The sequence below is a fragment of the Simochromis diagramma genome, unplaced genomic scaffold (assembly GCF_900408965.1).
Source record: "Simochromis diagramma unplaced genomic scaffold, fSimDia1.1 OVJJ01000216.1, whole genome shotgun sequence".
In the NCBI taxonomy this organism is placed as follows: domain Eukaryota; kingdom Metazoa; phylum Chordata; class Actinopteri; order Cichliformes; family Cichlidae; genus Simochromis; species Simochromis diagramma.
The window spans coordinates 6,969,812-7,041,900 of NW_024386883.1; the positions used below are offsets into that span (position 1 = coordinate 6,969,812).

The 72,089-nt window shown below is 40.6% G+C and overlaps 2 protein-coding genes across 2 annotated transcripts in view; one reads left to right on the plus strand and one right to left on the minus strand.

The window, feature by feature from the left end:
• sdf2 (stromal cell-derived factor 2) overlaps window positions 1-187 on the plus strand; it is a 6,862-nt gene extending 6,675 nt beyond the window's left edge. Inside the window, exon 3 of the mRNA XM_040031954.1 lies at window positions 1-187. This exon is cut by the window's left edge and continues 1,262 nt beyond it. The gene's annotated coding sequence lies outside the window, so the exon portion shown is untranslated.
• Window positions 188-4,382: 4,195 nt separating this feature from the next.
• LOC120733648 (calcium-binding protein 8-like) lies at window positions 4,383-43,205 on the minus strand. The gene is made up of 6 exons (XM_040031955.1): window positions 40,722-43,205; window positions 35,209-35,333; window positions 30,545-30,688; window positions 28,556-28,668; window positions 11,377-11,530; window positions 4,383-4,539 (listed from the first exon to the last, which is right to left on the minus strand). Exons 2-6 carry the CDS (start codon window positions 35,324-35,326, stop codon window positions 4,412-4,414), a joined length of 657 nt encoding a protein of 218 aa, XP_039887889.1. The 5' UTR covers window positions 35,327-35,333; window positions 40,722-43,205; the 3' UTR covers window positions 4,383-4,411.
• Between the last annotated feature and the right edge of the window lie 28,884 nt (window positions 43,206-72,089).

The following is a 72,089-nucleotide window of genomic DNA, read 5'->3' on the forward strand; positions in this document are numbered from 1 at the left end:
GAGAAAATAGGTCCCCTTTAATGCACTGAATGCTGTTTATTATCTTTGTTTGCTCAGAAGTGTAGAGGGAAAGTAGTGTTTGACATTCATGCTGCCTGTGCATTTATATGTGCTCCAGAGGTTCAAAAGAAAAATGAATCTGCAGTGAATACCTCATATTAAAGAGTTTTTTTTTTTTTAATGCAAATCATTGTCAGTGTGACTTCTTTGTTCCATTTCTTACATTATACCTTAAAGCAAACTGGAATTAACTTATGAAGTCCAACCCGTTAATTTCACCCACAATGATAACAGAGTGAAGGATCTGCAGCTAAGCCGGGCTGTTAATATCTATCTGGACCATTACACTAAGCATAATGCCTTGTTTGTCCACCTAATGGCATCTTTGGTTCATTATCTGGCGGTTAATGGAGTTCGGGTGCATCTGCTATGAGGCTGTTCTCACTAGAGTTTGACCTATGCTCCCTAATTATCATGATTTAGTGTTAGCGTTGATGCCAGCATTGCTCCACTGGAATCCTCCGTCTGACACGAGCTGACAAACGTGTTAGTTCCCCTCTAGACATTACAGACTGCATCACGCCAAATCGAGTTTTAAGAAGCAGTTTGTCTGTAACACCCACTAAGATTAATTGCCTCAGAGCATTTGTATGAAAGTGATGTCATACTGGGCTTTCGGCACTCTGGGATGTTGCTGTATGTGCCGTGTGGGGAATGAGAGGAGCTCAGAGCCAACCATGCTGTCATTCTATTTTTAAGCCTGATATTTAGAAATGACACTGCAACGATGATAGCAAGTGACAAAGCAACAACCTGAGCTTTAAATTATAAACACTAAGTGAAAGCACTGCTGCTTACAAACTTACTTTGAGCCAAAAATTATATGTACAAAAAAAGTACACTCACTTTCAGTTCTAAGGTTTTATGTGTCTGAACATAATAAAAATACACACAAACATCTTGAACATTCAACGTGCAGGCTGAAGCCTGTGAAGGCTGAAATATAGCTCCTCTGTTTTATTTCTGCACGGTGTGACCTTGGAGGGAATTTGCTGGGGCACCCACTTCTTGGAAAATTGGCAGTTGTCTTGAATGTTTTCCAATTGTTTTCCACTTCAGTAATCTTTCTCACTGTCGTATGATGGACTTCAAATTGTTTGGAATTGCCCTTATAGGTAACCCTTCCCAGATTGACAGGCAGAAACAATTGCGTCTTCAAGATCACTGCCAACACCTTTCCTTCTTGGCATTGTGTTCACAAACACAGGAATCTTCCTGACTGGCCCCAAACTTCTGCTTTTACAGAAGTTCTCACACTTGAACTGATGTTAAGTTTGACCGTTCTGTGCTGCTTTAATTCTTGTAAGTTGTTTCAAACTCTCTTGCACATCTTTCAAAATAAACCACAGTTACTATAGTTTTTCTATCAAAACAAAATTTTATTGCATAAACATATATGGATATAACTTTTTTTAATTTTTTTTTTTTAGATTAAACAGATTAAACTCGTTATTTGCATTTTTAAATATCCATTCAGTTGGTAACTATTGCTGTTTTCTTTCTCCTTTTCTAAGCAGCATGCCAAGGTTGTTTTACATATCTGTGTTAGGATTTGTCTTTACACAATCTACAACTGGTAAAAACATGTTTTGGTAAAAACAAATCTTAAAAGCAACTTTCAAAAACATGAAAATCATGAATTGATCCTGTCCTGATACAGATGTACAGTATAACAATGTAAACATCAAAAGTGTCGATAAAAGGTCTTGTTTCCCTTACATAGCCATGCAAGGATGTCTGAATGGCACAATTATCGGAGAATTGTTAAGATAAAGCGCTCTATGCTGGTTTCAAAAGGGTTGTGATGCTAATCGACAAAGGCGAAGAGATGGCCCATTGGTCAAATGTCAATATCAAAGACGAACCGACTTACAGGAATAAGTGTAGCATACATTATACAGCAGTTTATACAAGGACAATGAGGCAGTGAGAACATTCCAGTAAAACCTAATGTGAAGAAAACACACTATATATTGAATTCAATATAAAGTTTAACCATCCACAGTGAGGCCTACAGACTCTACCCTAGGTGACGTGAAACAGAGATGTTGTTGACGTGACCTTGTATTTGCATATTTATGAAAATGCCCTCTTCCGCACTCTGATTTGATTAATAGCTGGTAGAAACTAGAAAAATGGCTATTACTGTATAAATTGGAAAGTCAAATACAGTATGTGACAGTAGTACATACATACCTACATTTAGACCAAGGCTGTGCCACCACAAAGAAAGATTATTGGATTCCCTGTCTTTCAAAGACATGAAAACCTAAACAAGAACATGCATACTGATTTACAGTATTATACATTTTTGCTGTAATCATACAAAGCTTTCTTAAATTTTTTATTTATTTTTAAAGAGAGCCCTCTCCCCTCTTACCTTCTTTATATTTTGTCTAAGCTGGACTTGTGGTTGCACATTAGTTTGACTGAAACATCCAGTTTTGTTTCTCTCCGCCCTGCCAAAGTGCTAGAAAACAAGTGGAATTGCTCCAAGTTCTAAGTGGGAACAAACAAGTCTACAATAATATCCCAGCGGAGCACAGTGCAGTCCGCTTACACTGCTGTTATGGCGTGTTGCAATCGGGAATAATAAACACTAGCATATGTAAAGCTACATCTACATAGGGCTGGGCTATTTGGTTAAGATAACTGTAAACAATATTTGCTGTAATTTTCACTAATTCCTTAAATTTGTTTATGAAAACGTAACATTTTGCTCAGTCCCCACAATACTGTTCTAATCTCAGCACATAAATAATGATGTTTATTTATTGCCCAGCCCAAAACCAACACCACCGAGTACAGCTTCATCCTCAGATTTAATATATTGTGTCACTGAGATGTTCAACCTTGGCTGTCTCCATTACGCAAGAAGAGGAGCATGATTCTAATCTCCTACAAGGTCTTTCTTGGACTTTTTCATCCCAGTAAGCCTTGTAAAAAATAAAAAATAAAAATCTCTATTAAATCTGAACCATAGAACACAGCATTGACCCCAGAAACTACAACAGGTATCACCTTCAGTCTTTCATCCAACCTTGATCAACTGTTGCAACAATCCAGTTTGGCAAAGAAATGTTCGTTAAAAAAAGTGACCAATACAGACCAAAGTGCCCTTGTGACACTGACACAAAAAACATATCAAAGCTCAGATTTATTGGCGGTGTTCTTCCCCCTGTAGACATAGTAAACATGGCTGTTCGACGTTTACCTACAGTACTTATTTTCACCACTAGACGGCAACCTTGTCCAAGAAAACAACTGTATTAGACAGCATGTCACAACTCTATCCCTGATATAGCTCACTAGTTTCTATCTTTCATACATTCTGCTGTTGAGAGGAATAATACATTACATAAGCTAAGTAGTATTATATATACAGTGAAATCCATGGGGAACAAATAGGGGTAATGTTTGGTATGGCAGTGTGTATTGTGGCATGCTTTTGCATGGTTTATGTTTACCACAGCTGGGCAGTATTACAGTGACATGCTGAGATGAAACATTTTCTGCCAGTACATTCCTAAACATATTTTTCAGTCCTCACTCCATTTGATTAGATTTTTTTAATAAAACCTTTCCAAGCTTACTCATGGACACCACTGTTTTTCACATCTCACACAAATCTTCCTTGACCAATCAATGAATCAATCAATGAATCAATCAATACTACTAGTAGGATAGCAATGACTGTTGAGTGGGTTGTCACTGAGTACTGAGTTGTGCTTCTTGTAGATTCACATAGAGCGTATGTGACCCAAGACTGGTGGACTAATGTAAATGTTTCACAAAGTCTTTTGTATACATAACTATATATATATATATATATATATATATATATATATATATATATATATATATATGTGCATTTCAATACTGTGCCCACCATTCACTCATTTCACATTCAGTGCAACTTCTGAAGTTGTCCATAATAACCATTATTTGCTTTCTGTAATTAGGAATGGCTCAAAGCACCTGATACACATTTTCGGTAATTATAAAATCAAGTTTAAAGGGTGGTCTTGTTCTTGAAAACAACAAAATAATACCCTCCCCCCTTAATTTCAGTGTTTTATATAAAAACAGAATTCTTTTGCAGTTCAGGTTCCTTACGATCAGTAAATCCAGTGACTCTATGTGGTGACATCGTCAATACAACTCTTTTCATTTTACTTATTTTACTCATTGTCTGCCTTTGTAAGTTCAGTTCAAATAAAACTTAAAAAACAAAACAAAACTCAACTGATTGTTTAGAGAAGTGCTTGGGTTGTGGTCCAGCTTTGGCTGCAAAGACAAGATGTGAGGTCATGGCTGTTCTGTCCACTCCCCATGCTCACAGTGCAATTGGTTACTCCATGCCGTTCCGCAGCATCTGATTGGCTGCGATAAGCATGACACTGATGATGAAAGCCATAGCAAAGGCGCAGATCAGGCTTTTCCTGACACACGTTTGCCTATTCTTCTTCTTGGGATGAACTGAGAGAAGTGAAAAAAGAAGAGAAATGAAGAGATTATTATAATTTGTCATTTTATTTTTTGTACATCTTATTTTTTGTCATGGTAAATTCAGTTGCTACTGCATTCAGTTTGAAAACAAAGAAATAGAAACTGCACGTTCAAATGAATAGTCTTTGTGACTTGTTTTAGTTTGAAGTCACTCACTTTCATGCACTGTGGTTTGTTTTACTTTCTCCCCGTGTTTTTCCCGCCAATTTTGTGCACCACCTGTTACTAATCTAATCAATCTCCCCAGTGTACATATCCCTAGCTCTCCAGTAATAAGCTCCCAGATTGTCTCGTTCCGCTCAGTCGTCAAGCTATCAAACAATTTACTTCCTTCTGTGTGGTATTCTCCTCATTTCTTTGATTTACTACATGGGTTGTCTGTCTGTTCCTCTTTTTTTCTCCCATTACATCTTCTGCATTCTTTGCTATGCCAAGTGGCCATCTGTATATGACCTCAACTTGGCAAAATATTTGAGGTTTGGATTTTATCCTGGCCCTGGTTGCCTCTATTTGGGTCCTTCTGTCATGTAAGGTGTTTGCTTGACATTTCGGGAAAAGATCTCTCTTGCAGGAAGTTAAACCAGAAGATCAATATCACTTTTATGTTAGGAATTAGGTATGGAGCTTTCCTCTCCTCAGGAACTCTCTGCAGGAGGGGGAGATACAGGAGAGGTGGAGGAAGATCTCAGCCTGGGCGTCTATTGTCTCATGTAGTCTGGAAGATGAGTGGATGGTGGGGTGGGTGCAGTTTTCTCTGTGGTGGGGTTAGGTGGACTGTCCCGGGCTCTGTGGGGCCGGGGGGCGCTGCTGCGCTGGGCCCCGGTCTGGATGGGCCTGGGCCCCCTTTCCCTGGCGGGTCGCGGAGTATGGGGGTGCCTACTGGGGTCAGCGGGGGAGCTGGCCCCAGGGAGGGGTCACCTGCCCCTCCCTTCCTTCCCTCCCCATCTCCAGCTGCCTCCCTCTCCCCGCTCCACCACAACCACCCACACATGCAGGGCCTTGGAGTAGGGGTATGTCACCAGGGTGCAGAGGAGGCTACCCCCCCCCCCTCTCCTGTCCCCTTCTGGCTGCCTCTGCCTCAATTTTATCCCACAACTTAGACATTCACATTACTCACACTCTCATTACACATACATATAGGATCTTGGGGGTGGGCACGATACACAGAGTCCAAATTACCATCAGGGTGTACACCTCACCCCTGGCGTCGTTGCCCACCTCTCAATTTTGAATACACGTAGACATTGAGGGCTAGCAGGAGGGACTATGCGCTTACCTGCTGCTCTCTGGCAGGTAGCTCCATGCCCTCCTGGGTTTTAATTGCACCTTAGAACACACATGCATCAACACTACAATGAGCGGGTGGAGGGAGGTTTGGAGTCTTCTCTCACCCCCATTCTCTGCGACCTGCTGGAGCGGGGGGGCTAGGAGGAGGAGTTGGCCGTCCGACTGCGGTCTGGAGTGTGGGGCCTCCCTGCTGCTGCGGAGTCGGGGCGGTCTGCCTCTCCCCACCGCAGGGAAAAGGGTAACACCACCTGGGTCTGGGTGCAGTTCCCCCCTCCAGGGGCAAGGGTACCTAGACCCGGTTTGTAGAGTACGCTTGGGGAGTGTGATCGTGTGTACAGCGTCTCTTTATGTCTGTCTCCACGTTGGTTGAGTGTGGAGTAAGTGCATATGAGAGCATGAGGGTGGGAATGGATGTTTGTATCTGTGTGTGCCTGTATTTCTGTGTCTATATGTCAGGTTGGGTATCAGACGCCACCTCTCTGGGGACATCTCAGGCCCTCCAAGGTTTGGAGGCCTATCTCCACCCACCACCACTTCCCCTGCCAGTGGCGGACTCCCTCAGGTGTCGGTGCGTTGGTGGTTCTTTGTGTCCGGGGGTGGGCGTCCGGGTACACACCGGCTCACTCCTTGGCGGCCGCTTATCGGGGCCTGGAGCCTGGGGCTCGCTCGGGCCACTTCGGAAGTGGGGTGCCCCCGGCCTCTCGGCCTGGGGCTCGGTCACTCAGGCACAGCTGGCTGCCAGCGGAGCTCACGGGCGCGTCACTGCAACTCCCCCTGGCTTCTGCTCCGCGGCTGCTGAGTGAGCCCTCATCTGGGACTCTCCTCAGCTCTTTCTGGGACAGTGGCGCGGCTGCCCCTCTGTTGGTCTTCCATGGTCTCTTGTGTTCTGGGGGCCTCTGGATGTCTGGAGTTTTGATCTCCTCCATACCTGCTTCATACCCTGGAGGACGGGGCTGTGGCTCCCCACACTCCCTAGCAGATCGTTACATGGAGAAACCTTTGGAATGCAAGCATGCTGATCCACACAGGTATGCACACAGATGTACACATGGGTATTCACAGACGCGGACTAAAGCTTTCTTGGCTGCTGCCTCAAAGCACACTGTGCGCTGTCTATCTTGCGTGCTGCACAATATCGTTTATTATTTAGTAACTATTGATATCTATGACTAGCTAGTTTATTGTGATGGTGCTTTGTTTTCTCTATTATTATGTTGCTCTTTGTTGTTTGCTGTCTCCTCTGTTTGTTTGTTTGTTTGTTTGTTTGTTTTTTTTTTTCTCCATACAGGTGACCCAGGAGTTTTTTGTTTGTTTTTTTTTTCGTTTTTTTTTCTCTCTCTTCCCCCCCCTTCTCACCGTCTCTTCTCCCCTTTGGTTTTCTTTCTTTCTCTCCCCCTCTTTCTCTCATTCATTCCCCCTGTCCTATTTATTTAAAAAAAAAAAAAAAAAAAAAAAAAAAAAAAAAAAAAAAAAATGACAAAGGATGAACTGAAGCTCTGCCATCACGTAATGTCGCATACTGCTGTTTCTGATGTCATTTAGAAAAAAAAAAAAAAAAAAAAAAAGATCACAGGTGCAAGAGATATCTCACAAGGAAAACAAGCACAGCATTTTCTCAAAATGTTGCATCATGGTATGAAACAGGTAATAGATAGCCCCCTTGGTTTTCTGCTGCTCTCACAGTTGATTGTGTCTTTAAAAAGAAAAAACAAAACAGTTAATTGGCTTTATATGGAGGCAGGCCTTGTTACATGCTGATCTGGTGATTTATAATGGCTATACAACCGCGTCTTGGTGTGCAGCATTAAAAAAGAAGTCAGTGGATGTTCTCACAATCTCAGTGAAGCAGTTTTAGGGGATACAGTCTCCCACCCATATGCAACCTCCATGATCATATAATCAAAGCTCATATCAAATCTAAGTGACTTCCACTAGCTGAGTGAAAACTCCAACATATTACCAAAAGCTTCAAAATGCAACTAAATGGACCTTTGAGTTGAGACTGTTTTAACACGGCATTCAAGAAAGAATGTGTGAAGGTTTAGAAAATAAAGTCTGCGGAACAATAAAAGTAACGGGCATTTTCTCTCCAAGTGTCTAATGGTCTTCATGAAAAATTCAGATTTTACCATTTTAACCTGTTCCTCGGGAGACATGTTGGTTCTTTGACTCAAACAAATGCAGGTGAAGTAGCAGCTAACATTTCTGGTTGCCATGTTTTGCAGTTTATCTCGGTGACCCAGATCGTCGAGTTGAAGCGTCTCCAGTGTAAAGACAATCAATTCATCAGAGGCAAAAACTGGTTACAACGCACACAAAGCTGCAGCAAAAACAAAGACAAGAGGCGCAAGGTGGAACTTTTGTTCTGCTTGGGGTGTTTGGGATGACAGGCCCCTGCTTTCCTCCTTAAAGACATTATCTTTGGAGACTGAGAGAAAAAGATGAGCAGAGACAGATGTGTCCTCCAACAGGCCTTGCAGCAGGAGTAACAACCAAAAGTTTCCTTGCTGTCAGCCTGCTTGTCTCAGGTTGTTAGTATCACACACTGCATCAATAAATCAAGTCAGCGCTCAGACTTGGTGATCTAAGAGGAACTGTGAAAGGCACTGGGGTCCCACTGGACAGGACGCAGATGGGAACGAAGCAGCCATGAAAGAGGGAAGCTGAGTATATGGGAAGAGGGTTAAATGTGGAGAGGTGTACAGCTGTCCTGTAGAAGTGATGTCTATACCTCTTCATGTCTTCTATATCCTCCCCCTGCCTATTTTCCCACTCTCAACATTTTTATACTTTCCAATTTTTCTCTCCCTAACTCCACGATATAGCCTTCCCTCAACACCAAAAACTTTGTGAAAGAGAGTGCCAAGCCAGCAGTTCCCTGATCCTCTTTAGCCTCTTATCTCCTGTCCCTTCTCTGCTTAGTTTCACCATTTCCCTCCAGCTGTCTCTTTTTAAGGTCTCCCCAAGACTGAGTCCCAGTGGATTCATTAAGGCTTTCTAAGTTTTTCAATGTGTTTGATCTTTCTTTACCTTTGTCTTAGTCTTACTCAGTGGATGTTTCACAGCAGACAGGCAATTTTGGGCTCTGCAGGGTCAGGTTTAGGCTTTTATTTCCCTATTCTCCCTACAGCGACATAAGTTGTTCATAGGCTGGAAAAATATTGCCTGTCTTTCAGCTGTTCAGTCAAACATTTAGCAGGGCGTCAATCTTCAATCTGTCTTACTCCTGGCTTCAAAAACTTACAGACATTAATTTATGACCGCAGGATGTTTAGATTTTATCATCTAAATATTACTTCAGCAGTCTTGATTTTTCATAGTCTTTTTGACATGATCAACACTTTAGAGATGAAACTTCTGTGATGGATATAGCAGCAGATTAGAAAATGAAGGATTTCACCTCAAAGTTTTGCTAAACAACACTTAAAAGGTTGCTTCTGCGAGCCTGAGGATTCACCCATAGCACAGTGCTATGTAGTTTCCACTTTGTTCCAGTAGCACTAAGTTTTCTCCTTTCCTCAGACTTTTCATTTCTCTTAACTTTATTTCTCGTGAGCAGCTGGTTTGCTCTGGCACATCATGACTCCCAGTCAAGTCCCATAGCACATTCACTCATTTGTTGAAGTTGTTTTGATTCAGTCAAAAGACTGTATTTAAAGCAAGCTCAGTATTTTCACCACTACCATATTGGTTTTTGAAAACAAACTCGAGGATGATCTGACTCAGAAATTAAAAGATACTAAGGACCTGGACACGAGGAAGGTCCACCTTAAGTTATACCCTGCTATATTTAATATGATTCAAACCCAATGGCTGATATTATACACTCAACAGAGGTCAAACCCCATGTTGTGTTGAGGCAGATCACAACTATTCTAATTGGCCTGTCCACTACCGTCGATTGCTCCAGTGCATTTCTGAATTTATTAATGAGAAACTAAAAATCGTTGTCTTAATATAAGGAAAAAATAATCAAAGCATCAGTATAAGGACTGATGCTGAAGGGAGATTGTTTAAACTATTGGAACTGATGTGAGGAAGTATACAAAGAAGTGGAAAAAGTTTAAGGACAAATGTGTTTGCCTCTAAAAAAGAAAAGAAGGGACCCAGGAAGGAAAAAAGTTTTAGCATTTTACTTGTTGCTGTCGGCTATCTGTACAGTCAAACCTGTCTTTGCAGTCAGAGGAGTTAACCTTCTTTTGGCTTAAGCACTTCCACATCAGCCAAAAGCTCACATACAGTCCATGATTCAGTCCTTGGTTTAGTTTGTAGACAATGATAAGCTGGCTGACAGCACACACTTGCATCAGTGGCTCTCTCTAGACATAGTCAAAATGAAACCAGGGCAGCTGTCAAGATCATGTCTGACTAGACAAGCAGAAAAACAAAAACAATGACTCTGTGCAGGTAAAGTGTGCACGAGGGCTCCTGTAAGAGAACTGATCACTGCAATAATCCTTTGCTGATGGTAAATGGCTAGTATAATGTTTGGAGTGCTGCTTATTTTCTTACGCACTGCTGAGATCAGACGACTCGTGCCTGCATGTGCCTCAAGTATGAAGGCATAAAGCTCACCATAGTGAAAAAGTCTGGAATCAGAGAGCTAGCCTGGCACTCTACAAAACTCCACACTTAAAATGTAAATACAGCTATTTGTGGTGTCATGGCAAATAGTTATGAGTGTTATCGTGTGCTTTAATTATTTGCTTGAGACGTTTCACTGAGTTTGCCAAGCAGACGAGGAAGACAACACACGGTGTTCTGCAGCTTAACCGCTCCATTTTGTGTACTGATAAAAGACAGAAAACCCCCCAAAACAAAACACACCAAACTGTGAGCGTTAGAGGCTTTTTGGGTATTATTCTTTGCAGAGAACCAGGTTAGCTGCCAAAGTGAAATTGCATTTCTTTTTTACTCCGTTTACTCATCCATTTAACTGTGGTCAAGTTGGCCAGAGGTATGATTTAGTTTTGTCCAAAACAATAAGTAGCAGCTGCCTTATCTGTCTTGTTACAGGCATTTTGGTGAAGATTTTTCCACAGTCACTGAAGAAACAAGTCAGAGTTTGCATTAAGTTAGCTCACAGCAACTTGTACAGATGTCCTGATCTTATACATGCTGACCATGTTTTTCTCTTTCCATTTTTAATGAATATGGCTAGTTAGCAATGCAGGAAGATGATGCCCTAATTTCCATCCTCCTGAGCTCTGATTGGTTGATTATCTCTCATAAACAGCCACCAGGGATAATCCAGAGATGTGGAGAGAGAAATAAACTGGTTTCCCCCTGCTTCTTGTCTAATTGCCTCTTGGCTGTAGCTTCATAGCACACAGAAATAAAAGTGATATTGATCTACTCACCAGGCTCTCGGCAAAAAAAACAAATATGTGTACTTTGGATTGTTTAATCAGTTCAAATAAGCATAGTGCATGTTGTTATTTGAATCATTAAGAGATTACTGTTTACTGCCCAAAACACCTTTTTATACCAACAAAGTTTCCACGAGAACTGCTTCCTCACCTCCCTCATACTCAGGGCAGTTCCCTGAGGTTTCATTGAGGCTTTCCTCCTCGGTGATGATAATGTTCTCTATGTCCTTCATTGTCAGGTGGTCCCGGAAGGCGTGGAACAGCACCTGCTTCAGCTCATCCAGAGACAGCTGCTGCATGTCGAACTGCAGGGGCACACAGCAATCAATGCAGATACACAGTCAAACACAGGCCGACTTCATGAGGGCAGATAAATATAGAAGAATGAGGTGTAGGAAATTACGCTATATATGAATATATTTTTAATTAGTCAACAGCGTAACACAGGGATACAGTATGTAGGTAGGAACTGTGTCAGTTGTAATGTAAAGAAAACTGGAGCTATTTTTGGTGTATGAGTCATGATATAATCCTGTTTTTCCTGTTCACATGTATAGGCGGAGAAACTGGCATGTTGGCTTCCATGTAGGTGGTCGTTTTGTGTAATTGTTTCATATTATTAATAAGGGTATCAAATATCCATGACTTGAAGTCTGAATCTTTGCCTCTGTCCAACATCTATTCTACCCCCCAACCACCCAGGGGCTCAATCCAGGGATACTCATGGACATATCCCTCAAGCCCAGCATGCAGGCCTAGATTATTTACCTCACTGACTGCCTGAAATACAATCAGTCGCTTGGTTTAGCATGGCAGATGGACACAGAGAGGCAGGCATGGCGAAGACGAAGAAAAGAAGGGTTTGATGGAGAAAGGAAGAGAGAGACACCGAGATAAGAAAACAGGAAAGCACGATGAGGTCAAAGAAAAGGGAGATGTGTGAAGTAGTGGGAGACAGATGGAGAAAACAGAACTGGCAGACAATGGTGGTAAAAAAGTAAAAGAGCTGCGTTTGTGAAGAAGAGATGCTCATTTTAACGAGGGAAAGATAATCCTGCTCTTGCTTTACTGACTTGCTCACTATACTCTAAAATACTAAAACCAGTGTGCTTTATGACTAATGACTTTAGGGAAAACCACAGATGTTGAATGAAAAGGGGAGGGAGGGCTTATAAATGATTTTAGAAGCATGACTGTTAGATTTGTATTGTTGATTGTCATTTATGCTGAGAAATATTTACTCATATATGCTTAGAAGTATATAATCATTTGTAGATTGAAAGAATGTCTCATCCTAAGAGGTCTGTAACAACTCTGTGTAGCATGAAGAGGGGGGTGCGTTCACTCCTCTCCAGAGTGTTCTGGCATAGATCACACACCTCTTGGGATCATGAGCAAGGTTGTATCTTTTCTTGCTGGTATATGGTATAGCAAACACATCCATATCTGTTTTACTCTAAGTGCCTTTTGTTTAGATGAACTGCTGGACTTCCAGACCAGCAGGTTTAGGGAAGTCGTTTTTGGCGTCACACTCTGACCCCCCCCCCCCCACACACACACACACATACTTACACAACGCACAGGCAAGGTACTCTTTGTGTGTATGTAGACGTCATATGTTAATGAACCTATGTATATTCATGAAACCTCAATAAAAGAGCAGTGTTACGGGGGAGCGGACGAGAGCAACTGGGGTCAAGCGAAGGAACGGCGTTTGTCCAGTTCTCTCCCGTGCACGAGAAACATAAAGAACTTTGCCTACTCCTGTCTTGCTTTTGCTGTGTAGTAGAATTGTCTTGAACGTTCCAGCGAATAGGTTTAAGCTACAAACCTATCATTAATTGGTCCTCTGAGCCGGAGTCCTGGAGTCGACATTCAGTAAAGTCCCGAGATGTGAGAATTTGTCATCGGGCCGGTGGATTAGCCGTCTGTTTTTTTTCCTCCTCCTCGATGAGTGATGACCGACGGGATTCGAGGCTAGTATTCCACGCTAAGCAACGCCGAGTAAGTTGAGAAAGCGACTCTATAACCGCAGAACTGGGTTAGGGTCCCAGAACTGGGTTAGGGTCCCAAAAGAGAGGTTTTGGTAAAATCGCCCAAGGGCCCAAGCGTCCAGTGCGTGTCCGGTTTTAAAATCGCCCTGGATTTGTGTCCCGAGCGTCCCTTCACTGGGTTTTGAGTCACGTGACTGGGTTAGGGTCCCAAAAGAATGTTGTTGTGTTTGTGTGAATGACTGCGGAGCAGGCGTGGTCTGTGACACGGTTGTTGTTGTTATCATGGGTTCCCGAGCAAGTAAGACTGCCTCACAGGGAGACGCCTCATGCCTGATCAACAACAGCCTGTGCTCCAGACCATTAATTTAACCAGTTGCTAAAAGTAATCTGCATTAAGCTTAGGGTTGCTCAAATTCAGTACAATGACATATGAGCTGAAGTAAAATAGGTAAATATTTAAACTAATGACGTGCATAGAAAAACTGTCATCCTAATATGAGCCATTTTTGAGATATAGAGCACACAAAATACTTGAATTCTGATGATACTATATTTCTTCCATACTGAACCCTGTATGAAGCAGCTGAAAACTACATGATGGAGAAGCTGAATTGAATATGAAAGTGCAAGTCTTTGCCACTGTGGGGAAAAGCACGCAACCACTGTGTGAGGTTGCGTTGCGGTCTCTTCTGAGCTGATGAGCAAGCTACACATTATCAGATCGGGAGCTGGCTGAGAACTCATCAAAGAGAGGGAAACAGAACTATGATAACTGGAGTGTGCAGCGTTTCCGTGAGTTCAGCTTCTTCTTTCAGATGCGCAGCAGTTTTCCTGCATCTTGACTCATGTGTGTAGAGTGTTCATAGCATCAGCATCATGTTTTTGCTTATTTGTTTTGTTGGGTTGAAAAATAACTAAATAAACTTGTGATCATAATTATGGATCACCATGGCACATATCATCAGCCATATGATTTATTTACGCAGATGAAAAAAGTGAGTGTGAATGTGCCTGACGTCGCAGTGTGTGTGTGCGCTGTGTAAAAGTAATTGGTGATTCTGCAGGTCACCAGCTATTGTAAAGGGAAAAAAAGAATAAAAAGAGGCAAAATTTACATTGTAGATGGAAAATAATAATAGGAAAAAGGTTTTGTGTTTCTCAGCCAAGAACAACTATGATCTCATTTTCTGCTTTTAAGAAAGGAGAGTTCACAAAAAACAGAGAGAGATGTGTGTTAGTTAAGCAGTGATGATAATAATGAAAATGTCTTAGTTTGTCACTTTCAGATGAAAAGCAGACCTGAATCTATTTTCCACATGCAGCGGTTGGAAGAAAGTTATAGTTTAACATCATTGGAAACGTTCAGGCCAAGTTTCTGGCTTATATAAACTTATTTACAGCACCATGTGTCCCTCAACCTCACAAGCGAGCTCTCACTCCTCCCTGAAGACAAGGAATGCAGTTCCAAAGAGCAATAACATGGCAGATAAAGAGACAGCAGCAGAGTCCTGAGCAGAGAGTTCCAGCAAGCAGCAGCAGTGTGGACAAACAGCATCAGAGAAGAAGAGCAAACCCATCATTCTGATCGATTGGATGAATGGCACTGTGTTTCCAGCAAACTGTAAATTCACTGTGCTTGTGAAAAGAACTTTTGAGGAGACTGTTGGAGTTTGACATTTGCCACTTTTGGAGTAAAATGGCAAGAAAAGACAGTGAAGAACACAGGACAAAAGCTGAAGGAGAACTGCCTGCTATTGGACTGTTGAAGTGGGAGAAGACAACAGAGTGAGAGGAGTGGTGAGAACACAGAGGAATACTGTTGTTTAATGTGGGAAATCAAAATTTGGGTTAGCAAACCTGGGAAAAAGAAAACTGACTGCTTAAGTGGGAAAATTGTGAAGGAGTCTGAAACACTGCAAAAAGAAACATACAAAATCACACACACAAACAGAAAATGTATTAACCCTACTAACACAAACACAAGATTAGACAACATCTTGAGCACGTGAGTCTGTTTATCATCTTGTCCAAGTCACTCAGTGTGATGAAAAGTGATGCAAAGACCAGTGGACTCATAGCACATTAGTTAAAAAATGATCAAATAATACCAGAGAAGTGTGTAGGAAAGGCAGCTTTAAGGTCCTGCTGGAGATGCAGCTCCACAGACATGCATTAAACCTGCCTAATAACACAAACACACATGCAATAAAGATCAGCTTGTTATCTCTCATCAGTGTTAAAATAGTGTAAATTTAGCAGACACTTGTTACCAAATGCTTAATTTATCCAATGCTGACAATTAACTCTCCAGGTTGCAGGACAACAGTTTAACTTTTGTGGGAAAAAAGATTCTGGTTTGACCAACCAGTGATCAGACAATAAATTTAGTTGTTAATATAGTAAATTGGGAGATGCTTTCTGCTTGATTGATGCAGCACAAGTAATTTACTGTATGAAGGAAATTCTCTTTTGTGATAATATTTTCAACGTGCATTTCTGTTGTCCTGTCAGCTTGGTGGGTTAATTGCTGATATACAAATTGGTTGATCATTCTTAGATTAAGGAAAGGTGATTGAATTCTAGCACGAGTGAACAGGATGTATTGGAGTCTGTTAGAGTGGAGACTCTAAAACACTGAGTTTCCTGTTTTGATGTGCGAGTGAATCCTGCACCCAGATACACACCTCTGAACACATAAGAACAAACTTGTTTTGTGAAGTGCATGACAACATGTCACGTTTTATGATGAAGGGAAAAAGAAAAACTGAATAAAATGGGTCTGTGGCGTACGTGAGTGAAAAGCACAGACCTGGGGATTAAACTCATATCTAATAAAAAATTAGGGTTATGTTGTGTGTTGTGCGGCTGATGGATGGATGGTTTGGAATTAATCTAGCTGATGATTTTTCTTTTGTTGCAAAGTTGAGCCTGCCAATTAGGTTTGTTATGATTTGCCCTCCTGAGATGAGGAGCATGTGTCATGACTTAACAAGGCCTTTTTATTTTGATACTTTCACAGTGCACTGAAAGTTTTGTGTGATAATCTCGGTCGTTTGAGCAGATCTGCACGATTAGAACAAAAGCGCCGTACGACACGTCGTCGAGAAAATTGTTGCAAGTGAGTTTCTCCACATTAAAATGGGCTCAGGAGAAAGTCACTTATTTGGGACAATTAGAAAATGAGTTCCTGCCCAAAAAGGATTCAGTGAGGTAATCCGATCTAAAGTTCTTCTTTTCCTTTTTGAAATGACGTTATTTTGCTGAGGGTGGAAACGAAATGCGACAATAGTTTCCACTATCAGCAAAGAAAGAATGGATGAATGAATGAATGAAGAATGAGTGAAAATAAAAATGGGGAACTGACTGGACTGGAAAAAGCTGACAAGACTTGACTGACTTGACCAGTTTGTAAGATTGAACCTCCACCTGGACATGACAAAGGGTGGATGAATCTATGTGTGTTTCTTTTTACAGGAGCAGAAAGATGACAGCAACATCCTAGGTTGCATGAGCTTTGGGCGGTACCAATTTAACCTTTTAAATGCCACTTTCTGTGTCTGTGAATCTACCAGGGGTGTGTTATTCATGCAATATTATTAATATGCAAAACACACTAACATCTTTTATTGCAGGTTTATAGGTCCGGGGTGGTGCTGCTCCAGAGGAGGAGACACCGTGATGTTGCCTGGGACATGGTCTAGCTAACCTTTTTCTTTAAGACAGGAATCTAGGTTTGATGAGTTGACTCATGGGAGTGTCCATGCGTCAAGAGGAGGGGTCCAGGATTAACATGAAACTATGTTTTCTATGATTTTTTTCAGTAACTTGTGGGATTAACAGTTCATTTACAGGTATTAAACCTATGCAAGTGGTGCATCCATGTTCAGATGAGGCTTTGATGGCCTATAAGCAAAGTTCACAGAACTAAAGAATGTGGTTTGATGATGGTTGACATGCTTTCCAAATAGAAGGTTTTCCTCATAGCAAGGAAATATAGGTGCAGCAGTCAGAGTATTGCTGAAAAGAATCTCCTGAGAAATCTTCAGAGGCCCAGTGAGAAACAAGAACCATTCCAGGCATAACTGACAGCCCAGGCAGTGGTTGAGGTCAAAAGTCGAGCTGTTTGGGGCCCATCATGAGATCAGATTTCGGAGCCACAACAATAACCATGAAGCTGCGTTGGAATGAGATCTGTGCCAAGGGGGCTTTCCAGAGGCCAACAGAGGAGATTGTGGACAACAGACGGGCACCTGAAGGATGAGGGGAGCGTGCCACGCTCCATTGACAGCGCAGAGGGAGCCCAAGGATGGCATCATGATTCTGTGAAAAGCACAGGAACCAGAAGCTAAGGTGGTGATGACAGCAGTTTCCTATGAACTTCACCTAATGCTGTTTCACTGTACTATGCATATGATGACACTTGGAAGACTGCTGGGATCATAGCAGCAGTAAGACAACTGGATCCAGCACCCTTTCCACAAAGGTTTTTTTTGCAGAGATGAATGGACAGTAGAGGAGTCATAAATATCCCTCGCAGGACAGAGGCCTGAAGTGAGGTGATGGGGGTAGATAGAGGCCATAAAACAGGAGTGCTGACAGGCCTGCAGCTTTGAAGAGACCCATGTTGTCAAACAACAAAACCATCTGGTATGTTTAAATGCTTATTCTATATACATTTGGACTCTTGTCCTATGGACAGTGATAGAAACAACTGGAAGAGACATTTATGACGCCCTGCAGAACTTAAACTACTCTGCAGAGACACGTGTGATTTACAGGAGCACCACCAAGCTGGAGTGTTTTTGAAAATGTTACTTTCTTATTTTAACTATTAAATTAACAATTCATTTGTTTGCTCGTAGGATGCAGTTTACCATTGGATGAGATCAATGAGGAATAGGATAACTGCTAATACATTAGTCAAACTGTGTACGTTTACAGTAATTTAGGGTGATTGACATTTGCTGAGTATAAAAATGTTTGCATTGAAACTGTCAGACATGAGGTGATCATAACTGGGAACTTTTCTAGCATAAATGTCAAACGGGCGGAAATCTCAGGTTTATATTGTTGATTGTCATTTATGCTTAGAAATATTTACTCATATATGCTTAGAAGTATATAATCATTTGTAGATTGAAAGAATGTCTCATCCTAGGAGGTCTGTAACAACTCTGTGTAGCATGAAGAGGGGGGTGCGTTCACTCCTCTCCAGAGTGTTCTGGCATAGATCACACACCTCTTGGGATCATGAGCAAGGTTGTATCTTTTCTTGCTGGTAATATGGTATAGCAAACACATCCATATCTGTTTTACTCTAAGTGCCTTTTGTTTAGATGAACTGCTGGACTTCCAGACCAGCAGGTTTAGGGAAGTCGTTTTTGGGGTCACACTCTGACCCCCCCACACACACACATACTTATACAACGCACAGGCAAGGTACTCTTTGTGTGTATGTAGACGTCATATGTTAATGAACCTATGTATATTCATGTAACCTCAATAAAAGAGCAGTGTTACGGGGGAGCGGACGAGAGCAACTGGGGTCAAGCGAAGGAACGGCGTTTGTCCAGTTCTCTCCCGTGCACGAGAAACATAAAGAACTTTGCCTACTCGTGTCTTGCTTTTGCCGTGTAGTAGAATTGTCTTGAACGTTCCAGCGAATAGGTTTACGCTACAAACCTATCAATGACCTTGTGTGAAACCTAAACATGTCTTTGGGACTTACAAATTTTTGCTTAATCCTTACATCACCTGCCTGGTCAGGCTTGAAGTTGAGGCCCATTTCTTGTTTAATCGACAAGTTTCACATTTTGGGGAAAAAACAAACAAACTGATTTGCTTTCTTTCTGGAATTTCAATGTGCAGTCTCGTCTCTGTCCATTAAATATGATGCTAAAGCCAGTACATAGTTCGCACAGTGATATGGAACAAAGGGGGAAAAGTCCTTTGCCAAATATAGGCTTGTATAGCTCACAAATTACAGAGTCAGAATAAAGGTTTTCCCATTTCCAGACATTAGTGAATACAGCTGTGACAGCATATTTGGACAGATACTGTATGAGAGTGGTATTAATCTTTTTTTTTAAACTCTGTGTCAGAAAATAATTGATTTATAGCATCATCTTCGAGATGTATTAGTGAGTCTTGTCCTGACTCTGAGATCATTCTTTGTCTTTGTTATTATTTTTTTCTGTGTCCTGTTGTATTTTGTCATACTTACACTTCCTTTCATTGCCTGTCCTGCCCTGCTGTCTGTCACCTGTGTCTAATTGTCCTTCATTTATGCGTTTAGTAGCCTCTCCTCTGCCTAATTGCCTTTGTATCGTGTGTCGTGTTCTTCAGCATTTCTCTTTGGAAGTTTTTTCTCCCTTAACATCATGATGCTCAGTAGTGGTCCGAGAACGGATTTGAGAACTAAACATAACAGGAAGAAGAAGTTTGATTTTTGTAGTTTTTTCCCCCGCCATGGCCACTACTGAAGCCGCTGATGTCAGTCTTCTCTTTTCCACGGATGCATTCCCAGTGTCCAATCTAAAACCAGTTCCACACATTTCCACTGACTAAAGACGGTGCCAAAAAGCCGGCACCAGCATGGCATCACAAAATTACTGGGCCCAAAATCAGGATCGATGCCAGCAGTGGATAGAGGAGGGGCAAGAGCATCTCAGATGATTTGCAAATATGAAGATTGTTTAAGCTTCTGTTTCTATTTTGTGCATTTAAGCGTTGTGCTCATGTTTTGTATTTTATCTAGGTTCCTAAATGCTAGTGCTTTGATTACACTGAACATTTGAAAATTGTTTTGAGAAGGAACAAAATTCTGTGTCATAAAATGAATTCCTTTTGGTATCATAAAGAAAAAAAAAATCTTACACATAAAAATCCCCAAATTATTAGCTAATTTGGGGAATTTCTGATTTATAACAGATCTCAAGACTGCAAGAAAAGAAAAAAGTGAATCATAACTGATATATTGACCCATTAATAGAAACGTCCTTGAACAGGCATGGATACACATGATAACAAGGACACGGTATTGTGTCAGGTCTTTATGTATTTTGCACGTCCACTTCTCTGTGCTCTGCAAATGTGTATTGATTCCAATCTAACTGTTCGTCTTGCCTTTCCTGGGGATTTACGCTTTAATTATGGAAACATGCATTTGGATGCATACTCACACACAAACCCACACAAATGAAAGCAAACTTGAGACACTGCAGTAAATAACTGCAGACACAAAACTGCACAGACAGACACCCTCTCTGGGTTTCTATCTCATCCTCTTCTCCCTCTCTCTCTCTCTCTCTCGCTTTCTCACACACACACACACACACACACACACACACACACACACACACACACACACACACTTCAACACCCATGCATGCAGATGCTTTTATTTGGTTAGCTAAGGTAAAACAACCCATAGGAGATTATTCACAATTTGGCAAACACGAAACTAAAGCAACTTTTATTTTCAAAAGGACAAAAGTGACAGGAGTGGGTAAAGATAGAGGGGCTGTAAGACACAGCAAACAAGATTCAGTGCAGGGGTATGAGTTGTAATCATCTTAGCCAGAGCTGAAAAACAAACTGCAACAACAAATCATAATTCCTGGCTTAAATAAAACTGTCACTCTACCACCCAAAAAGCTTGCAGTGGAACCGGGATCCATCTTCAGATGCTTTTCTTGATTTTTCTCTCATTTCTTTCCATATTGGGAATTTTTTTTTTTCTTACTTCAATGAAACTCACAGAGGGAGCCGACTGCAATGTAAAGTACCCTCAGGCAAATTTGTGATATTGGTCTATGAAAATAAATTGTCTTGACTTCTGTTAAATTTGCAATTAGCATAAACAATACCTACTGTTCAGACTTTTAACTGAATAATGCTGCCTTGTCTGGTGCTCCAGGGCAAATAAATAGGGTTCGGTAGCAGCAGTTGGAGGGCATGAGCTGACTGACTTCTGCTATCTTTCTTGCCATAGCTGTCTCTAAACTGAATAGATACAAGGAAATGGAGGAAAACCTCTTCGGACTGCAGCCGCAGGACAGACGACATGACAGGTGAGGCAGTAGCATGGAGAATGTACAATGTTCCTGACTGTCTGTCGAGTGGGTGAAATCCACAGTGGTACTTGTTACTAAGCAGCAGAGTGATTTCTCCTGCTGCCAGGTCTCTGAAGGACACTGACATCCCCCCCTCCCCAAACACACACACACACAATGAAGACCAAGAGTTTTCCTGTCAGAGCATTTTGTCTTTCACTGACTGATCAAATATGTCATTTGTGTGTCTCTCTATATAGAAATGTGTGTGTGCGTTTGTGTGTTTGTGAGTGAGTGGTTGACAGAGAAGCAGCAGGGGATCGCGAGCAGTGACCGGTGACATATCGAAGGAGCCAGGACACATCAATCAGAGGAACAGGTGCTTACACGCCGTCCTTCCTTACTAATCCTCCTGCCCTCGAACAACACAGGCTTGTTTCGTCATTCGTCCACCTGCTTCGTCTTCTGACCCTTTCTCTAAAAAGTCACCCAGAGCGACATCCCGAAAGCAATGTTTCTTTTATTCTGTACACTTCCCCCTCACCACCTAGTTCTTCTGTCTTGCAGCAGTGCTGTCACAGTTAGGCGTCATCTTCAAGTTCAAGTAAAGTTTTTGGTTTTTTGACTGCATGTGGCAGTGCAAAATTGACTTAAAAAAAGGCAGAAGCTACAGTCAACCAGAAATGAATAATAGATAAACAAGAGCCACGGGAACAGAAATCAATTGCAGATGTATGTGAGGGAATAAAACTGAAAATAAGAAAATTCTCAATTGAAAGTTGCTGAAACTCACTAGGCACCATACAGGTCACTTTTCAAACACGTGTTAAAGTAATCCACTTAATCTCACTGCACTTTAAAATATGGGGAAGCAGGGACACAACATTTTTAAAACGCACTAATCTTTGCTTATTAGAATGAACACTGTGGTGTGTTTTTAATAGCTTTAGACGCAGACAGTCTTTCCTTTTGGTTTCAGTTTTCATTGATAAAATAACTCACAGCTGGCTACGCTTAAAAAAGATGAAAACTTAACAAGTTGATGATAGAAATTTAGAACCCCGACTTAAGTATCAGTTAATATTTTGATGAATATTTGACACAGATTAATCATCTCTTTGACACATTACATGACTTGAATGAATTAAACCTCTGAGTGCAGTCCCTGTAAAAATTCATCTCTTGTATTTTAAATGGCACTGACTCCAGAGGTGGCTAAAGTACACACTTTCTTTACTGAAGTAGAAGCACAGACACTTGTGTTTAAAACAAAAACAAACAAACAAAATAATACCAGCACATGAGAATGAAATGTCATGCCAATCTAAATCTATTGAATGTACTTAGCTGGAATCTCTTATGTAAGACACAAGCAGGGAAATAGTTATATTTTCTGCTGCCTATATTGTAGATGGGTGACTATTCAGGTGCCTCCTGAATCGAACCTACAGAGAGGAGTGCTCCAGGGTGCCACCAATTACTCACCCGTGTAGTTCCACTGCAAACCTCACTGCCACTCACACTGAAATCTAAATGGTGCAATCTACCTATGCTCGGTGTGTACACTCTTATGCATCGGGGAGGGGATTCCACCTCGTGCCTAGCCCCTCAACAAGTGACCGCACCGCCACTAAAGCAACAAAACGAAGCATAAAACCTTAAACAAATTAGTAAAAGATAAAAAACAAATACACCCTAAGTTACAGTACTTTATAAAAGCAAGATTTAAAATACAGAAAATAATTCTGAGTAAAAGACCATAAAACCAGGACTCAGTCGAGGCCAGTCCATAAACGTTTGTAAGATAACAGGCCACAACAAGACAGAATAAAACTGAACAAGACTGCAGCAGTATGGCACAATCCACTTTCTAAAGGGCAATACTAAAATGAACAGCTTTCATGAGCAGACCTGCAGTGCTTAGCTGTCTAATGCTTTCAGCCACCTTGGATGGAAAAAGACTGCCAAATACCTCCATGTAGTAGTGAAGCGCAGCTGTTTCTTATAGGGCCTCTAATTAGCAGCTGGGAAGGTGTGGATGTTAGTGCTGCATTTGCGAACATCACGTAAAAATCTACTTCACTACATTACCTTTAAATCTAACCTCTCTTCTTCCTCTCCTGCCCTGTCTTTCTTACATCTTTCTCCATCTCTGAGAGAACTTTTTTCTCTGGCTGGGAAACAGATTAGCTACAGACACGGTGAGCGACAAACTGCGCACAAACAGTCTGTATATTTGCTGATATTTCTTGAGCTGCATTTGAAATGTTGCATTTGAAATTGCCTGCCACTTAAAAAATGTTGCTCCCTTTATGCTTGCTCCTCTTCTGTAGAGCTAGCTAGATACTCACATACTCCAAACTAGAGATGTACCAATCCGATATTACGTATCGGTATTGGTCCGATACTGACGTAAATTACTGGATCGGATATCGGAGGGAAATAAAAAATGTAATCCGATCCATTAAATATCAAAAAACCTCACAAAATTTGCAACATGGCGTAACTTGGCTCATAACCGTAGCACCTCGGAGCAGTGTGCATCACGTGAAAGAGCGGCTGTGTGTATTTGTAGCCTTGCTAGCAATCCGGAATTTTATCTCCGAGGAAGTTATCCCAGAGAGAAGTAAAGCAAGTGTGTAAGTTCGTCTCTGAATGTTTATAAAGCATTTCCGCGTTAAGCTTAACAACCGATATATGGAGCGACTGCCTCTTCTCTCTCCCTCCCTCTCCTGCTGCTACTTCAGTCATGAAACTGATCAATGATCAGCTGATCGGCTTTTCTGTCAGGAGTCCATCTTTCTTGTTTGTTTTTGGCCCACTTTACGCCAGAAAGAGGAAACCAGCAACTGAACAACAGCAGCACGTTTAAGCTTAAGCTGTTGTTAGAATTTATTTAATATTACTTTCTACACCAGAATCTTTTTCTACGTAGCTGACAGCTGGTAACTGTGCAGGGGCGGATCTAGCAAAGTTTAGCCAGGGGGGCTGATAGGGCATTAACAGGGAAAAGGGGGCACAAAGACATACTTTTCTTTCTTATTCTCATTTAAAATGTCTAGCTTTTATTAAATAATTATCTGACACCCAAAGTTTTAATTTGATGTAAAATGAATAGAAGTCCATTACTGTATATAGTAACTATTAAGTCTAATATATACCCCAGTAAGCTTTTCCTTTGGGAAGGTACCATCTGTGCAGTCTGCAATTCTGTTAAAGAAAGATGTTGAATCTATTTAATATTTCTTGAAAAATAATTGATTTCTGTGCATTTTCTTTTCACACTGCATCAAATTAAGGTTGATTACGTCGATTAAGCATCATGAGGTGCAGCGTGAGGGGTGGTTCCCTATTTTGTTTTTGTTTTTTTGTTGCTGGGAGTTGGAACCCTATCCGGTCGTTAAGTCTGATGTCACTAGCCGTGTCTGGGCCTAAACTCCGCTGCAGGTCCATATATCAAACGATCACTATGGCATTACTGAGAGTTGAAAAACTGTCTAAAGTCTTTCATCTTTAATGAAATGATCAGCGTTCTGCTCTACCAGGTGTAACAATTGAGTTTAACATCCAGGCATCCATGAAGATGGAATTTATGACATTTAACGGAGTTAGAAGTTAGCAGGAAGTTAGCTCGCTAGCTTCTGTCTAAATACAATATAGCATGTCCTGACTGCGGGGTTTTGGAAACAAATTAAAACCTACAGCTCTGTTATCACTTCCAACATAAATGAAGACAGAAAACTAAACAGCAGTGACGTTTGTAGGGTTACTGAAGTTTGGCTAGCTGGTATATAATGATGTGCTATGTGACCGCTAGCGACACAGCTATGTTAGCATAATATAAACAAGCTAACTTTTTTTCCACTCGATAAAAGTTAACGTGAGTGTTCTCGGTGGTCAGGAACAAATGTAATCGCATGGCAGGATGCTGTAAAAGGACCAAACTTCAGACTACTTTAGGCCCGGAAGTAGGATTCGTCACGTCATCACTTAATGACCGGATTAGTTAGGTTGCTTAATATTTACGCTAAGTACTCTTTAAAATACCAGAGTAGGGAGGATGGAGTAGGTTTAAGTTTATTAGATTGATCAGTATTGCTGAACTATGAAATTTTTTTTTTTGCGTACAGGTATAACAGAATACCTTTAGTCTTGTTGTTTTTTAAACTTGAGTATGAACTTATACAAAATGCAGCAAGATAAAAAAAAAAAAACAGTTTTATTGATTAAAAAACACTATATCGGATTCATATCGGTATCGGCAGATATCCAAATTTATGATATTGGTATCGGACATAAAAAAGTGGTATCGTGCCATCTCTACTACAAACACAACTTACGGATATCTACACAGCTCTGAAGTTTGCCCTGCTGAAGTGTAGATTTTACTACAGCAAAGTAGAACCAAGTTCAGTCTCTTGAAGATTTGCAGGAGTGTTAAGTAATACTTATTATTACACGTATTATTCTGTATGTCAGCTGCGATACACACTACCTAATTATTTTTGTACAACTTGAATGTACCTACCAAAAACAACAACAGCAACATTTGACTTCAGTACCAAACACAACAATTTGACAATTGTTGCAAACATTTGCACATATACTTTTTCCACAGTGAAAACAAAAACAAGGCTACAGCACATTTTACCTGCAATGCCTGGAAAGAATCTGCTGACAGATTTTGATGACATACGATGCTACTTTCTGAAAGCTGTTGGGCTCATCAGCTATAATTCATAGTGAAGTTACAACTACATGTATAGCAAGAAGTATAGCAATACACAATTTGAGATGTTGTTTTTTTATTTTTAATAAAACATGATGTTTTAAAATAAGTCACTTTAAAAATCGTTTGGTTTCATTTAACCCTTTACCTCTAATGAATAATCTAATCCTTTCTGTGCTCTCGATTACCTTTTCTTTCCTACTTAATCTTCTTTTTATAAACTATATCTGTGATATTTTTGTCTCTTTTCCCTGCTCCCTGCCTACTCTGGTTGCCCCACTGGCTCATAAACCTTGCATGCCTCATTACAGGTTTGGGCTTTCTACTCTGGTGGCCAGTGTTTGGGTCCTCTCATCACTGTAACATCACACTATACATGGTTTCTGCAAATGAGGTTAAACATGCTTTGGTGGCAGGAGTAGCTTAGGTGGTTGAGCAGGCTGGCCTTTAAATGTTGGGTTGGTTCAATGCCCGATTCCTCCTGTCTGCATGTTGTGCCTGTGAACATGAATCCAGGAAATGCTCCTGGCATGTTTTGGAAAAATGTGGAAGCCCATTAGGACAAAACATGCCTGCCAAATAAATGTAATGAAAGGCTGGCCACAATCATAACACGATGGCGATCCCACAGACCTTCCCACTCGCTCAGCATAAACATATTTCTCATAAGCTATAAACACTGTTAAGATATTGGTTTAAAAACTGTTGTTTGTAAGTGACTGTCTTTAGGTGCTGCAGCTTAATTTGCAATGGAAGAGTGGGTGCTAGCTTTCTCAAATCTAATTTACTGGCTGTCAGAGCGAATGCGGTAACTTGATTCGGGAGTTTTTCAAAGCAGATATCTAAAGCTCAGTGAGATCGCACTCACACCACGCTACAGTGGAAAATCAACAGTGAACCAGAGGAGTTTTTTCAGAGGTACACCAAACAAAAAGAACGCAGAATCACACGACTGCACAGAAGTCAATAAACACACACACATAAACAGGTACGCACGGCAGTTCCACTCTCCCCAGTGAAACCATCATGCATCTCTCAGAGCGCAGATATTATTCGAACATACTGAACTGAGTCATTATGGCCCATCACAATGTATCCATCATGGCGGACCTCTTCCATCTCTCTCAACATGATGGCTCTGCCTCTTTTCCCGTCTCCCACTGAGGTCTGTGGAAAATAAACAGGCTCACAAACACACACACAAAATCCCCCCCTTTTGCTTTTCCTACATTGTTTTGCTCCATTCTCTCCCTTGTGCTTCTTGACTCTACTGTCATTTCCCCCATCTCTTCTTCCTGTTTTTGTGAGGTGAACATTTCAAATCACCCTTGAGATGCACACTGTCTGCGACCTTCACAGTTTCTCTTACTCCGTCTGTCACCCCCCCCCCCCCCTTTTTTTTTTCTTGTGTGTTTTTCCTTTGTACTCCGATATCTTTATGTGGGGCATCCCCCCACACCACCCCCACAAACTCCCCATCCCTGCTTATTGTCCAGCTCTTCTCTCTATTCTGTCATCTCTTTCAGCCTCTCTGGCTTGCACACTGTCTGTCTTGCTCCATCTATTTGTCAGAGATTCAGCGTGTCTCATTTATAAAAGGTGTTCTGTTTCACACAGCATTCCTCGTTTTAAAAATTGCCTTTTTTTTGGTTGTTGTTTTTTGCAAGAATTTTCTTTGTTTTGTGAATGCGCGTGAATGGCTCATTGTTTCACCAGTTATATTGTCTAAAGTAACTGAACATTGAAACCTAGGATGAAGAATGCAAATGTGGCCCTGTGTGTGTTTGTAACCTGAAAGGCACACACACACACACACACTTCTTCATTTCAATGAGTCACCCTGTTTCTCCTCTCATTTGACTCAAGGAAAGCACTGAACAGCTTCCTGAGCACTGTCGCTGTGCTCATCCAACCGTCCTCGCACTCAGCCTCCTCCCTACACATCAAAAGCGCACGTACACAAACTCAAAACTTTGCACTTTTCATTATTGTTGCATGTCTTACCTACGAGGCACAGAAAAAAGACTCAGAGAGAAGCTAATTTCTGTCTACAACAATTTTCAAAAACAAAGTAAGCACATGCAAATGAGCTTTATTTACTGTGGTGCCTAATTTGAACAGTGCATCCCCAAACTCCTCATTATGATAATGCTCTCTGCAACACATTAAATGATAAACACATGCATGCCCAAAAATCTCCAAAAAACGTACATAAAGAAACACACTTAATTCTCAGCAGGTCTCTTTTCCTTTAAGACTCAGATCCAAAAAGGGGGAAAAAAAGCTATGCAAGGGAACAGCAAAGGCAGGTAGGGGGGCTGAGAGTGTATTTTGTGAATGTGTGTATGTTTTATGCGTGCCTGCAGAGTTCTTAGAGAAACTAGGGCTGTTCTCAAAGATGTAAGACTTGTTCTGACTGTTAAAATACATAGTCAGAGGTGAGGCGGAAGAAGTAAAAGGAAGCATAAGGAATTGAACTGATAAATGATGAGGAGAGTGAGTGATGAGCAACAGACTGTTGACCAGCTGGGAGGAGGAAGCTTTGTCTCTCACCTGCCAGAAGATGTTGTCAATGGTGTTGCCTAGAAATCCTTCTCTGTTGTCAGATGACAGCAGCTTGGGCCCCAGTATCGTCATGAACTCCTCAAAATCCACCTGGCCGTCCCCTGCAGGTAGACAAACACACACACAGAAAAAGAGGAGCAAGGAGACAGACCAGCACAAAAAAACAATCAGATACTGAGACAGGAAGGATGGCAGAGCAGAGTTAAATAATGCATTTTATGACAAAGTTAATTTCATTCCAGAAACAAAGGAGACAGATCAACAGATGGGTGTGTGCTTTCATCCATGACGAGCACTCGTGCAGCATCGGCCTTAATTCACCTTTCGGATACAATGTGTGGACCTGCACGAGTGTGTGCCTGTGTGTGTCTGTGGGACTGATTTTTGTGACAATTCAGGGATCATTTGGCAGATTTAAATTCAAAAGAGACAACTTTGCGTGTGCTTTCATTATGTATTCTGCAGCCGTATGTTGTTATAGATAACAGTCAACAGGCAGCGCCCCGTGGAATAAATACACGCACTGTGGCACCACATTGTAAACACCATAAAACACCCAGACTTATTACACTGTATATTGCCAATATTGATTTTATGACCAGTTAAAATTGTTATCTAATGTTCGGATTATTACGTGTTATCGTAAGGAGCATATTAGACGCATTAGTAGTCTGGACAAGGTGCGGTAATGTTGTGTGAGAACACCGTTGTGTGTGTCAATTATTTTTTTTATTCCTTCCTGAAAATTATTTGTAATTTGGAAGATATAATAGAAAAAATGATTCAAACAATACTCACAGATAATGCTAGAGAGCCTGAAAATGTTCTATAAACACACCAACAATTCAGTATGTTGAATACAAAATTAAGTTTTTGGTATATGAAGACATTCTTCTGAAGAAAATATATATTCCTATACTTATTACAAAATTATGCATTTTTTGCAGTAAATGTCTTATTATCACTTTTAAATTATTTTTCAAAAATGACTAGGAGATTACAGACCCATAAAATAAACCATTATCTTGTATTATAGGATACTGCGCACATGAAAGAGCATCAGCTTGGTTCCAAAGCCTGACTACAGCTTCTCAAAAGAAATTTGAATTAACATAATATAGAATAATCTTATTTTTTTAAGACTATTTGCCTAAAGCTGAGGGAAAAGGATAATGCCGGATATCAGAGGATCAAGAATGCTTAAGAACTGATTTAATTATACATATAAAATACATCCGAAGAACTGCGCAGGTTTTCTGACACCTTATAAAATTTCTCATTCTTAAAATAATTTTGCCTTTCAGTGCTTTATGAGCGGTGACATGGGGATGATAGCAGTCAGGGGTAAAGGATTTTAAAAGAGATACTGTCTCTCAGCAGAACAAATGGCAGTACTGCTCTCAAGCTGCTCATGGACGCAAAAAGCTTCTAGCTTTGACCTTTGATATTTACAGCGAGCCGTGAAATCAAGAGCAGGCTGATAAGAACCGGCCGAAAGACTGACTAGCTGGTTTGTGATTCAGGGACTGCTGATGAGAAATTGCGGCCCTCTGAGAATTTACAAGCAAAGCAGGAGTTTAAGGAGGAGGCAGGTTCTCTCTCTGTTGTCTCCAGGTGAATTAATTTTAGATAAGTGACCACCTGCTGCCATTTAGGCACTTCAAAGTTTGAAGGACACTGTAACTAAAACTAAAACCCCTTTTTAGCCTCAAGCAAGTGAAAGAGGAATTAAGTTCTGCAAGACTGCATTACTTAAGTCATTTACACTTCATTCAAAATGCAACACATTTAAACATAATGATAAGCTTCTCTCTAAAAGGATAACATTTCAACATTTTTTATTCCAATATAAACACAAATATTTTATGTAAAACAGTCGCACACGCAGAGTTGCACTCTGTGTTTTGCATATGTGAAAATGCATGGTTTGCTGCTCCATGCATGCACCCAAGAGTGTGTCCTTATGTAGCATCTTACCATCCATGTCCAGTCTCTGCATGATGATGGCTAACTCCACTTCACTGGGCATATAACCCAGGGAACGCATGGCCATGCCCAGCTCCTGTTTGGAGATGAAACCATTCCCATCACGATCCAGAACACGGAACGCCTCACGGATCTCTGCGCAGCAAACATACAACACATCGCTGTGCATCACTGTCAGTCTCTCAGCTTCTTTATCTTGTTTGAGGAGATAAGACACATGTTTAAAAAGTTAAACCTACACACTTATCGTAGATAAAACTCTCTGTAAATATTTATCTTGTTGAGGTCACTGTGTTGGTTTCTGGTTAGTTGGGAATAAAGTTGCAAACTTTTTAATTTATGTTATAAGCTGGAAACTGAAACAGCCAGTGAAATCTCTTTATTGGCATTTCCCAAACCTCTTTCTTGTGTTTATATTAAATTATGTTTTGTTTTATTCATTTACATTAATTCATTCATATTTAAGTTACTTTGATTGATACGCAAAATGCAATTGCGTTAATGGTAATTGTTTCTGTCTCTGGGAACAAAGCAGCATGGTGTCGATTAAATGTCTAGCAGCTGAACTGCACGGATTGTTCATTAAACAAGATTACCATGAACCACAAAAAAGTGGCAAACATCAATATTTTTCACATCAGCAATCGATCAAATGCCTACTTGTACGTTAAATGGGTCACAACGAGTGACAGTCAGTTCCTCTCAGCTCTATAGAGTTTCTGCTCACATTTTTGAATTTCCAGCCTTAAGCGTGACTGTTTGCATTCAGTCTCGCATGCTGCTGCATGATGCAGCTGTTTTCTGCATCGTAGCTTCCCACCTCACAATCTACCACATCTCACAGGTTATTGGCCGTAAAACAACAAATATGACCTTGACCTTGAGCATAATATGGGTGATCATTGTGTTTAAGTGTGATTAAATTCTGGGCAATGCTGCAGGAGGAGCAGTGATTCTTGTGAACTCCAGACAAATGAATGAATGGATAAAGATACAATGAAGGTTTTGTATGGCATGGGCTCACTGGTCATTTGGATGAATGAGCTAAAAGGCTTCCTTGACCTCTTTGTGCACAACCTGCTCAGCTCCAAACAGCAGACAGACAAATTAGCTGCTAACTGATGGACATGAAGCGGCAGGACAGAAAATCATTGAGAGTTTATAGAGACAAAAACAAAGTCCAAACGAAAAAAAAAATGTCTATCTATCTATCTATCTATCTATCTATCTATCTATATATATATATATATATATATATATATATATATATATATATATATGTGTGTGTGTAATTTAACCCAACAATTTCTGTGCCAAAATTAATGCTAATCATTTTAATCGCAGGTCAAAGTCATGTGACTTATTTGAAATGTTGTCAGGGAAACTAAAATACATTTCAATGTTTTAAATATGAGGGCAATTGCAAACAACCCGCTCTCTGGTTCGATTTAACAACAATGTTCATACTGTTTCCAGCCTCATAAAATGAAAACCTAAAAATGCAACAGTGAGTCATCAGATGGTGTCAGGGAGATGGACTAATCCATGGGAAAGAAATTAATCATTAACAGGATTTAGCAGGTTTGTAGCTGGTGCTGAAAGGTGCTTCCCTGGTGTTGATAACAGGCTTCCCCATTAACTGGAAGTGCCACAGACAAATCAAGGTGAGAGTGATCTCCCACCCTCGCTCCCTTTTCCCTCTCTCCCTGTTCTTGCTCTTTTACATCTTTGTGTACTTATTGTATTTTACAAACCCCGAGGGAACTGTCCCAATCCCTCCACGCAGCACAATCACCACAAGAACTGCCAAGAGCATTTCCGACTCTCTCCTCCCACATAAAAGGCTTACTTCTATCTTCAAATTGTAAGTAAACACACGGCTTGCAAAGCATCTATCTTTTCATGCAGCAGAATCACTCAAACCTCCGAGGACCGTCTTACAAAATACATTGGTCAATCTCGGGGCTAATTACCTGTCAATCAGTTAGAGCTGTCTGAGAAGAGGAGGGAGCTCTGATTTGGAGTTAGGGGTCGAACTCAACGACGCAATAAAGACGACAGAGGTGGGACAAGCTTTGCAGGACTTTATCTAATATCTTTTAGCGAGCAAGCATTCAGTGCGTTGCGGATCTTTTTTTGCTTCAGGGGTCGGAGCGGGTGCCATTTCACCTAGCATTCTGCAAATCTTTACAGAAGGAACACAATCAAAAGCACAATTTCCCAAAGACTAATCCCTTTTTCAAACCTTAAACAATGAATTTTACATGAAGTTCATCTCTCTGTGTCTCTCTCAGGCCTCGTGTCATTAATATTCTTATCCTGACATGCAGCTCCTTCCTTCCTTTGTGTATTAAGTCAGCCTCAGATCTGTCTCCTATGCCTGTCTTTTCACTGTCAGTTGCGTGAGAGCTGAAGTTCAGTCACAGCCCCCGCCTAAGCCTGTAAATATCCCCTACGGCTGATAACTAGACTCAAGCACCATGCCACTGCCTCCCCCAACAAAATAAAGTGAGAAACAGAGGCGAGGGATTGGGAATGCGGGTGAATGTGCGGCCTCCCAAAACAAAGTGAAATGTATTTGTATGCAGCTCAACAGTGAAGAGTAGATTTTCAACAGGGTACAAATGAGCTAGTCCCTGATATATTACTGTGAAATGCCTGCGTGTGTTCATGTGTTAGGCTCCAACCCTGCCTGTGCATGACTCGGTATTATGTGGTCAACCCCCAGGACTATACATGTTCTTGATGTGATTGATGAAATGCCTTAAAACTAGAGAAATGATAGGAGGGATCTACACAGGGGTGATTAACTAGCTTTCTATCTGCAGTAACAGATGATCCTAGAAGAACCTTCAGCATCTCTCTGAAGTGGGATTAGGAGTTTTCAAATGCTGGCAGCATATACCACTGATATTTGGTCCACATCAAACAGTCCCATTGCTTACAACGAAGCTGTAGCTGACAGGCACTAGATAAGACCACATCAGGATGTCTGGAACCTAAGAGTCCAGATTCAATTTATATAAAAGCTCTACACACGGCCAGACTACTTTCACGTTCTTGCTGCCCTTGACTAACAAGACACAGACAGAGGCCAACCAGACTAATGATGATGAGACGTTTTACTGTACCCGCTTTGCTCGCAGTAAAGCAACTGTTTTATTGAACTGGGTTGAGTTTAGTTGTGCACAAGGGACGCTGGATTAAAAGATTTATACTACAAAGTACTTCATACCAAAGCTCATTCGAGCAAGCTACAATGGGCCACATGTATAAGCACAAACAAACAGGCACAGTCAGAGAGTCAGAGACAAACTCTCATGCTCTCATTCCTCGGTCTATGGCAGGATTAGCTGTTTGTTTCATATCAAAGGACAACCACAGGGTAAGAAGTCTTTGTTTTTTACACCTGGTCAATCACATCAAATCAGGACCCAGATGTACTGCATGCACAGCACGATTTTGGATTGCTGCAGAAAAGCTGGCAGTCAGTGAAGTGCGTCCATGATGTATAAATTCAGTAAAGGCCAGTTTAAAGGAAAACCCTATTTGTTTTCCCAGGTTAAAGCACAATAAAGATAAATTTTCACTCACCAAAGTAATCGCCGGGAAAGAAAAGCATAATTACGTCAGATTAGTTGCCATTTAATTTACCAGCAACACTGGCAGTTAGCACCTCTATAACGATCAACCCTGTAGGACACATCTACTGTTTATTTTGGATGTCGAATTTGATTTAGGAAGTCTTTCTTCCTACTGTGGTGAATGTTTATACGGTTACATGCGCATCAACACAAGAGTCGAGGCAAGTCTTGGGCTGAAACAACCCAACATTCACTAGAGAAAAATAAACAGCCTGCACATTGCAGCTCTTCATCAGACCTTTATGAGCCAGACGCTCAAAAAGTTAGTTTTCATGATGCAATAAACAGATAAAACTTGGGCCCCACAGTGGGTTAGATGTCGATTCTTGTGTTTATAACATGGCTGCAGTTTTATCACTTCCGTGGTTCTTATAAATCTGACTAACTGTGGGGATTTGTTTACAAAGAGTCTGTGAACCAGTTTAAAGGGAACACTTGTGCCTGTTGCTGTACTGAATCCATGTTTTCTTTTAGTAATGTTGCTAGATTCCTCGTAGTAGATTAAGATCTTAACTGATAAAACTATTGGTCAGAGCTGCAAAAATAAACCTCCTTAAAATAGTCTTTTTCTGGTTATTTACACACACAAACATTACAAGAAGGTGTATTTTAGCTCAAATTATTAATGTGTAGCGTTGCTTTCCAAGAATCTATTTGCCACATCAAAGCCTTTGGTGCGAACACATAACATCAATTTTCATGGAAGATGAATTTGAATTGAAAACTTAAATTACCATACCAGTATCAACTGGTCATATATACATTCTGTCAGACACTGCTTCCTTCTGAGCCCATTGAATTGATTTTATTTCCTGAGCACTATAATTGGAAACCAATGAATCCAGTCAAGCTCAGACAAAGTGGCTAAATGGAAAAACTTTTCCTCTGGAGACTTGGAGCAGTGTAACTGCATTGTTCTGGCAGTGAACCATTAATTGCTAGTACCTCACACTTCATTCTGCATCCCCACACACTCCCCCCTTCTCTCGCTCCCTTTGTCAGCACACTCACCTCCCAGCTCCTCAGTGGAGAGGCTGGTTAGCTGGAAGGCTTCGTTCCCCTCTGCCAGGGAGCTGCTCAGGTAGTTGTCTGGATAGAGCAGGCCCGCCCGCACATGGTGGAATGGCATCTTCTCCCTGCAGAGCACACATACACACAATCTAAATAAGCTATGCATGCCACAGGTAAGAATGAGGTGAGAATGTGTGGCAAAGCATGGGTATTCTAAGCAGTCATGAGCCCTTTTTTAGAAACACGAGCTCCTGCTGAGGCAACATTGTTCCTTCCACACTTCTAATGTTCAATCCAGTCTCCTCCTTTCAGAATCGCAGTGACAAATTATGTAATCACATTATAATTCAACGGAGTCACAGAAAATATTCCACTACTATTGTTCTGATAATACCCTCATAGTACAGTCAGGCGATTCATCTCCTATTGTCTTTGTCCTGCTTGGTCTTTGTTCAGTCTCCTTGGTCCACAGAGGAGAAGCGCCACACGCTTGCCAGATATAATTTCTTCCAACCCTCCCTGTCAGATCTGCTGACTAGCTGTCCCTCCAGACAGTCCCAAACGCCACCCAACACCTCGCCGAGACACCTCGGGGCGAGACAGGGCATCAATCAACCGTGGCCCACGCTGTCGTATGATCAGAGCCATTCTCTGTTTTGATTCATGAGAGTCATGCCTCTGAGGGCTTGTAATATTTTGACACTTTGGCGATATGCTTCATGTTATATTCCTGCCAATAGTACACAGTGAACTGAGCTGAAGGGAGGGAGAAAAAGAAAGAAAGATAGATGGATAGATAGGTAGGTAGGAAGAGATAGAGATCCCAATAGGATTTTGCGAGCCAGCCACTGCCAGACAGGAGAGATAGATTTGGAAGTGGGGGTATCTATGAGATGGGAAACATGGCAGAAATATAAACCATCTCTTCTCCTTCTAGACTGAAATCCTTTTTGGATTTTGGAATTGGAGCAGAGGGAAGAAAATGACCCAAAGTGTGCAAAGACAAAAACAGCCTAAAAGGTTAAGAGCAGTGCGATTGCCTGTTCTGATGATCTGTGGAGGGCATCAGGTGTGAAAATTGCATATGTGCATGAGACAGAGGCAGACAGCAAACAAAGTGCGTGCGGGGAAGTATTTATGTATCCATAGTTTTGTGCGCTCGGAGGAAATTTGCTCTTCGGTCCATCTGCTCCTGGGTCTACTCGTGCCTCACCTGCACATTAAAGGTACTGCGGTCACCGTGGCAACATATATCTGTTCTGCAGACATCGGTCTCAGCCAACAAGACGCAAACACACACAGACACACTGAGGCCTCATTATTAAACATTTCCAGGTACTACCTGCAGTGGCTGCATGTCACATGGAGAAATAAAATGAAAGCTTAATGTGAGAATATTTGCGTTAATTCATAATTAAAAAGTTCAAATGTTTCCAAACAGTTTAATAGAATCACAGGGCTTTCTGCTTCAGCTATACTTACTTTGGTGTGACCAGTGGAGGGTGGTTGTTACTAACTACTGTTGCTTTGTAACAGACACTGAGCTGTTTTCACACATAAACTTCAAATGCATTCTCACTACTAGAGCTCCAGTTGGTTTTGGAGAAGGGTGGTGCTTACTTAGAGCATGCACAAAGAAGACCACATGGGCTTGACTGGTCATCTCGCAGACTTTAAACTATAAGGAGCTGCAGGTAAAAGAGGCTTTGATATCACATCAAAGCTATTCGGACATTTGCTTTGTCACATGCAGCACTACAGAGAAGTGAGAAACAACACAAAAACACTCCAGGGCTGCAGTGCATGTGTGATAATGGCTCATTAATTCTGTTGCTTTTACCCCACATTTACTGCACTTTGCTGCCACGCTGGCTGCTGTTTTCCAAAAATTACTCGAAGGTGCTTTGTGTGGATTGGCAACATCAGTGAAATACAACCACACTGAGATTCAGCTCATTTAGAAACTGGCTTGCGTGGCTGCAGGTTCAAATCCTTCATCTTCATGTTCTCACAGCAGAATTTAATAACTTGTCAAGTCATTTTGTTTCATTGTTGCTAAGCTCAGCAGCAGCAGGTAGGTAGTTGAACAGCTTTATAAACTGTCTTCCCCTCACCTAATCACATTATTACTTAAGACTCCTCTTAATTTTGTCTATGTTAGCCTGCTGCCCATTAACGAAATAGTATTAACAATAAATTAAGACAATTAAAATGACTCTTACTTTGTATTGTGGTAGAAAAAAATGTAATAAAACAACTTAAAATGAATATTTCCCATTAAGTAACCCAGCACTGGGATACACATGACATCTCAGTCTGAACTAAAACTAAAACAATAAACATTGCATCTGGGAAAATGTGCAAAAGATGAGAAGGTGACAATCTCCTAGTCAAATGCAGCATTGATGCCGAATTTTATTGCCACTGACATCATTTTTTTTCATTCAACTTATATCTTTCATGCTCAATTTATTTATTTTATTTTTTCTGTCAGATTTTGTTCATTCACAGTGACATAAATCTAACCCCATACGTGAGCACTATGAATGCTGTCCAGCCTAAAAATGTGGCATTATCTGCATATTTGATAAGACACTCCACCCTCCAGTGCTGCAGTTAAAAGCTATACGATAGTTACTTTTGATTTGGGGGATTCAGAACAAGTCATGTGTATAACCTGATCCTTGCTTTTGGCACATTTGTTCTGATGTATGCATGCATGCTGTTTATTTGTCATGGTTTAGCAGTCTGCTGCGGATATCCAGTATTTAGCCTATGGGAACAAAACGACGACGGCAGTAATGAAGATTTAATGTGTGAACATTAGCCACAGAATAAATTCTCAAATTCTTCAACGACTCAAATGAGCAGGAAATGGGAATTATTCAATCAGCGGACAAATAAATAAGACATATGATATGAAATTAATATGAGAATGTATTGCAACAGTCCATCTGTTCCCACAATTGTTCCCCTGACAGAAACGCCCACTCACTCGTGGCAAAAACCAGCAGACACGCGTGCACAAAAATCAAACACTTGCACACCGGTCCTTTCTCTCTGTTGTTTTCCATCCTTCCCTGACATTCTCCTGTATATTTTTGGATGGTGGGTTTTTTTTCTACTTGTGAAATCACCCACTGTTGTCACAGAGATGGACATTAGCGCTGACATGATTTAGCAGAGAGCCACCATCTGATAAGCTTCATTCACTGTGTGAGAGCAGGATGAGGAATAGTGGAATAGTGGACATAAAGGCAGGTGTGTTCGTGGGGCATGCAGGGGCAAAGGGGATGAAAGGAACGAATCAAAGTGGGCTGACTGACAGTGTTTGAACTGTGGGGTCACTTGCACCCCAGGTAGCCCATTTTCAAGTCTGCAATGGTGGTGATCAGAACAGATTTGAGCTCAGAGAGGAGAGGCTGAGATGAAGCGAAACGAGGTACTGTGAGTGAGAGAAAAAAAAAAAGCGTTACATAGGGAAAATGGAGAATAATGTTTTTTTTTTCTCACCTTCCTCACCTCTTCCCCATGGAGTAAAATGCATTAGCAGAATAGTAGGAAAGAGATGAGGGGATCACACCATTGCTTTTTTTCCAGCACCGTATGCACAGTGCAGCCATCAAAAGCAGGCAATCCTACAACAGATTAACAATATCAGATTTTCTCTTCCACATCAAGGAGAACAGGTTTTTACTTCTACTGCAGCCAACAGTTAACCATCGAAACATACAACTACTAACTACAACTAAGCCATTAAACATCATCCAAAGCTTCTCTGATGTGCACGAGAGCTGTAAGCAGGCCCAGGAGAGAGATACCAGATAAACGAACCAATGATCCTCTCTGCACTTCAAGCCAGTAAAACATCATTTTTTCTCTTCATGTCTCCTTCACTTTCAGTTAAAGCCTATGCCACCTGCCAACAACAATGAAAGAGCACAGCTGATCATCTGAAGCACCAGTGCTGGAAACAGCTAAAATGCCACTCTGTGATTCATCATCCTTCAGTTACTATAAACCACAAAGGAAAAAGAAATATGGAGAGAAGGTCTTGTGAATTTATGGATCAAAGAAAGACATGTGTAAGATCAACAAGAAGCCCACAATAAAGTTGTGTCTTATTAGATTTACAGATTTTAAACCAACAGAAATGGTTAATTAAATAATTCACTGTGCCTCTGCACAATGTCACATTGTCAGCATCCCACTGAAGTCACCTTGGGCAAACTGTCTAGCTGTCACTGCACAGCTGTGATATCAGTTGTCTTTCTTCTGCCCATCAAGGCTGTATTCTAAAAACATCTCTCCAACGAGGCGCTGTATGGGCTGTGAATCCTGCCGCCCAAAACCCCCTCTGCTGGAGTTCAACTTGGGTCAATTTCAATCCCCATCTGCAGCTGCTGCGCTAACTGAGCAGCTCTGCTGAGTATGTGATCTTATATCAGGTGTTTTGAAAGAGGCTGTTAGCATCCCACCCAACAAGGGGGAAAAAAGCTGGACACTCATGATAGTGTTCCATACTGCGCGCCTCTGCGGCGGAGGGAGCGCAGCTGGACACACACCACTCCAAGCTGCCAAGCTGCTGATCTGTCACACACACTCACCGCATAATGGGGTGTGCGAGGATTTGAAAATAAAGAAAAACATTCATGTGTGCTAATACCCCCCACCCCTCACCTCAACCTCTTTATACGAAGAAAAAAACAAACAAAGTCAAACTAAATCTACACTCCCAATTACCTATAATACCCACCATCCGTTACCATCCACAGGCGAGTCTCCTCCAGGGTATCAGATGATGAATGTGTGTAAGGCAGGTGACAGATTTGGCCATCACGCTTTATGACTGTGGAGTTTTAGAGCATCTGGCAATGAGAACGAATACAACTGGGCTTTAGACTGCAGCCAGTCTCCATTTATCAGAACCAATATGTGAGCTGCTAAAGCCTGAGAGAACCGGAGAACGGCTGAAGAAGCCACAGAGCATAATGCATAGAGTGAGATGGAGTGTTATGCACCCTGCTGCGTACTGAGACAATCATACTGTAATTACACTCTGAGATGGACCTACAATCCATCTATAATCACCTAATCATATCGATCAAACCCACACAGCGCTCTGACTCGCGCAGACAGAAAGATTTTAAGAAATAATATATATTTTCAGATATGCACACACACACACACACACACACACACACACACACACACACACACACACACACATCACGCTGTTTTGTCACTTTGTCACCCATTAACAAAAAAAGCACGGCTCACACCTCGTCAACGCATACTGAAGTCTATATGTGCTCCGCACGCGCATACGCCCACGCGCACACAAGCCCTACACATTCACACGGACGAGATTACAACAGGTGCAGTCGCCTGCGCGTCTCCACGGCGATCAGAAGGACCGACGCATGGGCTCTAGGTCGCGGTAATCACCTTTATCACCTTTAACACGCCGCCCCGGAGGCAGCACGCTAATTGGCCGTGAGGGTATAGCCTACCTGCCCGTGAAACGACTTTTCCTCCGGTGTGCGAGTCACCCCGTTCTGTTAGAGCACCGTTGGCGGAGACGCTGAAGGTGTTTGTGTGAATTGCCAAGATGTGTTTATTCTGTTTGCATCCGTCCTGTGCTCTTGAGGAGTCCGTCCGACAGTCAAAGATGGACTCATTCAGTCTCTGTGTTGGACCTGCCTGGGGAATTCACCAGCGTGTCATGTGTTCCACACTTTTTAGATAGTTATTTTAAAAAATCAACTGGTTAGATGGGGAGGACGCTGGTGGTGGTGATGGTGTGAAATGTTGTCCGTTTTGGCTGAAACACAGACCCACATGAATGGCCTTATGTCCGCTTTCTACATCTCACTTCTCATCGCCATGTCTCGAGAATTTGGGGTCGTTTTGGGATGAAGCAGTTGGTAGGTAGAGTGCCAGATCTGCGTCCTATCAGCTCGCCCAGACGAACGCCACCCAGCCGCCCACGGGTCTGGGTCTAAGAACCGGTGCTGCTGTTGCAGCTGCTTCTCTCAGTCGCCTGTTATAAAACAAATTTTAAAAAGAAAGAAATGAAGAAAAAACACGATCTAATTCAGTCTTCCTTGTCGAATTCAAACCACAGCGTGGATGATGCACGGCGAAAGCTTTGAGCGCAGATTTGTCAAGCAGCAAAGGGACGGGAAGGGATCTCCCGACGCTCCTGATGCATCTATCACGGCTACTCCTGCTGACAGATTTAACCCATTTGTCAGTCCAGTCCGGTAAGGGAGGGGGCACATAAGGGGGGCGACGGCAGCAGGCTGTGTATAGGTGAGCGGGAAGATATGCGACGCCGTCCTCAGTGGGAGTTGCCCTTCTATCAGGTGTGTGTGTGAGAGAGAGAGGCTGTGAGGTCCGAGCAATTAAGGGTTCAACGAATCACTGAAACAAAGCCCCGGGGAAGTGTGTTTGTGTTTTTTCATTTAGCCATTCTTCACAGCTATAAGAGTCATTGATGACCAATTATGGTGTTTAGGAAGTGACATCAGCCGCAGTACTTAAATGATGCAGTGTGTCTACCCCCCACTCCATCCCTCACTCCCACCACCCTTCCCAGGTCTTCATCTTTTTCATCTTCTTGCAAGATTCAAGGCACCTTCCTCCACCCAAGCCTTTTTCTTTCTTTTCCTTTTATTTTTAAACCACTGTTATTAGACCTTCCTTTCGTTCTTATCAGGCTGTCTGTGTTTCCAGCCTCTGATGAAAATACCCCCATTTTACACTCCGTATACTAATTATATAATAGACCATGTGAAGCCTCAGCTTCCCCCCATCAGTGGGACCGCAGCAGCTCGATTGCAGTCTTTAGCCTTGAGGTTGAAAACTGTGTCTACCGCGCTGCTCCGCCGTAATATTTAAAAGTAGTTGGAGCAGCCCTTTTCATCACCCGGCGCACTCTCCTCGCGCTGGTCGCAAAGGGTTAATACATTATGCGTTCGCCTCAGGGATGTAGCAGCGTGATGGGCCGCTAGACTGCTGTTTCTCCCTGGGATTTGAGACATCAGTGAAAAGTAAAGACAACACAAGCGAGCCATAAATGTTTCACCGTGGCGCTCTGACGGTGATGGGTACAGAGTTAATGAGGCTATCGAAGGTTTTGAACCTGACCTACAAAGGTCTGAACTTTACCTCTGTTTTTCTAAAGTTTCCTAAACATGAGCATTTTTCTTGAAGGGGGCGCTGTCCATGGTGCTGAATGGCTCCCCCTTGTTTTCCATTAGAGGCGGGACAAATGAAGGTGAAGTAAAATGCCTCAACATTTAGAAGGATTTGGGATCTATTACGATATTTTTTTAAAAACACGTAAACATATTATCATACTTCATCTCCAAAATAACACTCTATGGCCACTCGCTGACCTTTTTAAATGTCAAAATCTAATTTCTGTACTTCTCTAATACTTTAAGATCCGCACTTTAAGGACAGAACTATACAAAAGGTGTCTTTAAAAAATAATAATGTATTTTTTTAGTACAGTTGGTGGACACTAAAACGCGTACCACAAGGAAACATCTATGTATATATGTAACTTAAACATTATGACAGGACATTGAGAAAGGTGTTGTCCTTTTCGAGGAAATTCTGAGCATCAGACTGTTCATGCCCTGCATTCATGTGAATCTTTATACATCCATGTGCATCACTATGCTGAAATACTTTCTGTATTGGTTTCAAATAGATTTTATTTCTTAACATTTCTCATTTTGTCTTATTATTCAAGACACACAAAGGAGCGATTTAATCTTCTTCCTTTTCTGTTAGCCTGGGTTCAGATGTTGGAGGGTAACAAGATGTGCATATATTCAGATGTAGTTCTGCAAGATTTCAAGCTTTCTGCATATTCAAAACGTGTCTTTCAGGATGAGTTTTGTTTATCTTGTCCATCTCAACTACTCTGAAACAAAGAGCATGTTGGATTTATTTAATTCAATAGTGGACATTGGTTGCACACAATTGTTTTGCTTTGGCAGAAACTTAAACAACTGAGTTAAATCAACACAACTCATTCATATTCAATAAACCTGTGCATTTTGTGTTGAGAAAACATGATTGAAACATGTTTAGATGAAGTAAGTTGAGATCTTGGAATATATTAATCCTTCACAATTTTGTCATTTTTATTCCAACACTATTCAATAACCAGTACTTGGTCACTTAAATACTACATGTTGTCTTCATATTACATCAACAAAGTCTAGTTAACATAAAAAAATGAATGGATTTACAACAACTTCCATATCTTTATCTGGGTTGCAGGGGCATAACCCTAAAGTGATAGGTTAAGAGGCAGGGTCCACCCTGGAAAGCTCACCAGTCTATCACATAGAGATAAACAACCATTTGCACTCACAACTACATGGGTAGTTTAGAATGACCAATTAACCTAACCCTAATAAGTGCAGGACTTCTAACTGTGGGAGGAAACAAGAATCCCCAGAAAGAAGCAACTGCAAGCTAGTTAGATTGTAGATTTGAACCCAGGACCTCCTTGCTGTGAGGCAACAGCACTAACCACCACGCCACCAATCCAGGCTTAACAACAGTAAGAAAGCTATGATTACAAGGCTTGATGCAGATAGCAGATAGCATGGTGTGTGTAGTTGTCTGCCTCTTATAACTCCAGTGATTTTCCTGCAGTTTGAAATCTTATGTGATCTTGTGAATTTCATGAGTCCAACTCCTAACCACTCTTACTAGATTCTATCATGTCATCTCAACAAGAACAAATTAAGTTGCTGAACTTCATTTTAACAGGAAGAAACCTCCGGCAGAACCAGGCTCAGGGAGGGGCGGCCATCTGCTGCGACCGGTTGGGGTGAGAGAAGGAAGACAGGATAAAGACATGCTGTGGAAGAGAGACAGAGGTTAATAACAGATATGATTCAATGCAGAGAGGTCTATTAATACATAGTGAGTGAGAAAGGTGACTGGAAAGGAAAAACTCAATGCATCATGGGAATCCCCCGGCAGCCTACGTCTATTGCAGCATAACTAAGGGAGGATTCAGGGTCACCTGGTCCAGCCCTAACTATATGCTTTAGCAAAAAGGAAAGTTTTAAGCCTAATCTTAAAAGTAGATACAGACCCTACATGATTTAATTGTGTTCACCATAGAAACATGAAATTATTTTGTTCAAATTACAAGTTAGACTTTTGTAAATGAAACAACTACCCAATTTTCTTTTTTCGGTATACCGAAAAAAGCAGAGGCGGCTGCTCGACTTGACACTTGAGATGGACGCCTTCCTCAAACCACAATCCAAAGGGCGCGAGACAAAATCACGTGCGGTGTCGCGAGATTTAACATTGCTATATTATTGACGTACTTCACTCGAACTAGATATGAACAACTTAATATACCCTCTCTGCATATCATGTAATTTTTATAGTTACACTGAACTTTAAAGCATGAGGCAATTGTGTTAAATACACGCAAGATGCCTACATAAATCCAAGAGATGGCCAGTCCCTTTTTTTCAGTGTATGTTAGTGAAGCTGTAAAAGAAAAACAGGGAACATTAACTTAAGATTAGCGAACCAACTAAGAACACCGGTTAAACTGCAAAACAAAATTCAAACCTTCTCCTCTGTTTTTCTTTCTGCACCTGCAGGTTTATCAACATGCCCTGAGAAGTGAAGGTGATCCTGAGTGTGTCTGGAATACTGAAAAAATAAGCAGCTGCGGGACTTTTGGAAGAGGAATATTGTCCCACTCTTATCTGACACAGGATTCTAACTGCTGAACAGTACTGAGTCTTCTTTGTTGTATTTTTCATTTCATGATGCACCAGATGTTTTTAATTGCTGAATGGTCTGGACTGCAGGCAAACCAGTTAAGCATCCGACTCTTCCACTGGAAAGTTTTGTAATAGCTGCAGTATGCAGTTTAGCATTATCTTACTAATATATTGAAGGCTTTCCCTTACAAGAAAATGTCTTCTGGATGGCAGCATTAGTTGCTCTAAAACCTGTATATTCCTTTCTGCATGGATGGAGCATTTCCAGATGTGCAAGTTGCCAATACAGTAGGTACTAATGTACCCCCATTCCATCAAAGATGCAGGCTTTTCACCTGAGCACTGATAACAAGGCAAGTGGTCCTTATCCTCTTTAATCTGGAGAATGCTTTTTTAACGAGTTCTAAAAAGAAATAATAAATTACAAATTTCGATTAATCTTACCACAGAACACTTCTCTACTTTTCATCAGCTGATTTTAGATTCGCTTTAAGATAGCTGCATGCTCTCATTTGGCTTCTTCTGTGCATGATAGAGCTTTGACCTGCAGTTGTATTTTTTATATTTTTAAATAAATAATGATTGATTTTTAACACTTGGATGAAAATCAGTGACTGCCTGAAGTTTAGAACAAATGGATCACCGAATGCTGCGTCTCCCCTGTTGAGGTTCTCTTCCAGGCTTTTAATGCAACCTTCAGTTGCTGCTTGCTTGTAGGCCTCTGGAAAAGCATGCTCTTGGTCACATGATCTCAAAAATATCCTATTTCTTTGATCTGGACAAACGTTTGGGTTGCTTTTGGAGCATCCTTGGGTCATTATCCATTTGCACTGAAACACTGATCAGTTTTGCAACATTTGGCTGAATCTGTGCAGAGAGTACAGCCCTGCACACTTTAGAATTCATCCTGCTTCCTCTATCAGCAGTCACATTATCAATAAACACATCTAGTGACCTGATTCCACTGGCAGCCATACATACATTTTCCGTAATGCTACCTCCACTATGTTAGACATATAATGTTGTATGTTTAAGACCATAAGCTATTTCTCTCCTTCTCCATACTCCTTTATTCCCATCATTCTGGTTCAAGTTCATCTTGGTTTCATTTGTCCAAAGTCAGATGTTGCGTTGTTGTTTTTCTTAACTATAGAAATAATTCTGTCATCATGCACTTTCCTTCTTTTTTAGACCTTTTGGGTCTTTAGATGTTGCTAAGCTGGCCAGGTTCCATTGATTGTTGATTTGGCCACTTCTACATTTTTTAGTATCTCTCTGAAAGGTTTATCTATTTATGTATTTATATTGGCAACCTCACTAACTTACAAGCTCTTTGTTTGGCCCTCATTTTTATCAATACAGTAAAAGCCATAAAACACATTTCAACACTTTTTCAGATGCGACTAACTAATTTTCTCAGAGATTAATAAAGTATGCTGATTTTGATTCTTATATCATGTCTGCTTCTTTTCTCATTAAATAACAAGGGGACAGCCCTTACCTGGCCACAAAATAGCTGGACAGTCAGTAGCCCAGTTAACTTTAAGCCTTTGAAAATGGGCTGATTATATCTCCAGTGAGTAAACATTTACTAGAATTTCTTTGGTAAAACCCCTTGAATCTCACCTGAAACGTGGACAACATCTGCATATTAATTAACCATGACTGTTTAATTTTAAAAGAACTGTAACAGAGTCCAGAAGCAAAAGTACAAAAATTATATCTTTATCCAACAAAATTATCAACCAAACACTGGTATTGTTTTTTTCCCTTTTCTCCATATAGCCTGCATGTATTACAGGTATCTCAAATATAGTGCAGAACTGAGAGCTCTTTAAAATATATATTACCTAATTCCATTTTTAGATGAATGTGGTGTAAAAGGTCTACAATGTAGTCCGTGCCTCTTCTTTACAAGTTAGGACTTTGGCATTTTTCTGCCACTATTGAACTGTTACAGCAGGGATTCCTAAATACAAAATTATAAATATAAAATTTTAGAATTGAAAACTCAAATTCAGCCCACTACTGGATTCTGTCCAGTCCCTTCTTTCATCATTGCCATATTTCTGGAGTCCATCTGTCCATCCGTCCTTAATATCCACTTGACCCAGCTGTGCAGATGGTGTCTGGTCATAATCTGAATTTTATGTTGAACTCACTGTGGTTTTCTTCAGTATTGAGAACTCAAACGTCAGCAGTTCTTTTTTATGTTTGCTTCATAACTGGCTTCCACGCCGAGTCTAACAATCTGAATTATTTTCAGCATCCTCATTCATGCTTTTGCATTTCCCTGCTGACTGAATAATACACCTCACCTGGACTATTACATGGATTTCACATTCACAATTGGATCCTGCCAAGTGACCTTGGAGAACTGACAACTGGTGAAACATGCAGCTTCAAATACGAACAGAGGAATGACAAGAAGAAGTTTTAAATCTGAACATCTATCCATTTTCTTGTGCCTATTCAATTCAGAATCAGAGTCAAGCTGGAGCTTATCCCAGCAGTCTTAGGGGGAGAGGCAGGGTACACCCTGGACAGGTCAGCAATCCATCACAATGGTCTGAAATGATCATATATATTTAGTTACATCCATAAATTATTGGACACTGACTTCTATTTACATTTACATTCAAAGATCTCATATTACCAGATCACCCCAGTAGAGCGTTTCACTCTCAGACTACAGGCGTACTTCTGTGAATGAGAGGCGGAGCCTTCAGCCTTCAGGCCCTTCTACTCTTGAACAAGCTCCCAGCTTGGATTCAGGAGTCAGACACCCTCTCTACTTTTAAGATTAGGCCTAAAACTCTCCTTTTTGATAAAGCTTTTAGGTAGAGCTAGATCAAGTGATGCGGATCCACCCTTAGTTACATTGCACTAGGGCCAGGCTGCTGAGTATTTCTTCTACACTCACTGTTTTTACTTACTGTGTTTATTCACCATTCTTCATTTAATCATTAGTTGTCATTAATATCTGGCTCTCAACCCCAGCATGTCTTTGTCTTGTCTCCCTCCCCTCACCCCCAACAACAGATGACTGCCCCTCCCTGAGCTTTCTTCCTGTTAAAAGGGAGTTTTTTCCTTCCCACTGTTGCCAAGTGCTTGCTCACAGTGCTTGATTGTTGTGGTTTTCTCTGTATTATTGTAGGGTCTTTTACTTTATAAAGCACCTTGCTGTTATGATTTGGCACTATAGGAAATAACACTTAATTGAATTAATTTTCTTCAGTATACCACCAAAGAGGGGCTTAAATCAAATATTCAAGATGTGATTAAACTGCAAAATTTCAGTTTTAATTCAAAGGGTTTAACAAAAGTGCTGCATTAACTATTTATGAATTACATGGTTATATAGCAGACAGAAGCTGCATCCCGGCACTCGGTTCTGCTGTCCTGTATCTCAGCTGGAGGATCATCCTGCTGAACACACTCCTCCTGAGGGGTTGTCAATTATAGCTCCTAGTTTGGACAAAGTCCTTCTCTCTACCGCTGCACCCAGAGTGTCCATGGAGCTTAGGACAGAACTGGCAACCCTAAGGAGCTTGTTAAGTTTACTAACCTCCCTGATGTTCAACCATCAGCATCAGCAAACTGCACCATATAAAATTGCATCTTCTACCACGGACATGTTTTGCTCTCACACACCATTTATTGCTCGGTAATAGAGGCACGCTTTTGGCCTCCTGAGCTTTAATCACTACATAAATGGGACCATGACCAAATCATAGCCCGAAGAGACAGACTTCACACATTTAGAGTGTTGACAGCAGAGAGTGCCAACAAATTATACAGAAAGACATGCAATGAAACAGAAAGGTCAGAATTGAAACTCTGACCTGCCATCAAGATGCCCCTAAGACTCAAATCAAGTCAAAACATATTTGGCATGTAAGTAAAATAACAGTATCAAGCGTTTCAAGTTAAACAGGGAAACAGAATTATGCAGAAGCAGATCGTTAAGTGAAACAGGCCAGATTAAGTATACAGACTGAAAGAGTCTCTGTTGAGGTCATAGTACATCAGCCTCCTAGCAAGAACATTAGCATTTCAAAGTCCACGTTCAGATATGGCAGTTTATTTCCTCCACCAGAGTGAAAGGTGATGATAATGTACTGCTTTAATAGCCTCCTCCACAGTTGTGTCGTTATGAGAATGAAAGGACTGTCTTGAAGGACAACAACGTTTGTAATTTCAGTAGAGAAATAATTGAAAATGAACTGTGACCTTATGTTTTGTTTTGTTTTCTTTTTACTGCTGTGCAAAAGTGTATAAGACACCATATTCTATATCTGGGTGGTACTTGAAATACTTTTTACATAAACTCTGTCTACTTAGTAAACTTGCAGCTGGCTGAGGAACTGGGCCTTAATCTTGTTTCCTGCTCCCTCATGCAGTGGAAACCTGAGAAACCAGATTACAGTTTCAGATCACTACCCTGCTCGATAATACGTGCGTCATCTCACCAAATCCAACCTCATTTTCATTTGCATTTAAATATTGTCATCATCCATTCCACTCCACCTCCTTGCCATGCTTATTTGAAGTCCTGAAGCAATGATGACCTTCCATGGGGAAAAAATTTATCCTGTCAGCTAGAGTTTAGCACCGTGGGCATCATCGAAAATTAAATTTAAACTCCCTATGCGGGGTAATTCACTTTCACCTATGTACCCAGGATTGGGAACATTATGAGGAGATACTCAAAAATCAGTGATATAGTGCCTTTTTGGCTCTACCATATGTGTTTGCATACATGAATACATACAGGTTGAACAAAGGGACAAAGTGTGTAAGTGAGGAAGAGATCACAAGAAATCTGTGGTAAACAGCTGGATGCCTGAAATGGAACAGACATAAATATACTACACATAACGGTACGGCTGAAAGGTCAGACAGCCAACAATAAGCCTGCCCATCGAGTGTTCTTATAAAACTCTGCCTCAAACTGTTTCCTAAACACAAATAAATATGCTTTCTATAAAAAGTAATAAGCTCAAAAGCCCCGGGGCAAAACGTAAAGTTCCCTCTCAGAAGGTTACATCTGCAACACCACATGAATAATACAACGCTTATGGGATTTCACATCTAGACCTTTGGAGGAAAGAGTGTGTGCAAGCATGTGTGATGGAGAATGGGGGTGGAGGGCCAGCTGCTGGCAGATGTGACACTGAAAAATAAAAAAAAAGATAACTAACATCGTGAGACATTTAGCTCTGCGCAAATAAAAAAAAAAACTTCAATCACCACTGCACATGAAAAAAAATCCAGTGATCACTATATTACTGAATACAACTTTAATGCCACTTACAGCTGAATAGTTTTAAAGTAATCCATCCATTCTCTTCTTCTTATCCTTATCAGGGTCAGAGTCGAGCTGCCTATCGCAGCTATCCTAGGGGCACGAAGCAGGGTACACCCTGGACAGGTCACCAGTTTGTCACAGGGCTAACACATTTTTTCAGATAATTATGTGTATTTTAAACTCACATTCATGCTGTTTACACCAGATTCTGACCCTACCGTCTGAAGAAACAGAAATCAAGACTCATCACACCGCTGCTTCAAGGTTTGATGCCTGGTGAGTTTAAATATGCTCTGCTGCATATTGGTTGTAACAAGTAGTTATTTATTGTAATCAGCCGGTACCTTCCCATCATCTGAAAGCACTCTGGTCATTCTCCTCTGACCTCTGACATGAAGGAGGCACTGTCTGGCACTTGCTGGATATTTTCTCTTTTTGGACAATTCTCTGCAAATACTGTGGTTATTTGGGAAAATTCCAGTGGATCAGTATCTACATCCCTAAATGCACTAAGGTGCTGCAATGCGGTTGGCGTATTACATAGTTGTGTTAGCAAACAGTCGATCAGTTGTACCAAATAAAGTGGCTGATTAGCGCATATACAAGTAGTGTATATAAAATTAAGATATATTTCCAGAACCATCCACTGTTTCCACAATTTATTTTCAGTGATAAATCCTCCATTTCCTTTGCAAATTGAATTAGGGTGTAACAGTGTGTATCAGTGCCACACTCAAAATGAACTTGGTTTAGCTTGCATGCTTTCATTATTAGGCATATCTAATCTAAAACTTTTTCCACTCTAAAAGTGGTGTATTTGCACAAATGAAAACACAGTTTGAATTGTAATGGGACAGAGAGTGCCTTTGGGAAAGTCAATGAAGCTTTACCTGCTCCCTGTTTGTAAGCTGTGAGCTACACATCTAAAGCAAAGTCTGTCTGACAGCCTGTAATGACATTAGTCACGGTAACTTTAACATAGCTTGTTGCCCCCGCTGCCCACAAGACCATAAAATTAGAAATTACTGCCCCTTTTAGAGCAGCGGCGGGCAAAGTCAGAGTTGGTAGGACAGCTAACGAGTTAACTGTGCACAGGGACTACCCTGATCACCTGCAGGTACTTCCCACAAACATGATGGATATACCCTCAAAATGTAACCCACTGTCGTTTGGAGATTACCACTGGTGACTCATCATCTGCTTGAAATAGCTGGATACACTTAGTGATGCACATGAACGGCACACAAACACTAACAAGCATGAAAGCTCGCACAATAACGGAGCATTTAAATCACCCTGCTACACTGAAAGTCAGTGTTTATTATTGTGGATATGTCTGATGCAAAGATCCATCTCTTATGTTCTCTGCAGATCTCATTCCTTCGTTTAATTACCTATTAATGTTTCAGCAGATTAAAAACTCATTTTATCCCAGAGATTTCCTGAGCATTCAATAGAGGCTGCTAAATCCTGGAACAGTTACATATTTAATGTGTTCGAGAGGAACTTTCAGTGTTTCAGTGCCCCTGGCTGCTAAATGCTACCTCCGAAGGTTCATATGTGTGTGTGTGTGTGTGTGTGTGTGTGTGTGTGTGTGTGTGTGTGTGTGTGTGTGTGTGTGTGTGTGTGTGTGTGTGTGTGTATGTGTATATATATATAGTGCATGTCCTTTTCACCATGAAATGCTCAAATGTAATGCACCAGCTGCAGGAAACTTTAGTTCAAAAATATCAGAAAATCCAAAAAACCCATATCAGCTGAACCTCAGCAGACACACACCCACCCACACACACACGGCATGAATAAATCTCACACCTTGGTAGGTTTAAGCTGTTCTAGTCTGTTTTCTCTTCTGAGCCAGGCAGCTGCCAGTCCATCATCCCTTCAGACATCCGAATCCAGCAGCAGCACCAGCAGTTTTCTTCTCATCCCTGTCAAGTTCCAAATGGTTTGAGTTTGAATCAGGTGCAAGTTATATCCAAAAAGTGCAAACGCAGGCACAAGCAAACCAATAGAAATGTTTCACGTATTATTTCCGTGTTCATATATTTGGATCTTTGTGTATAACAGTTTTAAAAGCTACATTAAAGTCACACAGCCATACCTGATTTAATTTAGGCCATTGAAAGGTAAATACAAAAACCCCAGAGTGAGAGATAAGTGGCAAAAAGAAAAAAACAAACAAAAAAATTAATAAATGAGATAAAGAGAGAAAAGTACCCTCTTTCTGTGTGAGCATCATCACAAACTAACAAGAAGAGTTCCCCTAAAAAGACAGAAAAAACCCATCACACTGTGTAAAGCACACACACGCATGTGCGCGCGCACACAAACACACACAGAAAGAGAGAGGGCGATATAGAGAGAAGGCTCAAGTCTGTAGACAGTCATTTTTTAAAAACCCATCTTCCACTTAAACAAAGACACATGCACATACACACACCCACACACGCTGGCAACAGACCCAAATGAGGTTTAATTAAAACACGATTAAATTACTTTTAATTCATGATATGGTAATGCTGCTGGCATCCCTGCTGCTCTCTGAGAACGTCTGAGGGATAAAACTAACAGGATTACAAGTTCATCTGAGCTCAAAACTTTGAGACTTTCTAGGTAAACAAACAATACAGAATACACAATGGTGAAGCAAAAAAGCAAAGTGTCAATTGTGGACATAAAAACACACTCTGAAATTGGATTTCATATTTTCCTGTATTTGTTTTGCTTACTTACATTTGCATTCTTTTTTATGACAAGTAACTACATCAGGAAACAATTCACTCTATTCAATTAGCAAATAAATATGTAAGAGAATATTTCTAGTCATACAGTATATGGACAAAAGTATTGGTCACGCACACTACACACCTACAGGAGGTGATCAGCCATAGAAACCCACACCATGAAACGTGGGTTTCGCTTCCATGACTTTCCATGATTTTTGTGCAGATGTTAATAACAGAGGATGTTTGGAACTTGGAGAGTACTGAATCAGCAGAGGACTGATTACATTTATACACAACGTGCCTCAACACATAGTCTGCTCTGTAACTTTATGTGGTCTCCCACTTTGTGCCTAAGCTGTTTTTACACACATGTGGCAATGTGGCTGAAAACACCTGAATTCACAAATCAAGAGTATTATCACAGTATATAACATAAAAAAAGAAACAAATGTCCAACATTACTTCATTATTTGTGTTCACCGGCATGCTGTATTGTACTCAAGATATCTGAAAAACATCTGTAGTTACAATCAATTTGTAACTTTATTCCTCTGGTAGCAGCTTTGTGCCAAAGGCACCTTATTCCAACAGATACATATCAAAGATAGTAATGCAGAAACCAGATTTTACTTTATCTCATACATTGTGATCTGTCCTCTGTAGCTTGGAGTATGTCCACTGGCTTGAATTTTTAATGTTCAATACACTTCTGTCTTGATAGTCGGCGTCTATAGCAGCATGTCATAACAGTCTGGAGATTATTGCAAGTGAAAAATGTTCCCTGCAGCTAATAATTTCCTTGTCAATAATGCATGAAGTCATATAAATCACAATACGTCTATTTATCTGTCCTCCCCAAGGTCACTCGTTGTCTTCTTCCCCTTCTTCTCACCATGTATTTCTCCTCCTGCACCCCTCATTTATTCGCAAGTATGGCTGTCTAAACATTACCCACATCATCTTTTCATTCTCATTGTCCCCACTGTCTCCTAAATCTTACTCAACCATGTAAATAAATGATGACCATCTTGGCATGATTGTAAGTTCGTTTGTTTTCTCAGAGACAAACACAGGCTGCAAAAATTAAACATTTCTGCTCTGCCGAAGGGCACATCTGTGCATGTGTGCACACTGCAGACTTGTGAACGTATGCATATGTGTGACTGTACACATGCAGAGACACACAGACACACATAATAGTGCAACAGTGCAGCTACACCCCCGAATCCCTGCTGAGCCATCACAAGTCACTGCGCTCTAAATTAAATAACATCAAATTAGATTAAAGTAAATGAAACATCACAGCGGAGCATGGACGAGAGGATGGAAGAGTGGCGTGGGGACAGTGAAGGGAAGGAGACGTGGCAAAGAGAGGCAGCAAAACTGATTGTATGGATTTAAGGTGAAAGAAAGGTCGTGGAGGGAGAGAGGTGAAGATGGGAGAGAAGAGGAAAGGGAAGTAAGGGAGGAAAATGAAACAGGGAAGGAGTAACACGAGGTGGTGAGAAGAGAGATCAGAGAGGTGAGAGTACACAAGCACACACAGGAGTCAGAAGGACCTTCTGTGTGTGCTGGCTTTCTTACCCATGTGTTCTTTGGGACAAAATTAGAGATAGCACTAATTTCTGTGACAATATTATTCCAGATTTTAGAGTCAGACTGCCACTGAGTTTAGTGCAGCATTACAACAAAAGGCTGTTTTGTTCCATTCAAGTTCTGCTGAAGGGCCATTACAACTCTGTGGAGTGTCGCTATTGCAAAGCAGAGATATTTTGCAACTATTATAGCACCACACACTTTTGCCTGAGTAATGCTCTTTCTCTCTGGTAGTGCTGGCAGTGCGGGGCTCCATAAAGTCCCTGCTACAGCAGGTGAAAAGGAGCACTGTGTTTCCTCAGGTGTTAATATCACCTCTGGGAAGGAGCAGTAAACTGGGGAGATGGAGGCAGATGACCGTGGAGGGTATCTTCATTCGGTAGTGGGCAGTAAATCAACTCCTGCTAGAGGCACAAGGAGGATGAAACAAGAGAAAAGGATAGCACTCCAACTCCTGTTGGCAGTAACTTACCCTTATTTCGTTGACCTCTCTTCTCCTTTAATCTCCCTCTCTTTCCCCCATACTTTTCCACCTCCTGGCCTCTTCCTTTTTACATTCCTGCAAGTTTCCTCACCCTCCCCATTACATTCCAGTGCTTCTGCAGATTTCATTTAACTGCCTTACCTCATCTGTGCCTCCACCAACCCAATTTTCTCAGTTTTTCGTTGACAGTTGCCTTTTCCCTTCTCCCCCATCCTCTCTTCTCACCTCCTACTGGCAAAATCTCTCGAGACAAGGAAAAGGAGGTCAGCTTTGTCACAACATAGATTCTCATTTCATTGCCACTGCGATGGGGCTGCCTGGATCTTGGATTGATGGTTTGGGGCTTTTCCACTGAGCTAGAGAGCAGCTGTAAAGCAGACATCATCATTTAGAGAGAAATGCATCTAAAGAAGACCAAAGATAACAAAGTAGAAAGAAGATAAGTCTGTCTTTCAATTTAGGTTGTCATGAACGTAATGGTGGTGTGAGAAAAGTCATTAATGTACAAATAGAGAAACCGAGGCGCAACTATAACATTCATGTGTTTGTCCACCTGATGAATGAAGTCCAATATTTTCTCTTGTTGAAGCTATTTTGGTCAAGTCCAGAGGGAAATTTCTGCTAAATGCTTCACTAACACCAGCTGTTTTCTAACCTGTTGCTTGGTGCTGAAACATTTAGTACAGTGAATTTTTCTTATGTTGACTAATGGAAACAGCTGCTGGCTTAAAACAAGACTGAGTAGAACAACAAGTGAATTATGACAGTACCATTATGGGCAGTGAAAATATTTAAAAAAAGACTTTTTAAATGTTGAGTGGAGGTGCAAAATTCACATCACTGTGCTGCAGTGATTAGCAGGTTCATCACGTTCTGGGTACAAAACTGCTGGTTGACTGGTGTCTCTGTGTGGAGACTGCACACTCTCCCTGTGCCTGTGTGGGTGCATCTATCGATTTAGCCTTGTGATATCCTAACAGTCTGACCAAGGTGAAGAAGGACCATCAGCTGGGATCCTTGCTACCACACAAAGCTAAGCATAAGTAACTGGAAAAATGGGCAATATTTTATGGACCCGTTTTCCAATTTACATTTATAGACTTCTCTCATTTTTTACTAGTTGAGTAGTGCAGCACATGAATCGAACGTGGCATCTCTTGAAATAGCCCTGCGATATACTGTCCAAGATGTACTCCAGCTTTTGCAATATGACAGCACAGGTAGGCTCCAGCTATGAATTGGCGAAGTGGAAAGATGGATGGATAGCTCTCTAGTACTTTCTTTGCTGATTTTTCAGGGCCAGATTTCCTGAAGTGCAGTTTTCTGGCCCATAGTGGCCACTGGTAACATTTTATGGGGCTCTCAGGCACAACAAGGAAAGAAGCATTGCTGTACATTTCATTCCTCCACAATCCATGACATACCATGATGCAGCAGTGCCCAACAACACTAAGGAAGCACTTTTCATAAATTTCAACTTTTCTAATTGAGTCATTATAGCGCAAACCATCCATTTTCCCAACTGCTTAACTCAGGGCTGCAGGGAGGGCTGTAGCCTATCCCTGGCTGTACGGTACACATACAGGGTTCACCCTGGACATGTGACCAGTCTATAACACAAGCAACACAGAGACATAGACAACCATTTACATTTACACTCAGACCTGCAGCCAATTTAGAATCACAGTTTCACCTAATTTTAGGACTGTGAGAGAAAGCTGGGGTACACACAGGGAATGCATGCAACCTCACAAACCCACAACCTTCTTACTGTGAGGTGACCACTGCACCATTGTGCTGTCCCAGAACAAACCCTCCTGACTTTGATAAATACAGTAGGAACCAAGGAAAGAAGTAACCACCTCAGTAATGCTTACAAAACATTTACACTAGCACAAAAATATCAGGTAGCAACATAAACGGCCAAAGACTGCACAGACACGTTACAATCTTTGACTGCAGTGTGAGAATTTTTCCTGTAAAGAGCTCAGTTACATGCTGTGGTCCCAAATTGGCACTCGGTCATCGAGATTTCGAGAAGCTCTGTCTCAGAGTACTAGGTGTACACTAAACTGTGCTAGCTGCTGCTCATTCTGCAAACAATTTGCATGGTATCAACAAATGGCTAAAGCTCTCTAAATATCAGACATGACATCCATATTTTTGTGCTGAAGTCTGCAGGCTGATCATCCATGGCCATGGTCATTATAGGTCATAAATATTGATTTTCTGTCTTTCCTGTCATGTGCTTTGATTTATATTTTGTTTCATGTTCACTAATAATGTCTCTCTGAATTCATCTGAAAGAGACAGAAATAATAAGATGCAGCAAGATTCATTAATACTAATTTATAAAGCGCAGATTAGCAACATCAAGCAGGTGTGAGTTCACTCTCTCGCTCTCACGCTCTCTCTCTCTCTCTCACACACACACACACACACACACACACACACACACACACACACACACACACACACGCACGCACAAATTTGCACAGATTCAAATGAGACCAGGAACAAGACAAAATTACCCTTGCCCTTGTTGATCTTGAACTGCGGGCAAAGGTCTACGTCTGGTTTGGGTTTGACGTCACACATTTTCTGTTCTAACAAAACGAAATCTCCAATACTTATCCACTCATTAGATCGACAGGGTGTTGTAGGAAATTGAGTGAAAGTGAGGGGAAAAAAATCTCTAAATCTTGTTGTACAGGTCTTCGTTCATATTTCATTAGATCTATCTTCTTTGCCGCACCATCTGCCATCAGCTTGAGCAAACATACATGCAGCATGTACACATATCCAGGTGCTCATAATAAACTGCTTCCTCTTTTACTGTGCGTGCCATCAAACACAAATTAAATTTGAGTCTAGGTGTTCAACCTTTGCACAGCTGTAAAATCAAGTGATGGATGGATGGATGGATGGACAGCATACTGAAGCACAGGCTGCTGCTTTTAGTTGCAGAGACTGAAACATGAACAGAGCAGGGTAGATGTTCAGGGACAACTTCACCTCGGTATGAACAGCCAATCAAAGACCAAGCTATCTATCCTTTTCATGTGGTGCCAGAAAAACAACAAGCAGAAGAGTGGGTTAGCAATGATACCATCTCTATGTCACATTGTCAGGGAGCGTCATGCACGCACTTTGCACACACAAACACAAAGCATGGTGGCAACTGATGTCTGTCTGTTATAGGTGTGAAGAGAGAGAGCTACCTTCAGATTGAAGAGCACTGTTTTTTCCTACATTCACTTCTTCACTTCTTCGAGAGAGCCAATCAAAACACTGAGATTGAATGCGCCAATCGATTATGTGTGAATGCCGGCGCTTCTGTGTGTCCTCATTTGTGACGGTGTGCACGTGCTTGTCAGTACGCATCCATGTGTGTCTCTTAACACAGTATTGATTCTGCAACAAGAAGATCAAAGGCACGTGGGAAGCAAGCTTTTGAGCGAACACTTGGAGGTTAGTTTGTGTCACTCACTGTGACTACAGAGAACTTCACCCGCTTGCTGAAGGTTACCTCTCTTTCTTTAATATTCATGTGGTCTTTTCATGTGTGGCGGATGTTCCAAGAACATGAAAGAGAGCTCGTGGAAAGGAAATTGGGGAGTGGAGGGTTTAGAGAGAGAGAGAGCGAGAGACATCAATCACTTGTTATTTCTGGGATTCAGCCCTAAATGGCGCATGTTAGGAAAAAGAAGGTTTTTCTGCAATTACTATGCCGCTGGTGCTGTGAGTGGAAATAATGAGGGTTGTGTCTAAACTAATTTTTTCATTTCCTCTGTCATTGTCTGCTTAGTAGCTTCATCATAAAAGAGAGACCATGAGCCAGCGACGTAATGTGGAAAGAATGGGGAAATGATAAGCGAGTGGATCCGATAGAGTTTGAGTGAATGAGGTGATTGGACTTTGGATAACATAAAACAAGGCTGGGTGAATGGGCGTGTGTGCGTGTTGTTGTTTGTGCACGTGCGTGGATTTGTGAGCTTGAAATGCACGTGTGTGTACATGTTTGTGTGTAATTATAATGTGATTCAGAAACACACTGGTGGAAGGACGACAAGATCAAGGGCGCACTTAATATGGAGAGATGCTTCCCATTAGCATGACAGCAAACTGAAGAGCAACCAAACGAGAGCACCTGAACACCCTCGCTTTACTCTTTTTGTCACGGCTATTTTCAGGAGAACTGTGGGCAAAAGAGTTTTTTTTAATGTATTTATTTTTTTATTGAATAATCCCTGCTATTGACTATTTAGCCCAGGGGAGGGGTTAGGTCTTCTGCCTTGCCAGACTAAAACTGCTGCATAATAACCTACCGATATAATAAAAAATGTTTCATTCTTTAGTGTAAACAATTTCAAGTACCGTTTGACAAAAAAAAATCTAATTTAATTATATATCTGTTTACACAGCAATGGATGAAAAGTATGAGAAGTCTTAATGACAAAAAGACTTGACAATTACAGTACGGTACATGACTTGAGCCATCATTTCTTTATGTTTTGTATCCAAGGAGCCAGACTTTCTAATGATTTTTAAAGTGCTCTTGAGCAGCAGTTGTGATATTCATTCGAAGTTTTCTCTTTGCTTTTTCACTCATGTTGTCGCTTTTGTACCTGGCAATTTCAGAGGTATGTTGTTTATTTTGTTTTGTTTACTATTTTGTTTATTAATTATGAATCCTTCAAGCATAAAAAGAGAAAACTTTGCAAAGAATTACTTTTAAATTGTATCTGTAATAACTTCATTACCAGCATGTTACAATCATTTGTATCATTTATTCCTATTTTTTTAGTTAAATTTACAACAAATTTACAGATAACACAGTTTGACAGACATGAAATAGTAACAACAAGGTGATTCTCGTAGAGCTATTACCTGAAAACTTGGCATATCTCTGCATGGTGTGTAGACCACATTTAAAAAACAAAAACAAAAATAAAAGCAGGAAACTATGGAAAAGCAGAGGACAAAGAAGTGACACGTCTAAAAATCTATCTACAGCAGATCAACAGTATCAGAAAGAAATAATTGGAAAAAATCTAGCAGAGACCTACATGAGAAATGTATCTGTTCCCTCAGTTGATCCATCTATTTTTCACTGAAACCTCATCAGAAATGGTCAAGAAACCATCGGTAAGGAAGGGAAACAAGGACAAATTCCAAATTACACAAGAACAGGACAAAAAATCATTGGCAACAGCTTTTATAGAGTGAACAATTCAAATTTTACATTTTTTGTTCAAGTCATGGTCAATATGTACATAAGGCGCCAGAGAATTACAACAGTAATTTTCAACATCCGTCTGTCGGAAATTGTCCAAATTGATGGAATTATGAACACAGAAATTCACAGTCTGATTTTGATCCACCATGCGGTAAAAGCTGAAAAGGATAGTTTTTCAGCATGACAGTGATCCTAAACATAGTGCAGATGCAGTAAAAGCATACCTGGATAGAAAAACACCGAATAGAGCACTATCAGTCATGATCAGTCAGTATTATTGAAGCCGCGTGCAATCATCTCGACAGAGAACAAAACAAAGGCAGAAAACATCCAATGTCCTTTAGGAAGCCTTGAGAATTATTATTAAAATGTACCAGAAATTACAAGAAAGTGTGGCTAAGAGAGCCCAGTCTGTGTTGAAGAATAAAGGTGGACATGCCAAATGGCCTTTCAAACTAGAATTGTACAAACTCTGTTTTTGCTGTGTTTACTGTATGTACATGTTTGTTTGCACATGTTTGAATAAAAATATGTCCTATTTCCCTAGAAAAAAATAAAAGATGTAAAGGGTCACTCAACATTTTTGCACAGAACTGTATGTTATTAATAGTTTTTTCACATTTGACTCGTTCTGCAGAAACTTTACTTAAAGAAATCTGTACGCATGGCTTCTTGGCTTAAACGTCTTAGTTTGCTGTGGTGTGGCAGGCCATGGGTACAGTTGAAAAACAGACAATCATTGAGACCTCTGGTCTGGATGAATTTAAAAACTGAGAGAGCATTTTGTGAGTTAATCTTAACAAGACAATCCAATGCAAAGTAAAAAGAAAAGTTAAAAAATGATGCTCTCTTTATCTGCACTTAGTGGATCTTGCAAAACCCTACAGTTGGGCAGGTTGGACTATTTAGAAGGGCCAGTTGTTATCCAGGGGCCGCATGTTTGACACCCTGATTTAGCCAGAAGGATACAACTGGACATATGTCTTGCTTGCTAGTCATTTCCACCTCTGATATACATTCATCCTGACCCTTATATGAATGGAAATAAGTTTGCAGTACAACCTCTGTGCTCTCCTTTAACGGTACAGCTGAGGTCACAGAGCAGATGTTTTAGAAGGAGACATATCTTTTATTTCTGTACGGGCACAAAGTAATAACTGTCTGACTTTGCTGAAGAGAGGGTAGGCAGCCTAACAGAATACATTTTATATTGCTAAATTGGTTGCATTGCATTCGGGAAGCACACTAAACATTTATACTAAAATGACTCTGATCTTCTGCAGAGAGCTTTTATAACTGACCAGTGCATGTATTCTGTTACTATCCTGAGCTTACAGCTCTGGATAATGCAGGTTTTATTTTTTCATTTCAAATACAAAATCCAGTTGCCTATGGGATCACTGTGTAGACAAAACCTTTGCAGTGCTAAATGAAGCAGGTAGCCGTTAATGTGGAGCTAATCTGCTGTTTGCTAATGAAATTACAATGTTAAGATTTCTCACTCTAATTGTAGATGAGAATCGCTGGCTTTGGACCTCTGTGTTAGCCCCATCAGCCCTCAGTAATGTAATGAGAAAAGTGAATAATTTTTACATTCTCTACAATTAGCATGCGATTGTGTTCTCTGTTGAGTCTAGAGGGATTTGTAATGCTGCTAAAGACATTCAGATATCACTTTTTAATTCAGTCCCTTCACAAAGCAACTGTAGTTCTTTAAAAGTCCAGTCAGAGTGCACTTTAGTAAGAAATTCCACTCTTTTTAAATTGATGAGTGTCTGCAAAATGCCATAAAAGGACATAAGTACATCTGCAACAGGGATTTTATTGCTGCAGAGTGTGTTCCATTTTGTTCACAAATGTAAAGCACTTAATATACAAATACACAACAACTGGAGGTTTAGACTAAAAGCGGAGAACAGCTCGAGCCTGGATATTCTCTGTTAGAAGTGCAAACAAAAATCTACCTATCAAATCTAATCTACCAAACACAGAGAAACACACACACCAGAGTTTTTGTAATTACCGACAAGAGGATTCTCAAGAGGCCAAAGAAAGCAGAGCAGCGCCCCATTCCACCCCGGGGCCTGCAGTGCCCTTTGGCATCATTAGACCTGCAGTTCTCCCACTCTCTTACCTGCTGGTCACATGATTAGAGAGGAACTAGGCCATAATAGACAAGCAGGGAAAACCACAAGTGCATGAGACAGGGTTTTTTGTGTGAGACAGAGAAAGAGCAAAAGCATAATTGAGAAGAAAAAAAAAAGAGAGAGTATTAGCATACTTAGACCACCAGCACATATCAAGACACACAGAGGCACACATACACACACATTTTAATATCTAAATATACATACACAAACAGGGAGAAGCTGCCAAATCTCAGATGACAAGATGAACAGCCCAAGGATTTATGAGGCTGTGCCAAATCAGACACACACACACACGGCTTCCATCTTTTCAGAGGACATTACATTGGCTTATATTCATTTTCTGGAGACATACGCTCATTCAAGCCATAAGCAGTACTTGGTACAGTAAAAGTAACTCTTAGCTTAACTCTAACCCAGATATTAGCTTATTTAACCTTTAAACAACAGTAAATGTGATACATTTCTTTCCCTATGACATGAGCATACACACATACACTTCCTCACCCTCAGTCTCTCAGTCAAATCTACTGAAATCTCTTAAAGATAAGCAGCACCTGACCCCCCCCCCCCCCACACACACACACACACACGCACACACAGACACATCCATATCTTTTGATTTTATTTACATGTTTTTGAAAAGTGTTACATATAGATAAGTACAGATCTATTTTAGATGGCATCTTCAAACTCTGACAGCGCAAATGCGCACAAGCATTTTATGTTTTCAGAGATAAGGAAAAAATCCTCCTCTCGCACCAGCCTCTGACAACAGGGGCCAGAGCTGCAGCTTGTTGTTCTGTGCAAACATCTATCATTCTGCAGCTTTGTCTGCTGACTCATTTTCTGCAAATTGTCTTTGTTCATTCCAAATCATTTTTTAAAGCAGACAGCTGAAACTGTGGCCCTGGCAGCTCCGACAATCCCCTAATGTAATTAGTAATTTGTGAAATTGTAAACACAGTTTGGCATAAAGGAGACTTTAATTACAATAACACAATATAGAGCGATTAGACACGATATTAAAATTAGTATTGTTTAATATTTTATAGGTCCCACTCAGAACTTCGACTGTTACTTCATGGACACAAGATTTCTGGAGGTGTCCTGCGATGTTTGGCACTGGGAGAACCTGACAGTGGTGGGGTGGAGCCTCTGTTAGTCAGGTTTGTTTTGAGGCCAGTACCTTGGACACAGTATCACAGTGTTATGGAGGGGCCACGGGTTCAGGCCAGACCAAAAAGGACACTGTACGTCCTCAGCACAACTCTACTAAAACTTTAAGTAAAATGAAATCATACAATTCTGCAATAAAAAGGTTAAAGACCCCCTTAGCTGATAAGTTATCGCAGTAATAACCAAGCTTTTCAGTCAACAGTAAATTAGTGCATCAACAGCAGTTGAGAAAAACACTGATTTTAGAGTGGAGGGCGCTATGCAGGTCAGACATCCCTTTTATCTCTCTTTGGAAGCAAAGAGATGTCACACATTAGCTGCAGCTAGTTTTAAAGCATGATTCCAGTCACAAATTGCAAAACAAATGGAAATGTGTCAAGGAGACTCTGCACTGACAGTTAGTGACGCCAACTTGTGCAATTCAGTTCTGCACTTTGAGAAAATGTCTCTCCTGTATTGTACACTTTGCAATAAGGCACATATTTTTGCAATTCTATAACGGTGGCTACATTTCTATATTAACATATTATATGTGGTTGATTGCAATTAGTTCAAGATGTGATCTAAAGTGGGTTGTTTAGGCCTGAATTTGTTGTGCATGTTGTGCAGGCTGTAAAGAGGATCAATATTTAGGTTAGAATTATGAATATGAAAGTGTTTTAGGATGGTGGTACATACCTGGGCTACAGGCTTTCAAACAGAACATGTTATTTTGTTGATATGTCAGAGGTTTCAGTGTTGTGGCTGATGTAATCATATAAGTGGGTGGCTTTCATTGTAAACAGCTGTGTCTCTCTGTGTCTGATACACACACACACACACACACACACACACACATATATATATATATATATATATAGACACAGAGCACTATAAGCATTCATAAGCATTAATTTGAAGTCATCTTTCCGCCCACCTGGGAAAAGTAAGTTCAGCGCTCTCTCGCTTTTATCTCTGTTTTTGGTCTCTTGAGAGAAATATATGTCTCTTTGGCTACTAAATGCTCCACATGTTCACCAGCAAGTCATTAAGTCTGTCTGCTGTATGGTGCTGAGCAGGTAGTATACAGGGGGATACTGGGGGGTTTGTTCTTTTTGTGCTGAAAACAGCTGCCTGTGTCGATGGAAAATTTTGCTGATCACACCACTGAGAGTGAGAAAACAAACATTAAACCAAAATAATGAGATGGAAAATGTTAAAGCGTGGAGCAGGATGATTATTTATCAGTATAGGTCACCCCCTTCACAGTGCACGTTGGATCCACTGCTAATATAAAAATAATCAGGGTGCAGTACAGTTAAGTTACTGTAATTATCATATATTACAGTTAAAGGGTAACTCCACCAGTTTTACATATCAAAGTCTGATTACCTCTCTTGGGGACCTGTAAATGGCAATATATGAAAATAAAGTTGCACATGTGTGTGTGTGTTTTTTTTTTAAATCTAAATTGCCTTAGGTGAAGCCATATATGAAAGCCGAGAACGACAGTGCTTCTGTAATGGCTGATGTTAGAGAGTATGCCTATTCCCTGGATGTAGTATATAGGGCAACCTTGATTAGCATAGAAGCAGCAAAACGCTCACAAAAACTTGCACTGATTTGGATCATTCTCTATAAATTTGTAATTTTCCTGGTTATAGAAGTTGAGTGTCTAGAATTACTTAATATCTTGGAAGTTCATCTTTCTTTTCGACCTAATCTGACCAGCCTAACTCAGCGGCTTCTCCTCTTTAGCTTACTTGCCTTTTAACAATTACCAATTATCCAGATTGTTAACATTTAATGTCTAATAATATGCACACTACTGAGTTAAGGTCTTTGCTTGTGAATTTCTTTTCCCTAAAAGGAATTAATATCATTAACAACTCCCTTCTGCTGTGCTGTAGCTACATCCTCATAATAAAAACTTTTCATAAATCTAATCATCAGAGGCTCAGCCGCAGACATCATAGTGCACTATAACCTATTCATTCATTCAGGTGAAGTTTTTCATTATTACTTAACATGAAGGCCAACTAAGGGGATCAAATGCATCATGTTACAGACTGAAAATATCTAAGCTCAAGGAAATACTGAGGAAGCTAGGTAATGATTTCTAAATAAATTATTCTGGACTATTCCCTTTCAGAGCAGAAGATACACAGAAAATGCAGTCAAAGTGTACAGTCTGTATTTAATTTCAGAGATTTGATAGCACGGCAATAATAGAGTATAAAAGTGGGCAAAGAGTTAGACTTTGTTGAATAATAAAAATACTGGACATTTACTTCGTCGCTAAAATTTCCAAAAATGATTGAGAGCTTTTATAGACCCTGAAACTATTAAACTGAAAAAAGTCCAAATAAACTTTTATGTGGCAGTTCATGTGTTTCACATTGAAAAATGGATCCTTATCCTCCCCACATTTTAGCCTTCAAAATATCGCTAAGTAATCAATAAAATGTATTCAATAAACACCTGATGATGCAAGATGTCTAATTATCCCCTGGTTTGGCAGTATCCTGTTCCATTGATCCACCATTGAATTAACAATGTCACCTCCTGCTGGTGAGCAGTGTAACAGATAAAAAGAAAAAAAAGTCCACCTTCAAATTCAGAGTCCGTCCACGTAAACGAGAATTGATTCATTAATATTTCCTCAGTGCAACAGACTCACTCACTCACTCACATCACTCACAGAAGAAAAAAGACATCAAATATTTAACAATCTGCTGGCTAATTACCAACATGCCTCGAGCTACTTGCTATCAAAGAATGACCTGCAGCTTACAAAAACTATAAGGCTATTAAGGTAACCTGATTATAGGGAGACCGGAAAAATAAGACTACATAAGCTCACACATGAAATCAATATCTAATCTGACAGAGCCATCCACTTCACAAGATCTGCGGAGCAAAGCAAAACACAGTATGACCTCCAAACAATGAGCAGTGACCATACAGCTTGTTTTCAGTGAGTGGGAGAGATCATAGCGCCCCCTGAGTGCATGCAGGAACACAGATAACATTCATTTCATTCTCAGTAGTGTGTCATAAAGTATCATCCATTTAATTATAAACTTTTTCCTAATATGTCCTGGGTTTTAACTATTATATAAATAATAATAATAATAATAATAATAATAATAATAATAATAATAATAATAATAAAGTAAACATCACAAAAAACACTTCAGGTCATGAAAATTAATTGAGATTTAACAATTCAATGACGCATCAATTCAATGACGATACCGGTACTATTGAAAAGTATCGGTATCGGCCATACTGGCCCGTATTTACTTGGTATTGGATTGATACCAAAATATGCAGTATCGCACACCACTAGTATTTAATAGCACTTAATTTTGATTATTTACTGAAATTTCAGTTAATATTGCTGCCACATAAGGATGAAAATCTAGTGTTACAATAGTGATAGTGCTGCTTGGTTGTGTTTAACTGTTACTAGTGTTACGGCCCTAGCAGGGCCTCCTTCTGAAGTTGCCTGTGTGGGCGTGTCCTACCAGCTCTCCTGCCTTAGGTGCCACCTTTTTCTCTTGTACAGCTGCCTTCCCCCCCTGACAGCCTGGAACCTTTTAGGGGAACGTAACAAGTGGGGGCTCGTCCGGGATCTGAAAAGGGAGAAGAAAAGGAAAAGGAGAGCTGGTAGGACACGCCCACACAGGCAACTTCAGGAGGAGGCCCTGCTAGGGCCATAACACTAGCAACAGTTAAACACAACCAAGCAGCACTATCACGACAAAGCCTGTGATAGACACTTCGGTCTACCGTGTCCATTTAGATATGGACATGTTGCATTACCAGCAGGGGCAGATAATATATTTGAAGCCAAGAAGCCGGCAGTGAGCGAAAAACATTTGCAGCTAATATGTATTTACATGTAAATGTGTTAATAATGTCTGTTTAAACACTTTCTCATCATTATTTTCATGTTGGGTTGAAATAAAATATCTCCCTCTGCTGTTACTGCAGCTTACAGCAATTTACTGCAACTTCTGCATGCGTGTACATTTCATGCTTTGGAGAGGCAAACTGTGAAATGGACACGGTGGACCGGTGTGTCTATTACACATACATAATAATTGCCTTTTTAGGGTTATAAAACCAGTATCTCTCATTTGAGACATTGTTTGCCGTTCTTTGATGAGAAACAAATTGTTTTTTTACCATCACAGTGGGTACATTCATACAGGATAATGGTATGTCAAACTCTCTAAACATGACAAGTTGCACTAAATATCTACAGCAACATTTCATTGTGATGTTTTTTGTGAAGATTTACAACTTGTTTAGCCTCAGTTTGAGCTACACGTGTTACCCTAAATTCTTCTACATCAAGAACAATTTATCCAGACAACACACAAAATGCCATTGCTAGAAAGCAGCTACCTAGCAATGCGTGGCTATCTAGCCAATACTAGTGGTAGCATTGGCAACACCATCTTCACTGACACATTTTCCAGTGACTGGATGAAAACTGAGTGGTGGCCCCTCTATGAAGTCAAGATAGAAACCATTTAGTCTGCAGTGTATTGCATTTCCAATGAAGTATTGCACTGTTATTAGCAGTCTTGGGTGTAACACATTCCAAAGTAAGACATTGCTCATATGAAATCTTTTTAGTAATGCAGTAATGTAACACATTACTGTACTAAATTCAGTGATTACTTTAAGTCAGAATGATGTCATTGCTTGTGTTACAAAGGCTCTTCAATTATCTGAATCTGAATTATTCTTCCTGCACACTTACACTACAATCAGCCGATTGTTCCTGGAGGAGGAAAATTATATGTGACTATACAGCGTTTTTTAATCGGCAAACACTGACATTTGTGTGTGTGTGTGTGTGTGTGTGTGTGTGTGTGTGTACGTGTGGCGGGGGTAAAAGTAAATTCATTGTGGTGATCATTTAGAAGTCTTTTCAACCAATTTGTGTTGTCATTTTTGTGTTCATATGCTAAAGCTGAAAGAAAGATCATATAGGACAGAGATTTGTGTTGGTCTGTGGAAATGTAGCCTAAGGTTTATAATTTTTACTTGTAATTATGTCACAGTGTATTTTAGAGCTATCCTCTTAAACCAAAGAGCTGCAAAATGATTTTTCATTGTTCATATAAATTATTATGTTATCTTATGGAGTAACACAAAAGTAACGTAATACGTAGTATAATAAGTTACACTCTTTGTCAAGGAATTGAGTAACTTACTGAATTACTTTTTTTTTTTTTTTTAAAGTAACAAGTAGTGTGTTATAACATGAGCAACAATCCCAACATTGGTTATGAGCACGCTAATCTTATACTCATATTGCATGGCATATAGCTTCACTTTCCAGGGTCAACATGTGTAACTACCAAAAATTGTTACACACTGAACTTCTACTGTATCTTTTCCTCCATTACTTTTCTTCGCAACTGCAAATATGGAAAGACCTCTACCTCATTGTCAAATAACCCAAGGCTATATTCCCAACATATCAAGAAATGTATGTATTTCTTTTAAAAACATTCTTATACTGTAAATTCAGACATGTTGTGTGGGTGAGTCTCTGGAAATTTATTGACTTATATTCTGCACTGAGTATTTCTCTATGACTTATGATTTATCTTTGGCTTAATATTTCACAGCCACTATTTAAAAAAAAAAAAAAAAAGTAAACAAAAATACATTGTGTTTTCAGATCCATAAAATTAGTCACACATCAAAAGCAGGAGTGACAAAATGGTTTTACACTCACTGATGTTCGAGTCGGTGTCACAGTAATTGCCTGTCTGAGGCTGAGGCTGAGGCCCTCGTTACCGAAGACAAAATGGCACAAATTCTACGAATCCTCAAGTTTCAAAGTGTTGACTTTTCTAAAGCTTTTACACTAAAGCTTTTCTAATTTACACTAATTGCTTTTGTAACTGCAGCTCTGCTGGATTTACCTCCAGGAACATTTAACATTGATTTTGATAATAGCATTTACAAATTAAATCTCATCAACCCCTCTGAGTTAACCGAAACTTTTGGTTATATATTTTAAATCTGAAATGGATATATCATGTTTTGGAATATAATTCCTCTTTTATTGAATAAAGCCCCACATGGAATATCTGTATTGCAGAATGATTGGATTTTGTGAGGATGATTGGCTTGATTCAATTTGTGCTTAGGATTGCCCAGACGGCTTTGTGTAGCTGCAGATGACACTGATGGTGTGTGAATCACTAAGTGACTGATCAAGCAGGCAGACATTTTTACTATGCAGTGTCTCAGAAAACGCATGCATGTTTGAAGAAGAAAGTCAGGCTTTTATGTGTGTGTGTGTGTGTGTGTGTGTGTGTGTGTGTGTGTGTGTGTGTGTGTGTGCGTGTGTGTGTGTGTGTGTGTGTGTGAAGTTGCCCAGCTCCGCTGGCTCTTTTTCTCCTCAGTACTGCATGGATTTGCATCTCATTGACAAAGTTTATCAGCTAAAGAAGACCCTCTTTTTTAGTTGCACCAAAAAGGCTCTGTAACGGCCCATTTAAACCACAAGAAAATCATTGGTTTCCTTAGCTGTACTCTCTGCGTCAATTTAAATGGAACACGAAGCTCTCATTTTCCTTCCTGTTTAGTCCGCTCTGCGGCTGCAGTGATTGCAGTATCACAAATGAAATACTCATAAATAGGTTTGTCTCAGCAAACCACAGACGGAAGAAAAGTAACGCACAACCACGCATATAAATTGCACTGAAACAAGCCCTTTAGGTATAAAACAGAAAGTCTACATCTGTCACTTGCTCCATGGAGTCAAGTGATGCCAGATTTTGACAGATTAGAGGAATCCCAATGGCCTAGATGACTGATGAACAGCATTGACCTTGTAAGGTACAGAGAAATGGTGCACACACAGAAAGACACACCCAAATACACACACACATGCATAACATGTTTATGCAAATACTCTGGGATATATTTATATTTTCCTTTGCTTTGCCTGTTTGTGTGTGTGCTGTTGATACTGCAGTTGTATCTGTGTGCCTGGTGTCTTCATGACTATCACCAGTCAGCAACAAAGTAAAGATTAAAATACTACTGACTAGACAGTCAGCATGTGATAATATCAATAGTATTTTGTGTTTAACTGTCAAAATTCAAAAAACATACAGCAGTCATACTTAGGTAGACTGTGGCATTGAAATGATGGTCAGTTTGTATTAAAGGGTGCAAACTGTGTCAAGAAAATATATACACATGTATAAAAATTGTGCCTGTTACTGCTTCATATTACATATCTAATTTTCAGTTTTAACTGATAACTTCTTGGATATCAGTTAAACAATATCCCCCCAGAACATAACACCGCCATAAGCCTGAACTGCTGATACAAGCAGGTTGGATCCATGCTTTCATGCATTTGTCCTTTATGGAAAACTCTGACCCTACCATCCGAATGCTGCAGAGGAAGTCAAGACTCAGAGAGAAAGCAGTTTTTTACTGTGCCATTTTGGTGAGCCTGTGTGAATTGTAGCCTCAGTTTCCTGTTCTTAGCTGACAGGAGTGGCACTTGGTCTAGATTTCAGCTGATGTATCTGCTTTAGGGTTCAATGTGTTGTGCATATCTTGGGTGTAATGAGTGGTTATTTGTGTTACTGCCATATTCATGTCAGCTCAAATCAGTTGGGCCATCCTCTTCTGGTCTCTGGCATTAGCAAGGCATTTTCACCCAGAAAACTGCTGCTCGCTGGATATTTTCTCTTTTCTCCACCATTCTCTGTAAACCCTAGAGGGGGTTGTGTGGGAAAATCCCAGGAGATCAACAGTTTCTGTTGTCATATGTGTGGCTAATGAGATATTTGCATTAACATGCAGCTGAACAGTGGCCAGTGCATGTTTTTCCATCATGCTCACTACCACTACTGATGTTCAAAAAAATTAAGAGGACAGGGTATCAGTTGATAGAAAAAAGCCAATGACTCACATTTCAACATTCTTTTTAAACATTGGTTTATAAGCTAATAATTTTTTTACAGTTGGAGAATATAAAGTATGACTTACAGTTACGATAAATAAATATTGTTGGTGTCTGTATTCAGTAGCCGCTGCAGATGAGGCATATATCTGCAGGTTAGAGACCAATCAACCAACACTGCAACACTACTTCAAAGTTAAGGTGTTCAACAGTGATACTTTTGAATGAAATGGGTCAAATAACCTAAGCTCAGCTTCAGTCAGTTGTCATCAGCAGAAAAAGGATGAATAAAGATGAACTTGTCCGTCCTTGCTGTATTGTTCCATAAACCACAGCCCAGTTGCTGCTAGAGTAAGTCACAGGATTACATTCAAGTGTTCTGATTCCATTTCTTTCTCAGGAATTCATTCGTTTATCATCAGGTTCACCAGGATGATACAAAGCAGGGCAGCACATGGCTGCTCAAAGCAGAATA

Excerpts from the sequence above, each read along its gene's own strand:
- LOC120733648 (XM_040031955.1), bottom strand. The coding sequence starts at position 35,326 with ATGCCATTCCACCATGTGCGGGCGGGCCTGCTCTATCCAGACAACTAC. Across the intron at positions 30,689-35,208 it reads CTCCACTGAGGAGCTGGGAG|AGATCCGTGAGGCGTTCCGT; the intron begins GTGAGTGTGCTG and ends TTTGCTGCGCAG. Across the intron at positions 4,540-11,376 it reads CTGCCCTGAGTATGAGGGAG|TTCATCCCAAGAAGAAGAAT; the intron begins GTGAGGAAGCAG and ends CACTTCTCTCAG.